Source organism: Cyphomyrmex costatus, unplaced genomic scaffold (genome assembly GCF_001594065.2).
Source record: "Cyphomyrmex costatus isolate MS0001 unplaced genomic scaffold, Ccosl1.0 scaffold14, whole genome shotgun sequence".
Classification (NCBI taxonomy): domain Eukaryota; kingdom Metazoa; phylum Arthropoda; class Insecta; order Hymenoptera; family Formicidae; genus Cyphomyrmex; species Cyphomyrmex costatus.
In genome coordinates, this window is record NW_017275390.1 from 659123 (window position 1) to 720640 (window position 61518).

The 61518-nt window shown below is 28.5% G+C and overlaps 4 protein-coding genes across 4 annotated transcripts; 2 read left to right on the plus strand and 2 right to left on the minus strand.

Annotated features, from left to right (window-relative positions):
- Nucleotides 1-18080: 18080 nt before the first annotated feature.
- On the minus strand, nt 18081-31714 carry spri (Src homology 2 domain-containing protein sprint). Its single transcript, XM_018551417.1, has 14 exons — nt 31578-31714; nt 28769-28886; nt 28330-28518; nt 27505-27689; nt 26259-26434; nt 25874-25972; nt 24565-25148; nt 23047-23686; nt 21644-22123; nt 20961-21427; nt 20662-20793; nt 19843-20085; nt 19342-19534; nt 18081-18228 (listed from the first exon to the last, which is right to left on the minus strand). Exons 1-14 carry the CDS (start codon nt 31712-31714, stop codon nt 18125-18127), a joined length of 3747 nt encoding a protein of 1248 aa, XP_018406919.1. The 3' UTR covers nt 18081-18124.
- Nucleotides 31715-42193: 10479 nt separating this feature from the next.
- On the plus strand, nt 42194-47844 carry Obp5 (odorant binding protein 5). The gene is made up of 5 exons (XM_018551436.1): nt 42194-42259; nt 42532-42610; nt 45457-45548; nt 46046-46157; nt 47744-47844. The coding sequence occupies exons 1-5, from the start codon at nt 42194-42196 to the stop codon at nt 47827-47829; spliced, it is 435 nt and encodes a 144-aa protein (XP_018406938.1). The 3' UTR covers nt 47830-47844.
- Nucleotides 47845-48837: 993 nt separating this feature from the next.
- Nucleotides 48838-53250, plus strand: Obp6 (odorant binding protein 6). The gene is made up of 5 exons (XM_018551330.1): nt 48838-48959; nt 49832-49913; nt 51953-52041; nt 52705-52816; nt 53174-53250. The coding sequence occupies exons 1-5, from the start codon at nt 48858-48860 to the stop codon at nt 53248-53250; spliced, it is 462 nt and encodes a 153-aa protein (XP_018406832.1). The 5' UTR covers nt 48838-48857.
- A 1728-nt stretch (nt 53251-54978) lies between these two features.
- Nucleotides 54979-56274, minus strand: LOC108782928 (adenylate kinase isoenzyme 1). The gene is made up of 2 exons (XM_018551331.1): nt 56139-56274; nt 54979-55529 (listed from the first exon to the last, which is right to left on the minus strand). Exons 1-2 carry the CDS (start codon nt 56272-56274, stop codon nt 54979-54981), a joined length of 687 nt encoding a protein of 228 aa, XP_018406833.1.
- Nucleotides 56275-61518: the final 5244 nt, after the last annotated feature.

Consider the following 61518-nt stretch of genomic DNA (forward strand, 5'->3'; position numbering starts at 1 on the left):
AATCAAAATGCTTTTGTTCCGTGAAATGGGAGGAAAAGAAGAATTATGACTTGTTGATTCTCTTATGCGTCATGTATGCATTATGTGTCATGCAAAAGTGTGTACTGCGGTCTTAAACATTTGTATTTGTATCGATATAAAATAAAATATGCTAACGAGTGACGTTTAATCTGACGTTTAAAATGTGAGTGACAAACATTTCTGAAGGCGATAATGATGACATATTTGACATCAAAATTTGACAGTTAGGACTTCGTATCGCAATATCTCCATTAGTAAGGTATGTAGGCCATAAAAAACAATTTTATTATAAAATTTAAACTTCTGTGTAAATTGAGATGGTTGATGAGAAGTCGATTAATTCAGTCGTTTATTGTGAGATCTCGGATGCTCGGAATTCACCGACTTGCGTAAATATATGGTCTTGCTTTACATTTACTTGGCGCGAGACACTACCGTGTCTCTTGATAATATATTGAAATCTATTATCAGTTCAGTAATACCCATATTTCTGTGTGTTTCTTGTTCTTTGTGCGTGCGTGCGTGCGTGCGTGCGTGTGTGTGTGTGTGAGAGAGAGAGAGAGAGAGAGAGAGAGAGAGAGAGAGAGAGAGAAAGAGAGAGAGAGATAGTGGTATGGATATATAAAATAAATTATTAAAATCCTTTAATATAATTTGCTTTATTTGACATCAGCGTAATATGATTTTTATAAGTATAACAGATTTATTGTGAATCTACAGAAATGGCATTTGATTTTGCTTAAATCCTGATCAGAATTTTTATATTTACTATGCTATATCACTGCATTTAATATATATATAGAGAGAGAGAGAGAGAGAGAGAGAGAGAGGAGAGAGAGAGAGAAAATATTATGATTTTCCATTCAGCCGATATACAGCATCGTACAAATCTTCTCTCTTGTTTTACTTTCTCTCTTCACCTCCTATCGCCTTCTCCACACAAAGAATTAAACTAAAGGCTCTTTCTTCCCGAGTCATTTGTTTCTCGTTTACTGAAAAAATTGAAGACAAAATTCTTAGCAATATTGTAAAATATTCATAAACTGTGTACATTTTATTATACAGGATGATTTGTATAATGTGACCGATTTAATTATTAGCGAAATTTGAAGACATACGGAAAAATTTATACCAACATGTTCAGTACAAAGAGAGACATCAATGATGTCTCATTTTTTCGTATATTTTCAAATTTCGCTAATAATTAAATCGGTTACCTTATACGAATCACTCCGTATATATGATACATGTAGTATAAAAGTGCGCATGATATACATATTGGTATTGGAATATCAACTACTAATGTGCACAAATGTACAAAAAAATGCTCACTGTTTACTAACTAGTATTTAATACTAGTCTAGTAACTAACAATAAAACACAACCGAGTGATCCTTGCTAATTAATAAATTTTGAATATGTTAAAATATGAGCAAAAATACATTGTATACAGAAGTATACATTTCTTAAATATATATTGAGTCGCACGTTCACATTAAAATAAAGGTTTGGTCATCAATTATTTCAAAATTAAATGGCATTCTAAAATTAAAAATAACCAATCCAATATAAAAAAAATTCCACAATTTAATACAACAGACTTAAATGCTAAGTTCTGTTAGATTTGAGTGAAATTCATTTTCCAGAAGCTTTTCGAGTCACTTGTCAAATCTATTATAGTTGACAAGATGTAAATAAAAAAATCAAATCAATAGTATTCAGAATTTAATCCAGACTTGTTTGAAGCATGAGATAAGACTGAAGTAATAATTGTAGATGAATTTGTAGGTAACAACTCAACATTTATGCATTGTCGTGTATACGTCTTTTAAATATTCATTAATCGCGTTGCATGATATAATTACAATTAATTCAAAGAAAAAAGTGTGTTCTTACAAACTCTCAAAATTATCAACAACAGAACAAAACTAATGAGAGCGCGGCATAGTAAACAAGCGCAATTAATTTTACAGCGTGAAAATTATATTAATTACACTCTGTTTACTGTATCGTACTCTCATTAACCTTATTCTATTATTGTTAATTATAATAAAATTGAAAATGCGGTAGAGAGAGAATATTTTGCATGCTATTTTAAGCTTACTTACTTGAAGTTACACATTCCATATAAATTTCTTTTTGTGGAGGCTGTATCATATCTTTATCTTTTTCCAAACTTTCGTATATTTTGTCTGGAATCAATATTGTATCTACCATCTGAAGTAAAAGAAAAGAATTACGGATTGTTTATTTAAATCTAAAAATTAATTATTGACTATTATTCTAATTAATTTTTATTAAATTTATGATGGGTAATATATATTATACATTATATTTCAGCTTGTGTAATATTATTCATCGTAAACATGCTATTCCCACATAGCACATTTTGAGATACATTCTAGGAATATCCTTAGAATGTAGAAGATCTGAATGTTTTTAAAACGTCCCTTGAAAGTCTGTGCTATGAGTTGAGTATATATTTATTATTATTTATTGTTAGATAAATTTCCGAAAATGTCCAACATCCGATTTTCATGAATTTTGTCAGAAACACTCTAAATGACGCCAAATGAATGCCTTTAAATAGATATTTAGTTTTTACCGACAAAGAAGTTTAATGTCAAAAACGTTTGAATAAAGTTATATACTTTATTCAAATATATTTGGAATTAAACTTCTTTAAAATATATCATTACGCGTGGAAATTAGGTGCGCCCCTAGATAGGAGGAAGGTGGGGGTGGAAGTTGTTTCGCGTGGAAGTCGCGAGCCTCTGAACTTCTATATTTATTCAAATATCTTTGACATTAAACTTGTTTGTCGATAAAAATCCATTTAAGGGCATTTATTTGACATTATTTAAAGTATTTCTGCCAAAATCTATGACAATCGAACGTTTTCGGAAGTTCATCCTTATTGTTTTTGTAAATATCTTTTATTATATTAAATAAGTGTAATCTTTAATACATTTTGTGTCTTTTTAGAAAAATTGAACAAAAAATTTAAGCAAAATATAAAATTCAACTATTAAAATTTCAATTAATTTTGTTATAACATATTTGTGTTATAAATATAAATTATTTTTCCATACATTTATTATATATCTTAACAAAACACGATTGAAAAAATAATTACTTTGTAATTGTTTCAATCTTGCATTATATTTTTTATCAGACTTCTTTATATCTAATATTTATTGGTATAATAATTATTACAAATTATTACCATTCCTTGTTTTTCTAACAAACAAGCTAGGAAACTAGAGAATTTCACAAAAGCTTGTTCTTCATTGAAATCACCGTCCTTAGAATCTTTCTGAACTTCCCACATTTGCAACCAAGTATATAACTCCTCTAGGAAATTATAAACATTTTTTTTTAATTCCGTAAGGTCTCCAATAATTATACATTGTCAAAATTTATATAAAAGCAATTTTATTAGAATATACTCAATCTTATTGTACTTAATTTAATGCTTTCTTCTAAAGGACACCGCAACATTCTTATAGAAAAATATCTTTCTGTGGATTTGGCTTATTTTTAGATATGTTGTAGTTCTCGTCATTCTGAACAAACGTCTCAATGGGCATAATGATCTTATGAGCCGTTTCCGCGCTACAAGCCTCGAAAAATTCAGGTTGAATATATTTAAATGCACAGTCTAAATATATGAGGGTCTGGCCGAATAATAAAAACAGGCACGACGTATAATTTCTTATGAAAAAACAAACAAAATATACAATAAAATTTTTCGATTTTCTGCTTAATTTTCGAAAAAAATCGAGTTTGAAAGTCCAATGCGTATACGTAAGCTGTTATGGCTAAGCTTCTACGGGGTCCTCATCTCTGCTATGATACACACACACACACACACACACACACACACACACACACACACATCAGAAGACACACTCGCACATACATTCGACCGAATTTGGACCTTTCAAGGCTTGTAGCGCGGAAACGGTTCGTAGGATCAAATTATGTCCATATTGAGACATTTGTACAGAATAAAGAGAACTACAACTATTCAAAAATGAGCCAAATTCACAGAAAGACATTTTCCTATAAGAATACTGCGGGATCCTTTTTTTCGTAAAGTTTTGGAAATTATAATATTATATATAAACTTGTTTTTTATTCTTAAGTTTTAAATTTTCAACTACAAATTAAAAATTAGAAACTTTAATGTATTATATGATAATAAATTCGGAATCTTCTCCTAATAATAATAATAATAATGAGAATTATATCTGTTTGTAAATTTATTATTTCTAGATAATTTACCTGATTTGATTTCATTATTATCCAAACATTCATTTATTATCGTTACATCAGTTTTTAATTGTTTGGAAAGCTCCTTTAGGATTGCATCATCATCTGCACTTACCTAAAATGCAATTATATTAACTCGTTTTATATATAAACTTTATTAATATGACAATCTCAAGTTATGATAATAACGATCATACTTCAAAATAATTATATTACATAAAAGTTATAAATTATTTATATCACATTATAAAAATTTATTACATGACACATTCTAATTCTCTCGTTGTATTTAAAGTATATAATTTGTATTTTGTATTTCATTAAACAAATTAATGCTAATGAGTCATAGATTCGTGTGTGAATTAACAGTATTTATTTTAAAGAATATTATATAGTGTTTTCCAGAATCATTATTTAAATAAATAAGAGAATCTAAATATCTGTAAACTCCTATTTTATTTTCACTATAAAAGGAACAACTTTCTAAAATATTTTAAAATATTTCGAAGTGAACGAGGAGCGCGCGCTGGCTTTGAGCGCCACATAGATAAGAGCGCTTATTCGTTAACTTCAACCTGCTCTCTTGCAAAAACTACAAGTCAGGCGCAATTTTGCAAACAGGAAAAATTGTTTCTTTTAGTGTAAAGTATGATGTCTTGTACTCCACGGGCGTGAATTTGAAAACCTGTATATAAATGTTTCGACCCTACATTCGGGTCCTCTTCGGTACAAAATTGAAATTGACGATGATTAAACGATGCGCAAAGACGGTCAATATATGTTATGATTGTCCACTCACTTCATTACACATCAAAATGTTCGTTTTGCTACATTAATTAAAATATGAACAATTTTTTGTTAATTAAATGAATAATTAAAGTGTTATATTAAAAAATCATATTGAAAAAAAATGTTTTTAACTTACAATAAAGATACAGAAAGTCGAGAGAACCATCCAAAAATCAAAAATTATTAAATAGTAAGATTTACTATTTACAAACATAAAAGTATCACAAAAAAATAAAAAATAAAAAATATCAATATAATATTAATATAATATTATAATGATATAAATTCGAACTTACATAATTATCAACAAAATATAAGTTGATGTTTCAAACAATAGACACGTTAAATTAATTTTTGTATTTTATATTTCAGTGAAGCACACAGTATTCTATATATTCTATATTTCAAATATTAAGATTGACAGTATTTATATTTTCTGCATACGTAATTAATTTAAGTAAGTTAATTACAATTTTATTATTTACAGATTTGTATTAAGAATCTTCTAAGAGGAGTATTTAAATTATTAAAATTATTTGTGATACTACTATTCCGGCTTTGATTTAAGACAGTGTTTCAAGACAAATCAGCGCACAGTTAACTTGAACTGAAAATTGTATAAATTCATAAATGATTAGACACGAAAATTATAGGCCTCGACAAAATAACTCTATATTGAATGTAATTTTCTTGTATATTGTGAATTCTGCAATAATTTATTTATATAAAATGTTTCATTTAGATTTTTATTTAAATTAAAAAAAGAACTATGTGATATATACACGTATGAAAATAAAATACACTTACGGTAGCAATTAGCGCTAAAATAAAAAACGTAACCTTCTTCATCATTTTACGTCTTAGTGATAGAAACGAACAACCTGCCTAAAGTTAATCTGACAACTGGAAACATTATATTTCTATGGCTCATATTTATATTGTCCGTAGTGTTGTATATGACATCACATGCAAGAGAGAATGCTTTGTACATAGAATATACATGCTCGGAAATTTGCTGAAACGCGATTAGTATAATTGGTCGGCATATCAGATTTGCATAAGTTTCGACGGCATTGTGATACTGCGCGCGATTACAATATGTTTATTTCATACATGCACGTGTAAGTGGAAATTAGATATATACGTGTGCCGCATAGGTTACATTCAGGAAAAACAGCGATTATATAAAACTTATACTATTCTAACGAAATAATTATAACAATGTATTATAACTAAATATATAAAAACATAACATAGAACACAATATACAATAGTTTTAATCGGCACATATAAATAAAGATATATAAAAAAGGTAAAATTTTATCTTTTTTTACATTATCTTTAACTTTAACATATTGTTGTTTAATATATTATTATTTAATAATTATTATTTTATATAAAGAATTGAAATTGTTTTAATCGCAACTCCGCTGTAAGATTTGAGAACGTGTCATATATGAATATAATATTATGTATGTAATAATATTTATATTAGCCACACTTGCAAAAGTTACATTTTAAAGTATTAAAGTGATTAATATAAGTAATATTTTGTGTAAGAAATACTGGTATTAAACAAAATAATTTTTAAATATAGGATTATATTGCGCATTCATTGATAGACAACGAATAAAAAAGAGTAAAGAATAATTATGTAATAATAGATGATAAAAAAAATAGTAGCAAATTACGATGACAACAGGTGATAAAAATAATGATAACTACATTTTTTGCTCAAGGTCAGTAACATGCTGTTTTGTTACAAGCACGCATGTTTCGCGTGCAATAATTGTTGCAACTTAATCTTTAATTTGATCTAGCTTACTCTATTGGATATATTTTACAGTAAATATTGTAGTTTCTGCGAAAGAGAAACTGTTCTAGTATTATATGATCAGTATCAGAATTGATTGCTGGATAATAAAATGTCTAATTGTAATTACGGATGACGTGTGCATTAAATGGCTGATTTTTTTATATTTTTCAGAATAAAACTACATCATGTTTTATATGATTTTATTATAATATAATAATATGGTAATATGCCATACTGGATAAAATAATTAAAAAATAATTACTTCTAAAAATATACTATATATAATAAATAATATTTCTGAAATATTAATTTTGATAAATTTTTTATTTATATATATATATATGTGTGTGTGTTTTATCTTTATTTTATTTATATGTAAAATGTAAAAAAAGATAGAAATAAAGTATTTAATAAAATTTTTCAATTTCATAATGTTTTAAACATTTTCTAAGATCTTATTCTCTTTTTCGAATTTTGATAGACTTTAAATAGAAAATTTGAAAATCTTAATTTAAATAAGAAAATTGAAAATTATAAAATTTATTATGGGAAAATTTTTTCTTTTATACATATTTTTAAACATTTTTGAGAAAGTATTTAATATACGATAATCACTTTATAGACAACTACTACTTACCATTATGTTTAAAATGTCATCCTTTCGAACATTTTGGTCCAATCTTTCTTGTTTCGGAACAATTTTATGCGACGCTACATATACGAAATAACTTCAACCATTATAAACTGATTTTATATAATCTGTGACGTAAATCGCTTACGTTTACGCAATTTCTATATTCGTTTCTTACACGTACATACATAAACGTGGGTAAATATAAGCATGTGATCTCCACATATTAGAAATTTTCAAATTATATTGAAGAAATAAGTAATAAACATAAATTTAGATCAAATAGTATATATTCAATTAAACATACAAAACAACAACTATTAGTGCAATAAAGTTTTGTATGTTTGATTAAATACACTATGCAATCTCAATCTTTTATACATTTTTATAATTTCCGTTAACCTATTCAAGTTATCTCATTTTACCCTATTATTTGCAGATTAATCATTAAAACGTTATACGCTTTATTACTGTTACGACACTAAATAATTCATTACACCTTTGAATTACTCGGTTTTCCTGGCGAAAATAAAAATCGGAGCGTTAGTCAAACATAAGAGTAACAGAAGCGTAAACAAGGCTTTCTAAGAGGCGAAAATTAGAACAACGAAACGTAAAAGCGTAAACTTCTATATTTCGTTGTTCCAACTGCGCGTTGAATTGGTTTTCGCAATTTGTGACTACAGACTCTCGAATTGCGGACGTGATATATAAAGACGTGGTATATAAATTGACACGAAACTATTTAAAATTCTCAAGATCCAGCTTCGATCAATATAGACATTGCTTCTTACTTATTGTACAGTTAATTAATGAAATATTTAGGAAAATAAAATTTGTAACCTCAGTATTTAAAAGATAAATTTTAAGTAAACTATATTATTCATTTTTAGTTTACAATATGAAGTAAATTTCGTTTATCGTTTATAGATTACAAAGTATCGTTCTTACAATTTTAGGTAAAATAATATTCTTTTTAACATTGTATATAAAATAAATTTACCTTTTAAGTAAAATGTGTTTAATATTTTAACTTTATCATTTTAAATACATTTACAATATGAAATAAAAAATAGTAAGATTAATTGAAATATGTTTAGAACTTAGAGTGGCATGACAGATAGTGCATACTGGTCAATCATGCCAGAAATCTCGGGTTTGAAATCTTGATAGGAACTAAAATAATTACACTCGTGTACTTCTTCTCGGAAAAGACCAGCAACTTCCCGAGAGTATTCTTTCCCACAAAAATATCTCTCGGAAATTCCACCGTTCGGAATTGGCATTCAAACTGTAGGTCCCGTATGGTTGTATAGCAATTGAATAATCAGCTTGCGCACCATAAATATAATATAAGAGAGGTGGAACACAGGCCAGAGGCCAAAGTAAGAAGAAAATGTTTTTTTTTCTAATATATTTTATGTTTATAACCAACTATATTCACATCGTCGCTTAATTCAAGGTATAAACAACAAATTAAAAAATTTTTAATAAAATCCTTTTTAAAATCAACCTTTATCTCGTCTCAACTTTCACTGAGATCGCACAAGTCCATTTCGTCATACGAATTTAGTTCGTTGACCTAAATTTAAAGATCACAAGCCAAAAAATATTATGATGCATTGATCCACATTTAAGACTTAAATATGTGCGTTCGACATATAACATATGTCTTAGAGTATTAGTTCACGAGATAAGTCAGAGGTTACATCCTCTCATTCCATAACCTTATTAAATCTAGTCTACAATTTCTAATATACGAGAAACACACGAGAAATAAACGAAAAATATAGAAAGACTATTCAACTGTGATTGGTCAATTCTTACAACTACAACCACGCAATTGTAGAATAGACTAGCCTTGTCATGAAGCAATTTTACGGGACGTTTTCCTTTGCCAGTAAATGGAAGATTTCATTCGATTTTTTTATTTAAACGGATCAATTGTTGACTGTAGCAAGTTCTTTTTGTGTTTGACATGAGTTTTGATCAAGTAATGCTTGCAATTGATTGTTTGTTAACCTTCTAAGAAGCATCACTACGTTCTCTACCGCTTAACATCAAAATCATCCTCTTTAAATCGTCTAAATCAAACTTACACTTACTTTTGGATACAACATTGTCTCCAAGAACAGGACAAATTGATTCATATGCTTTAACAGTACTTTTTTCTTGATGAAATTCGTATCAAATGCAGTGTCGAATAAATTACTGGTCGCTCGCCATTTTAAAACCATTTAATTTTGAAGTTAAGTTTCCAATTGTGTGAAATCAATTGTTTTTTTAAATAGTATACATTAAGCCACCACATATCAAAAGGGCGCGAAAATATTTGAATTCTAAGTTTAAATTAGAGTTGCGTTGTAAGTCTAAAAAAATTTTCGGCACGCGATTGAGTGAACTACATACGCAGTATATAAATTCACACATTATAATAAGCATTGTGATCTAGCCTTGACCGTTAATGGCTTTGCTTCGTGCTTCCTTTCTTCTTATTATTGTTTATCAATAATACGGTCGTAAAAAGATTCTTATATTTGTTTTAAATTATACGTTACACAAAAAAAATGCTTTAAAACTTATTTGTATATCCAATAATAAAGAATTCTAGGGGTTGGACATAAACAACAATAACTTCTAAAATAAATGGATCCATTTCAGTATTAAAAAAGTATTTATTGAGCATATATACTTACATATTATAGTGATAATAATAATCATTAATGATAAAAGTGGTATAATCATAATCACAATTAATAGTACAGATTTTTTTTAACAAATAAAAAGTTTACTTAAATGTAATTTTTAATAAATTTTCCGATTTTTGTATCGGTTTGACTAGCATATTAGAAGAATACTATCGACATTAGAACTATCACGTTAATTATTATAAAAAAAGATGAAAACATGTCTACGTAAAGATTACGATATGTTACGAAGTAAAAAATGCGTTTAATAAATTATATGGGGTAACGCATATTTATAAACTGCTAATTATTATTACATATTTAACAAAGTATAAAAGACATTAAAAGAATGCAAGGCTGATTTATGCGATATTCTTTATAGCAAAATACTTCTAACATATTTCTGTAAATTTAAAAAGTCAATTTCTTCTGAATTTAAATAGTAGTCAACATTTTTTAATATTTTCATACATTATTATTGCATATGTAACATTATCGTTCTTTATTTCGTAATTTTATTGACACGTATGAATTACACACAGCCTTCTAGATTTAAAAATCAGCCTAGCAAATTCTTTAGTAGGAAGAAAAAAATAGGAAGAGAGAATCCAACAATCAAGCTGATATTATTTATCGCTATTTTGACGTAAAAATTATATCTGTAACATAAAAATTAAAGTGACGACAAATAATGTTAGCTTGTTCGCTGGGAAATCGCAAGTGAAAAATATGAATAAAAATCTGTCTACAACTTGCAATAATACATATACAAAATTTGCCTTAGAATACGAATTGCTTATTACGAACTCTTATCAAAATTTGTGATTTTTTGTCTCGTAGAAAATACTTGAAATAAAATATCTAAGCTAGTCTTCTTTGTTTTCTATTCTAAATTTCGCACACGAATCAAGATATTTTTTTCATTAATTATATTTGTCACTCGATATTATAGAAAATGTATAGCAATTTGCACATTCTTTCATATGTATATATTATAGAAAAATTTGTATTATTTTTTCTATACACACACACACGCACGCGCAGGCACACGCACATGTATATATATATATATGTATGTATATTTAAAGATATATGTGTATGTGTATATATATGTATGTATGTACAAGGTGATTCATTTTAATCTTAATAGACTAATATTTCGAAAAATAAGGAAGATACGAAAAAATGTTTTAGGCAAAAATAGAACGATTTGGGGAGATATATATATTTTAATCACGTTTTTTTCTAAACTGAGATAATAAAAAAATAAGAAGACATTCCAATTTGTGTAAATGGAATTATATGATCTTTTTTTACACAATATGTCGGATATCCGAAAAGAATTTGAGACTGAATATCCGTATCCGGTATTTGGTGATTTAACGATCTGATGCATCTCTAATATAAAGTAAAAATATAATTCTATTTAAAAAAAAAGTGACTTTGTATCTCTTTGGCGCTTCCACCTGGAAAAAAATAACCTGACTAAAATATGTATGGTCTTCTTAAAATTTACTTTTGTTCTAAACGTTTTTCCTTATCTTTCATATTTTCCAAAATATTTGTTAAGATTAAAATGAATCACCCTATATAATATATATAATATATATAGAGAGTGAGCAAAATTACCAAAACTACCCCTGAATATCTCGAAAAATACGTTTTATAGAAAAGTAGTTTCAGACAAAAACTATAGGATTTAAAAGATCTTTTCACGGATTTTATAAATTTGACCTTAACCAAACTTTGGCGACGCCACCCAAGGTTAAACTAATGATACCGTTTTATGTCCTTCTTGAAGTTATACAACGTTTGTCTGAAACACTTCATAGAACGTGGTGTTTGGGACCATTCGATCGATTCAAACAGCGCGTGACAACCAATTGCCATAAAGGGCCGTTATATTCAAGATCTTTCGAGACCATTCTAGAATGTTTCTATTCAATAGAGCAGAATTTCGTTCCCCTCTGAGCATCACTTTCGTTTGTAACGGAAAACGGATCAATACTATTGACGATATACGTGCAGCTTCATAAAACTTTAAATGCGTTTTTCTCATAATCCATTATATATATATATATATATGTGTGTGTGTGTGTGTGTGTGTGTGTGTATAAAGTACAATAATATATATTATTTTTCTACATATATGAATATACATGTTATATGTGCATACATATATGTATGTAACTTAAGTATAAACTCGCAAAGCCAGTTTTAAATCCAGAGATCATCAGCGCATTATCGATCATGTATATCAATATATTATTATATCGTAAATAGTTTCTTGATTTAAAAAACAAAATTCTACAGCAGTATATTAACTTACAGAAATCCATTTTTTTAATAAATAGTTTTTCTGCCTTTGGGCATGATGTATTACGGAGAGAGTGAAAAGTGATTTAAAAGTGATTCAACGTCATTTTATTTATTTTTTATTATATATTATATTATATTTGTTATTTATATAAATATACTTTTTGGCTAATTTGTTTTATTCTATAGAGCGATTAATTTTAATTAGCAATTAAATAATCATACAAGAATACATTTTCATTTTCTATCTTGCTTTTTTTATCTTTACAATATATTTTAACTGTGCTAACTTTAATATTCAGTTTCTTGTGGCGTACAACTGAGGATAAAAAATAGATTTATTTTGATAATCCCCTAAAGCAAAATTATGGGTTTGTCCCAGCCAATCATTAACATCCACATCAAAACAGAATATCCATGGTCATAAAGTCATGCTGTGTATCTAGTGAGATATAAAGTCGCAATATGATTCCAATCAGTCAAACTCTATGCGCAATTCGTACTGAGAAGAATTACATAATTTGAACTAATGACAGCGGTATCTTAAATTTGGAATAACTCAACAAAAAAAAAAGATTGTATCGAGATCGGTAAAAAATCATTTTAAAGATAAAATTCTATACTTTTACGTTCACACCATGCAGCATCGCAAAGTTGGACTTCTGATTATTATCAGTCTTGCATGTTGTTACTTTATCATCCGCCATTTTGAAACTAATGGCCTAGTACAATTCCCATTCAAATAATCTTAAAGTTAAATAATTTCAAGCTTCATTTTGCTTTTTTAAATATATTTTTATCTTCATTATTTACTAAATTATGATCATTTTTAATTTGGTAAATTTTCCCAAATTTATGTACTGTTTTTTTTGGGAGTAAGTGTACATTATTAATACTATATTAAGTAATACTATATTAAGTTTCTACTTTTTTTCAAGGAATATTCTTTTCAAAAAAAAGTAGTAATTGGTCAAAAATTAATACATTTATTAAGCAATACAGAAACGTATTATTATATTAATTGAATTACTACAAGATACAGCCATAAATAGAACAGAATTCTTAAAAATATTCTCTAGCATAGATTTTGAAATGTAAGTACCAAAATAAATTTTCTTAAATTTATTTTAAATTGAAATTAGGCAGAGAAAAAAGAACTAGAAACGAAGCATAAATTTATTCCACATAATATACCACAACAAAAAAAAGAACGATTGTGGATTTTATTATGTTAAATTTGCATCGAAATAAAATATTAGGCAAGAAATGTATTCTTGTATGATTACATAATTCATAAATGTATAAGGAAGTCCCGAATCAATATGGAAATTTGAATAATCTTAGTCCCATCCACTTATTATGCCACTGACTTCATGTATACAACGACGAATAAATAAATAATAATGATGATCCAATCTAATTGATAAGACATCAAGTTGTTTTAGTAATTACAAATTAATAAAATTACTTACAAATTGATAAAATTAATTATATTAGAATAAATTAAAGATTTTAAAGAATTCGTTGGCTCGTAGCCCTCCCACGTAGCACAGTAGCGCTTAAAAAGCGCTAAAAAAGCGCGTATGCAGGTGCATTACTTTAGCAGCTTTTTAGCGCTTTAAAAGCGCTTTCAAAATCCACTATGAAAAGCGCATTATAAGCGTATATAATCAGCGCAGAATAAATACAGTTTTATAGCACATTTACTACACTTTCCATGTCGTATAACAGTGTCTGCAATATGACTTGAAATTAGTCGAGTTATCCGCATGCAATAAAAGTGCATAATTAACAGCAGTTTTGGGAGGTGCAATCTGAACAGCGCTTCGAAAGCGCTTTACACGCGCTGGTGTGTTACGTGGGCTGTTTCACTTTTAGTAATAAAATTAATTTATTATCATGCCTTTTCCCTCCCCCACGAATGCTCTCTGGATTTATAAATCTGACTTTATTCTTTCATAAAAAATTCACTTCCAAATAGCATCCTTCCTTTTTTTTTATTGCAAACGTCCACAAGACATTAAATATTGAGCAAATGCATATAATACGACCTTTCACAATACATCGTATATTATATACGAGGTTTGGGAATTAATTTGTTACTTATAATAACAAAGTTATAGTTAGAGCCATGGCATACAAAAAAAATTTGAACAATAAGCAAATTGTCCAATTACAGTAAAGACCTTTTAAGTAACCAGTAGCCAATTCAACACGTTGATTTCTTTACTGCTTACATCTTTTACTGCTTATATCTTTTGTCATGGCCCCCTCAGTTTTACGATTTTTAAATAAAGTAATAACTGTATTACTTAATTCCATAAAGCACAAAAGCTTGCAACATTTCCAGTGTTACTGCAATATTATTGGAATGTTGCAATCAGGAAGTGCAATATTGCTTGCATAATCTGTAGAGGAGACCGGGTCTCGTTGGCACAGCTTTCACAATTTCAGCATTAAGTCCTTTAAAAAACTGATTATTATGATTAAATTATGCTAATATGTTAGAAAGAACCTTTTTTCTATACATTTTGAATTAGAAACGATTCTGTATAATGTACAGTTTCTTTGTATTAAGTGCAATACAAACACGCTGCATTCATGCAGCCAGCTTGTTCCAATAATAGTGGGATAAGTAGATACCATGGGAAAAGTTGCTCATAGTATACATATATCAAGACCTCTTAAGAGAGATTATAGGTACCTATTATGGAACAAAATCGGAATGGATTCCGATCGAAATTGTTCTCACGAGTTTCGCGTGCGAAGTACGAACGATAACATATCATGCTAACCTATGCTGACCTTGCATAAGTTGCATTAAATATGAGTCAACGTACTCTATCTCCACATACATTTTATTTTAATGGTTTTATTATAACAAATTACTATCATCACTCAAAATAACATGTATATATATAGATATAATAACAAAAACTTTTCTTTTAACTGATAATACGTTATTTAGATTTATTTTCTCAAGCTGAGAAGTATTAATACGAAATATTGAAAAGCTCGAAAATTTACTTTTCGTACCCTTTGAATTACATTATTCTCTTTTTTTATTATAATACTTGTTTGAATTAAATGAAACTTAAGGATAAGTACCTATGTTATAAAAAACATATTTTACAGTAACTTTTCCATTGTTTCTTTTGCCACATAAACTGAACGTAATGCCAACTTATTATCTCTTATGCCAATGAGATCCGGTCTCCCCTACTATATGGGAGTTACATATTTTTAATAGTAAAAATGAAAATGAGGGAAATCTCCATCAATGACCTCGATCTTGACATGTATTGTGAAGATTATGACCCTAAAAGTGATTTTAAGGAAATTTTAACCATCGCTCGTTAAAAGAATATTTTAAAAATTAATTTTAAAAAATATATAGCAGTGTTTTAGTAAAATTAATAATATTTAAAAATACAAATTCTTTGCTTCAAAACAAATTCTCTGTTTAAAAAATATAAAATAATTTTCCCAATCCTACGTATATACATATTCATTGCATGTTGAAAGTTATGGAACAACTAATTATCATAGAAAGTATTGCTATATTGGAAAATTGTTTCGTACAAAAATTGTAGAGTTCCAACAAATTAATCCAATGGTAATATCTATTTGATTTTAAGTGCAAATGTGGAAGAATTCTCAAAGTCAACTTTAACATTTTTAATGGAAAGTCCAACTTTTTTATTCAATATTTTCTTGAAATTAACATTAAGAAACCTACAACAATATCGTTACATTATCATTGTGTAAGTTTTATATTATACAATAAAAAAGATCCTCAACGACAATTTAACAATACCGTTAAAGTCGTTAAAAAGAACATTGAAATTTTTTTCAAGCATTACAATAATACTCCTTTTATTAAATTAAGTATTTTGAATAAATTAACAAAACTTAAATATCACCGATATATATTAGCATTATCATAATCACCAATCAGATACCTTGAACTTTGTTCAAATGTCGACTCATATCTTGAAAAACACTTGAACAAAAGAAGATTTAGAGGCGAGAAAAAGTTAAGTCAGATGATAAATTTCTTTGTATAAGTCATATTGATTTGTAACGTCTATAAATTTTAGTCATTATACACATCAATATGACTTATACATAAATGACTTATATATAAAGAAATTTATTATCTGACTTTACTTTTTCTTACCTCAAAAAAACAGTACGTAATTTATTTAAAAGATTTATTATAATGTTTTGAAAAAATCTTAATTCAAGAATATTAATAAAGCGTGATTTTCTATTAAAAAATTTTAAATTGACTTTGAGAGTTTCTCCAGACTTACGCTCAAGATCAAATAGCTATCGATATTTAATGCATTTATTAAAACTACAACATTTGTATAAAACATTTTTCTAATATACCAATACTTTCTATAATAATTAACTATTCCGAAACTTTTAACATACACTGTATGAGTACGAGACTGTATGTGTTTCGCACGCGCGCTCGTGTATCCTGTGTATAATTATAAATGTATATGCATTTTAAAATTATCATTTTTCGCACACATGTACACAATTATACGTTTTTTTCTTTTGTTTTTACATTTGATGCAATTTGAGCAATGGTCAATTCCGTCGAGTCGGTTGATAAATTGATTATGAATAATTTAATTTGCAATAACGCTGTAGCTGACATCAAGATATTTAATTAGTATAAATAAATATATTAACCCTCAGTAGGTGTCATATCTCTATAATACTTTGCTAAACATATTAAATAAAGAATTTAAATTTAAGATGTAAAGGAACCGTAAACATCTACAAACTTCATTTTTTTTATTAAGCTTTTATACACGTTTACATGATTTTATTTAAAAAAATTCATCAAGATTAAAAAATGATAAAAAAGTAATTTACTTTTTTTTTTAAGAGAATAAGACATACATCTCTCTCATTACTTGTTACATATATATATATACATATATAGATATTAAGTAATAAGAAAATCTTATACTATACTTATCATTGCTTTATTCTACTGTGTAAAAAAGTGTAAAAAAAGTAATATATATATTACAATTTATTATTATTTTTAATACTCTATAAAACCCAAGTTATTACACTGTATTTATCTCTACTACTGAGGATTAAAATATAAAAAAAAATTAACAATTGTACATCATATTGTTTAAGATCTCTTTAAATTAATTAAAAAATTTAAATAAAATTTATTTTATTTCTTTTTTTTTTTCTTGATGACCATTTCATTCAAGTTACTTTTTTCTCTTTCAGAATTAAGTATCCATATTATTTCTGCAAGTGATAAATTCTCGTTTATCCATATTTAGATTAGATTTATATGACAAGTGCCTGATAAAAATGGCAATGCTAAGAGAATTTCTACCGAAATGGTTCTGTCAAAAATTCTTAAATACTTAAACGATATTAAATGACTTAATATCCAATTTTGAAAGAGATATTTTTGCTGAAAAGATATTATAGAATTTTTTCAATTTTCTGTTTTCAAGACATATAATGCTTATATCTTGAGAAATGTAATATTGGCTTATGACAGAGGTGTCTAGAAAGTAATTTTAAATTAGTAAAATATACTTAAGAGCTGGTCTTGGGCCATGCTATCTTTGCATCAATTCGCTTATAGGCAAAAAGGCAGTGAGAGAGCTCCTGTGGGCATTCATGATCTCCGAGCAACGTTTCTAAAACAATTTTCGGTATTATTATGATTAATGACTAATTGACAAATACTTATTATCAATAATTAAAATTAATGCAATAATTATCTTTGTGCTAAGTATAATAAAAAACATAATAAAAATAGAGACATAATAAACAAGATGAAACATACATTTTCGCTAATTGCAAGATATACGTAATACAAAAACTGTTATCAATAGTTAAAATAGATATAAGAATATGTGTTTAGTTATTTAATTATGTACAAATGTTATTATTATACCAAACCTTTCCTATAATAACAATATATATGTATATAGAAGAAGGGCAAAAAGACAGTAAAACAAATTTAAATTTAAATGATGACAATCATAAAAAGTTTAAATAATACAAAATTTAATATAAATATAAATAATACACACAGACGTTTCAACTCCAATCGGGATTTTCAATGTAACAGTAAAAATTAAAGTTATGTTTGCAAAAGAAGATTTTGTAATATAAATATATAATTTTTCATCATCTTCATATCCTATGTTAATGTTGTATAATTGTATATATAAATAAAATTATTATAATTATTTTCATACCTTTTGACTAATAATAACAATAAGTACTAATTTATTATTAAACAAACATGCACAAATATTCGTTTACTTTTTTCTTTAAAAATATAACAGTACTTTTCTTACAGTTTAAAAGTATACAAATAATTTTAATAATACTCTTTCACTTGATTGCATATTTTAACAAATGCAGAAGAAAAAGTTGGAAAGCTGCGCTCGAAACCAAGATTTTCAGTATTGTAACTATTAGTTAATCTGCTCGACTTTGCTTATTGCTTGCAATTCAATCTTACAATCTGGATATATTATAAAGCACATAAAAATTTTAAACAATAATTTCTTGTAAACTATTGCGCATTGATAATAAAGTTTCTCTACTGTTAATTAATAGGAGAAGAATAGTATAACTAAAAGTTTAGTAATGTCAAAGCTTGATTCTCTTTATGAAAGTAATACAAACAGTTTCATCGCTGTTATTATATTTTCCGGACGAGTTGAACCATATATTGTATGTGATCTATAATGTAATATTTCTTATATTAAATTAATTTCTATATTAAATGTACATACCTTCTCCTTGTACCAGCTTAAAAAGCCCATAATCCTGAGGATTTGTGCATCTAATCTTATGCGCAAGAATACGGCAAACTTCTCTAGTATTCATATTGGGTCTCACCGGGAGTGTTCTAGTATTTAAGGAACCGTGCAATTCATCTGGTACTAAGATCCGCAATACAGATGAACAGTCCGGCGTTCCACATCCCTACAAAAATGAATTTTAATATTTTAATATTTTCATAAATTTTCTAAGAAAACTCAATTTTATTGGTATACTAATTAAAAATAGTATTTCAGCACTAATAAGAAAAGGTACAAAGGTATCCTTTATCAATTTTATTGAAATTTGGTGGTTTTTTTTGTAAAAGAGTTAAGAATATTCAATATATATTTTTTATATCGGTAACTATATATAAACATGTTTAATTTAAATAGATGTTATAATAATTATTTATCTCTATTAATTTAATCCGATTTATAAGAAATATAAAATTAGCAATATTTATTACTTACGTTTAATGTAGACATGGTGCTCTGATTGGATTTAAAGGTCTTTAAAACGTGCACTGCGCTTGACAATGTTGTCAGGTAATAGCCGCCTTCACCACTCAAAAGAGAAGCATGTAGCAAGCCCCACATGTACTCAGCTTCAACCTCCGCGTCCACAACTTTTCCACGTATTAAAACCCAAATTACCAACGGTAGAAGATCGTCGGCGCTCAATCTAATATGCTTGCCCAAGTTAGCTTCCTTTACCTATAAAATCATAATTAAAGAGATCTATAATCGTTTGTTCTACAATTAAACGTTTACAACTTTGTCGCAATTACTTTTTTCCTCTTTTACAAATATAAAAATCTTTTTCTGGGGTTAAAATATACACAATAATACGTGTCTATGCGATGGAGTTTATACCGAACAGTACAAAAAGAAAATGTTTTAAATTGTAATTTTTTTTACCGTTTCTTATAATCAAAAACAGGTTTGGTTACTACCAGTAAAAGAAGTAAAACTGGCAGCATTAATAGTTACTAATGTTGCGTTTCGTATCTCTTACCACCCTTATCAGAATATGCCAGTAAATCAGTTAATGTTGTGAAAATTTTAAGTATACAGATATACATATAAACGCTTTATTATGTAATACATAATGTACAATACATTATAAATATATTCATATCTGTATAGTGTACAACATATTTAGTAATTTCTATAAAAATAACAGTAACATAAAAGTAACAAAAAGATTGACAAATATTAAAAATATTTATCGAAAATGTTGTTTACGTTTCTACAAATAACATGTTTGAAGAAAAATATAGAAAAACTTACGGAGTTGAAAATAGCTGAGATGGCTGCCAATAAATGTTCTAGTTTGTCAAGTGGAGAATCGGCTTTCTGCAATCGCTCGACGCATTTGAGAATCCGTTCCAGATTTTCTTCAGAAGGAGGTACGATCTTCGACTATACGCAAAACAATTAGAATTTAATAAGTTTGATTGTTTTTTTTTTCTTAATTTAATATAAATGTTATAAATTTCATGAAGCTATTGTAGTGTTTTCTAATTATTCTAAATATTTATTGATATAAATATATTGTAATAGATCTATATTTAGGAAAATTTACTCACCTGAACACCAAGATCATGAATGGTTTTTCCCTGGGCATGCTGAATATTTTCTGCTAGAGTTTGCAATGCCCCAGTGGCGATATAATGTTCATTGAACAGTCGACATACGTGTTCTCGAAGGGGTCGTACCACCAGACCCATCATCACATCCTCGAGAATTGCATCAAGATTCAAAAATTCATTCGGTCGTAATTTCAGTCGCTCTTTTTCCACCTCTTTCTCGAATTCGCGTTCGCCATGTTTTACAAGATAATTCTTCATACCCGACATGAACTGGCGCATATTGCGCATTACTATATGCGGAATCGCTTCCTTGCTCTCTCGCGTGCATTGAATGAAGTTGTCAATATTTTGCGAGAAAGTTGTCGTCTTATCTGCTGCAAGTTGAAGAGCATAAACTCTGATAGACGCCCCAGTCGCATTTAGTTGATCACGATTTTTTGAAAGTGCTTGCACTCGTGGTGGTACTGTAAAAGAATTTCGTTAAGTTTAGAATTTCTTAGAAGGAAATATAGATCATAGTATTTCTTAAATAAAATCTTACTTTTTGCAAAAAAACGGACGGAACTTTCCGATTGACCTAATATGTAAAAATTAACACAAAAAATGTAGCACTTTGACGTAAATTAAAAATAAACTTTCCCAACCCTGGTAGAACTATAGTAGAGACTATTAAAACATACCGATAAACTCCCAGCTAGAATCGACAGCCCAAGAAGTGTCATTAAACACCTTGGTCTTGATCTTTGGTGGTTGGATAGGCTTCGCCCGAGGAATCTTTTTTGTCTCCTTAGTTTGAGCCAATCTTTTCGCTAAGTTATCGACTGATGACGATATTAATGGCGTCTTGTCTTCTGTCTCTTCGGATGGTTCCTCCCAGCAATTAATAGAATGCAATTGATTAGCATTCTCTGTCGGAGTTTGTAACCAACTTGGTTCGCTATGCCGGTAATTGTTCATTGTCAAATTATTTTTGATTAGTCGTCTTCTTGGAATTATAATGACGTTTTGAACAATGGTATCAGCTGGTTCTGCATAAAAAGGACTGCTCTGTTTAGATTCGGGAGTTTGAGGACTGTTGCTCTCCGATTTTGCCAAAACAAGACCTAATTTATTTCTTGGGGGTGACACCATTCTAGGACTATTCAATGAGTTGGCACTACCTGAAAAAAGGATTTTTAAACTTAAATTATTTAAAAAAATTTTAAATAAACAATTTTTAATATTAAAACTTTTAATAAATAAAAAAAGAAAATATTATTAATTTTAATATATTTTTTCAATATAATATCCTTTACCATTAAATAAAATTCAAGAACAATAAAATAACAAAAATAAATATACTTGTTTTAATAATTCTTAAATATTAAAATTTTAGTAATGTATTGTAACTGATAAAATTAATAAATATGCAAAATAGAAAAAATTTTGGAGAACTCAAACAATTTGGCTGAAACTTGGTACAAACGTTTCGTATTAGAGTGTCTATATATTCATGATAACGTCAAAATTTATACGAAATGTATCCTTTGTATCAAATTACCTAAAATGAGCGCTATTTTCCCAGAGATCCAAAAAATTCCATGTTCTCTAGATTCGAGGTCATATTTGTACTAAAAAAATACCTAGAAATCCAACATCGACTCGATAATTCGTCATAATTGGCTTTTTCGATAGCGCGCTCTAATAATCTGATAACTTAGAAAAAAAGTTGTTCTGGAGAAGACTCACACACACACAAACACTCTAATTCTTCACTTGATTTCCTCTATGGAGACGTCACAATTTTAAAGCCCATTTACTTACTTCAATTAATTTTTAATACACACATCAATATGTCCACTATGCTTAATTTGGTACCAAGGATACTTTTGACGTAAACTTTAATGTTACCATGAATATGTATCTAGCCCCTTAAGAAACGTTTATACCAAAAATTGAATCAAATCCTATGAATTTTCAAAAAATTTTTCAATTTTCATGGTTTTCCTTTATATAATATAAAATCTTTTTCTTTTAATTGACTTTAATATTAAGATGTCGTTTTATACAATTTTTTTTATATAACAATCTAATAGACTCTTACAAACTCTAGATAGCAGATCAGGTTGTTTTCCTATATCAGTCTCTTCTGATGAGTTCTGTTCAGGACTCTTCATCTCCGGAACAGGTTTAAAACTACTAAATTCTGAATTCGTCATTTCTTTGTATCCCATTTTATCGTTTTTTAAAATAAAACCATCATTTTTTAGAACCATTTGTTCTTGTACTGAAAATTTTTCATTGATAAGACTTTCAGATTCTTTGGGACTCATTAAACGGTCGTTTGAATTTTTCACACAATTCTGTGGAATACCGGCGACCCTGTTATTTTTCAATTTGTCATTCCAGGTTGACTGTGTTGATTGATCAGTTGTGTTCCAGATGTCTTCATAATCAGAAATCTTATCGGCCGGTGAACTACAGTAATATGAGTTCAAGATGTCCGATTCCTGATAGTGTTGAGAGTTTTTCCGGTTCTCGCGATCTCGTCGTTTTTTTGATTTGCTGGTGCTAGAAGGAGTAATTGGAGAGAGCACATTGGGTGTTTTTGGTATCAGCTTCGAAGTAGGAGATAAAACTGGAGTAATAGGCGAAAGAGGTGATTTAATGGAAAAATTGGAATTGAGAGATTTATCAGATTGAGGACTCAGTAGTGACGTGTTCGGATCCGACGGTGTGTTTTGCTGTTGACAAACAGAGAAAGAGAAAGAAAGAAAGAGAGATGAAATAGAGTTACGATTATTTCAATGTAGTAAAGATAAATGATTTAACTATAATATAACGGCTCATAAATGACAAATTAATAATCAGATAAATGATTTATTCTTTAGTTATTAATTACCGTAATTTATATAGTAATAACAATAATCAACATAAGACATTGCATTATAATAAGTACACATAAAATACATGTATCTGTAAAATTAGATTAACTTTATATTAAAAGTTTCAAATTAAATAGAAGGTATGAGATAGAATGAAAGCATGTCGACATAAAAAATTAGAATATTATAAGAAAATTTATTATACTATATTAAATAAAAATAGTCCGAAAAGTTTACTGAGTGAAAAAGGCCATATTCAGTCAAGGAGAATCTTAGGGCTTAATAATAAATCTTCAAAACATTGTAAATAATTACAAAAAATATCCACTCAGTCGAGATTCAAATTTGAATCTCCCGAATTTTGTGCGCGCGTTTTATCGATTCCATCACCGAGGCATGTGAAGATATTAATCACAATAACTAGTATATATAGAAAATACATCTGCTATAGGCAACAAAATGAGTGAAGAAGATCGCATATTCGGTCAAGGTAAATTTAATTTAAGTCCATATTTCAAGATCGACAAATAATCGACGCGCAATTTGTTTAAACTGGAAATTGTAAAAATTCATGCATTATTAGACACTAAAACTCGTTTTGACTGAAGATAACTTTCACTTATTCGTTATTATATTTATGTATTTTTAAATTAGAAACAATGTGTTATTAAATTAAAAATACGTTAAAAACGATCTTAATAATTATGAAATTTTGTAGAATGCTTTTTAAAATTTACCTGTGAAGTGTTCAAATCACTGCCCTGGTTCATATTGAATGTCACCGTCGTAGTTACAGTAAAATTATTCTGATTCTGACTAATGCTAGACTTGGCCCATCTTGGTGGAGGCGGTGGCGGTGTCTTCATATTTTGCCTAGCTCCTTGATTCTCAGTAATGATATTCCTACTATCCGCTAATTCTGGTGATGTGAGGCACGATAGGTTATTTTGATGAAAGGTCGAAATGGATGTTAGCTTCCTTGAACTCGTGGTAAATTCAATCGTTGTCAATTTTGATGTATCCAGCGTGTTTTTTAAATTGTCAAAATTCCTCGTATCCTGTCTAGGATTCAGAATATTATTTTCCACATTATAAACCACCGGCGAAGGACAACGCACACTTTGCACAAGATTTGGAGAGATCAATTTGTGAGATAGTTTGTCATTCGATGATAAAATTCGCTCCCTTTTAGTATTATTCAAAGGCTCATTGAAGACGGTCAGATCGAGAGTGTTCGGCGGAGTTGGACGCGGCTGACGTGGCAACGATGATACAAATTTCGAGGTGATCGCATTGACAGTATTCGTCGGAGAAGGAGTATCTACATGTAAAAAGTGATTAAAGTGATAAATTAGATTGAAACGATTTTATGATATTTTTTTGTGAAAAAATTTGTCCTGCCTTTGATTTTTAAAAAACTATGATAAAATATAAAAAATTTAAATATAAAAAATTGGATCATAATAAGACAAATTTATCTTAAGAATTGCAACTAATGTCGATAATTATTGCTTTCGTTTAAACTTAATTATTTATTACTTCTTCATCATTACACGAGCTATAATGACATTTATTTTCATAATATTTTACATTATTTATTTCTTTATTTGATGACATTATCTTACAGACAAGATTTTCAAATCTATTCTGTATATATTTAATTTTGATGATTCTAGTTCAAAAAATAATACAAATATGTACATACACACAAATGATTGTGTTACATTTGATATATTGTATTTGTTTTTTACAAAATATGAAATTGTATATACATGTGTGTGTATGCACAAAGTACATATATTTAAAAATATTAAAATGTTATTCATACATAAGTAAACACACATATACACACTTACTACGTAAATGGAATTAGAAAATAGAATCAATCTTGTAAAAAATATTTTAAATAAAAAATTGTTTATGTTAAAAAAATAAAAAATGTCATCAAATTTTAAATAAAAAATAAAATTTGTAATAATAATAACTTTGTAATAAATTCAAGAAAACGCTGTAAAAATAGAAAAAAATAGAATGTCAATATCTTACGCATATTGTGAAACAATATTGGAGCCAGATTAAGCACTATACTTTCCGTGGTCGGCGTATTCACGTTATTACTCTTGTTAATATGATGGCCATTGTTATCTGTAGAAAAGGATTATGTTATAAATATTTTTGTTTATAATTTCTGCTTAGCTTTGTAAACTATTTGGGAGTTCAATATAAATCTTTAACACGCATTTAATTAATAAACAAAAATAACAAATATTTAATTTACAATAAAACTTGTAATTATTATTAAAAAATCATTATTTATATTGAAAAAAATTATTTTAATTTTACTTTTAAATTTTCCCTTTTAAAGAATATTTATTATGTCTCACTTTTATTTTAAAATTATTCATACAGATTATTATTAGGAAAAACTCACCCCCATGAAAACTACCAAGACTAGACGTATTGCTGCTACTACTTTCTGGTTGCTTCGGATTCGCCATTGGATATCGCCAAAATTCTTGGCCCAGCAATGCCAGCGATGACAATTGTTGTCTATTTTTTGCCTCTCGCATTGCTCTCGGTAAACTCAATTGTACTGGTAATTCATCACTGCTTGTCAAACAAAAGTAAATATAAATTAATTAATTTACAAGATTCGATTTGTAATATATGAACACAGAAATGCACATTTAAAATTGTTTCAATACTAAAGATCTAAATTGAACCATTTAGCCTGCTTCTTAACTATTATATGAAAACTCAAGTTATTATTTATTATTTAAATTAATAGTACTACACAAACATTATATATGCAGGATCTGCCAAAAGTCCCGGACCACCTGAATAATTTCCAAATGTTTCGAGATATAGGATTGATATTCCAATGCATTTAAATTAATTTTCATTTGAAAAACGCTTCTCTTAAACCACGATGTAATAAATCCGATTGGTTCAAAGTTTGATGCAAATCTAACTCGCCTGAAATGATCTCTCTCTCTCTCCCTCTCCCTCCCCTTCCCGCTCTCTCTCTTTTTCAATCGTGGATCGATTTACAACTATATGAATATACCACAATCTTATTAAAGATTATTAGATAATAAAGAGTCGCAACACGAGCCGATTTGAGCCGACTTGTGCATGCAAGATAGTAGTTTCAGTAAAATCTAATATATATGAAAGAGAGAGAAAGAGAAAGAGAAAACTATATCGTATATCTGTCTAACCTTAACGCGTCTGTAACCTAATCTGTAACCTGCAGCAGTAATGGAACACGTTGTTGTATGCATGCAAAACATATAACAGTAAATATCGACGGTGATGCACAATAATTTGTAAAAAAAATGTTAAAAAGAGTATAAATAAATTTTATTTATTTTTCTTTACGTATTGCAGTATCGATTATTATATATCTTGCAACGTATGAAAGTTACAAAATTGAGTAAATTTATATTAGATACTAATGAAATTATATTGTAAATATATTATAATATTCCAGTGAACTCGTTTATTTTTATAGTTTTAACTTCGTTTCAAGATACACAATTAATCAAATAGTTAAATTTTCAAAATAATTTTGTAAAAAAAAGTATTAAATTAAATAATTCTGAAAAAACAGATAGTTTGTTATTTTTGGGACAGAAATCCATGTATAAATAAAAAAAGAAAAAGAAAGCACTTACCAACATTGTGAGTAGTGAGCAATCAGCGAGGGGATATTTTCAAACCTGTTCTCACTCGTTTCCAAACTTAGTTTGCCCTTGTTGGCCTGTATCAGGTAATGCTCAATGTAAGGTCCCTTTCCGACAGGTAATCTCACTGAGAGAGCCATTGTGTTGCCATGGCTCGATTGTCGCACTACAAAATTCTGCAACAAAAAAAATATTTAAATAAACAATGATTTAAACCTTACATACAACAGAAAAAGTACTACGAATAGAAGTAAATATTAAATATTAAAGGTATAGAAATATATAGAATTGCAAATTAAACGTCAATAGAAATTAAGCGTTACATTTAATCTTTATTCCTTTTATTTCTTTAATACGGGGCATTATTTATTAAGTGATCTATTTAAATTTTCTAAGTTTGAATTCCGCGTACATTATGGGCGATTGATTGACAATTATATAATCCTGATTTATGAATAAAGCAGGGGGAGGGAACGTTTTACTATTAATTAATACATACGCTATTAAAATTGTCAATCTGAATTTTGAATTTTTAATGTTATATTTGAATTTAGTGACCTCAAAAACTATAATACTAAAATCGTAATAGAAATCTACAAATATGAATTTGTTTTGTTTACCACATTGGTGGTACGAAAATCTCATTTTTGCTACTCTGCAGAAGTTAACGTCGTTAAATCGGTATCGTTCCTATTCTTGTATAAATTATCATAAAAATTAAAAATGAATAAATATTAAGAATAAGAATTTATTAATCTTCCAATATGTTTATAATAATGAGAATAGAGAAGCTACTCTAATTTATCAAGCACTTACTCCTTCCTCTTTGCCTTGTAATAAATGAAAGGCCCCGGCTCTCTGGATATCCGGCAAAAACCAGATTGGGTGAGAGCGTATGAGCCTTTCGAGTAGGGAAATATCACAAGCCACTTCACTGCCAGAATCTTCCATTGATCTTGAAGATACTTCCGAAGTAGCCGATTCTTCTGATAGAGATTCTTCGCTCTAATAAGAAGTAATATTACCATTTTAATATAATGTAAATAAAATAATAATCTCTTTATATATTAGAATAGAACACTTAGAGCTTTATTTTTTAAAAAGTATTAAAGTTAAAAGATTTTTGTTCAGACTTTTGCGCATAATATATCCTTTTAAATAACGCATGAAAAAATCATTCGAACATTACAACTTACAATTAAGGAAACATTAGAATGCTTTTTCTATATCGTCTTCCGTGTTTTTAACAACTCACCTGTACATGATGTAACTGCGTCGCTTGATGTTGGAGTGAATTTGACGGTGGGGTGCTCGGTGAAACCACTTGAACAGTCTCGTGCTGTTGCAAATATGGTTCCAAGAAGACATCACTCCTACAACAACAAAGGAGAGAAAAAGAATTATAATTTGTCACTTATTTAAATTTCTTTACAACGTAAGAAATAGCGTAAAGTATAAATATTTATCTTTCCGCGTTAGAGTAAGCCCCTTTCTCCACTGCTTGCACAAGCTCATGCAGAATTGTAATGACTTATCGGTTAACGCTTAGCTTTTCTTTAATATGATTGGTTCATACACTTAGATCCAACGAAGAACTAAAGGTAAGAACACTAATCCATATTAAAAAATCACTAAATTTTAATGCCGAATTTGAATGGCTGATATAGATCTTTGATCATCAGGTGGAGCCATTTTCGGTTCCTTAAACGCGAAAAATCGCGTCTGATCATAGATGGGATTGAACTCGGGTCTACAGATCGCGAGTCAATCGCACCGAGCGGTAAACCGCTTGACGCCTTTATTTCATTTTATAAGTGATAATTATACATTAATAACGTACATTATAACTACAAAATACAGCTACAACTACTTACTTGCTTACAATTTTTAATACAATAATATTCCACCATATTATGTTCTACATATTAAACACAACAATAATTGAGATTCAGTTTTTACACTTAATGCATATACATGCTACATATACTAAATTTGAAGTTTTCACGGGACTGTACAAGCCCCACTACTGTTTACTGCACATGCATACTATAACTTCGAAAAGGACAAAGATATATATTTGAAACGCTCTCTCTCGAATCACTGGGTGCTTTCCAATTGATGACACAAGTCGACACAAGTATCGTTCTATCTTTCTTGATATTTAGTGATTGACAAAGATAGAACGACACTTGTGTCGATTTGTGTCATCAATTGGAAAGCACCCACTGTTAACAAAAACAATGAGGAGCCGCGCTCTCATTCCAGTAGTATTATATTTCAATGTTAGTCATACTGTAAATAGTACTTAAGCCCAAGACACAACGTGAGGTACTGAGGTATTCTAATGTTTCCTTAATTGTATAAGTTGTAATGTTCGAATGATTTTTTCATGCATTATATTTAAAAGGATATATTATGCACAAAAGTCTGCACAAAAATCTTTTAACTTTAATACTTTTTTTTAAATAAAGCTGTAAGTGTTCTATTCTAATATATAAAGAGATTATTATTTTATTTACACATTATATTAAAATGGTAATATTATTTCTTATTAGAGCGAAGAATCTCTATCAGAAGAATCGGCTACTTCGGAAGTATCAAAAATGTGTATTCCGGTGTATTCGATTTCTGATAAGTTGAAACTTATCGCTATCGCTATTCCCTCGCATTGTGTCTTGGGCTGTCTTGGGCTTTACACACAGACGATTACGTCTAGTGATTGACTAGACATCACTACATCAATATCTCACTTACGCACGCCACACATATACCTACATAAATTTTCGTATCGTAATTACATTTTAATTAGACATCTGAATCGAATTTTAAGAACTCCACGCTTTTCTTCATGCAAACTACTAATCTGTGCACTAATATTTCGTAAAAGTACAGATCGCATAGCTTTTATATGAAGCAAATGTCACAATGTGCAACGACATGACAGCTTTGGCGCGCCATATTGGACTAAGAAATGGTACAGAACTCAATTTCAAAATTTTTTGTCGTTTCTAGCATAGATTCTACTTCACGGACACGTATTAATGCATATACTTTGATCCTGGAAAAGGAATTTCGAATCTGTGAATGACGAAAAAAAGTATTTGCGCGATACAAAAATTATATGGTATAGTTGGTAATACAGACGACTTTAGGATCCCCTTAATTTAATTAGTGAATCTGTCGCAGAAAGTTGTGAAGAAGCATGCTAAGTTTTTACACTGTTACAAGAGGTATATTATTTCTTTACTTCTTTGATTCAATGCTAGGAAATTCCTCAAAATGAGATTCATTTAACATAAGAATTGGAAAGAAATCAGAAACAGTCACCATAAAAAAGTTTATCAATAATTATCGAATTCAAATTAGACGAAACCAAATTTATAGACGAATCGTGGGACATTTGCGAGTACTGTATTTAAGTAATTGAAAACAACAAGCAACAAAAAGCTATCATCAGATGTGATTGATAGACTTAAACATGAGCAGATGGAACAAACTGGGAACAGCTTTCATAACAGTTTTTGGGAATTTTTTATCAAACAGAATTAATGTTATAAATAAGAGACTACAGAGTGTAAATATATTTATATTTATACTCTTGAAGAAAATTTTACCAATGACTGCTTTCATTTTGGTGCACACTGTTCCTTGAATCATGAAAAATTGGAAGCTTTAAAACGCGCGTGAAAATAAATTTATTCAGAAGTAAGTTGTAGTTTACAGTGGTATAAAAAAATATATAGTGTCATAATAAAATCTGATTAAAATATCTTATCGAATATCGCAATGCGGAAAGATATATACACAGGAAAGTAGGGAGTTAAAAGGTATAAGTATAAAACAGTAATGAAGAGACAATATAGCGAGAGAAAGTATCGTAAGAGAACAAAATGGCTACTATCTATCATATCGATAGAGTCGATAGATCGGCGAGAGCAGGAAATTGAATACCCAAATATTTCTGCCAAAATGTATAACAACCAGGCGTGAGTTATTCTCGGAAGTTCAGTCGAAATATCTATTTATATCTTAGATTCCTTCTCCTTTTATAAAACTTGATTTACCTTCTAACGCCAATTTCCGCATAGCGACCTCTGTTAACTGTTCGTGTTGCCACCATGTTTCTGTCGTCGCCATTATCGGAATTGTACAATGTTAGTATGTCGTTGCTGTTAATATTGCCGATGATTGGCGGTAACATTATGGCAAGAATCCACAATTTCTGGTCCCGAATTTCTCACGATTGAACAACGACGATCAACATTTTATAGACACACTGATGTGACTCAAAATTCAGACTTTTGGGAATAGATTTTTTTAGAAAAAACAGATTCTGTTTGATTACTCGATTGGGTTTCAAAATGGATAAAAATTGATCTACGGAGGTATAAACGGTTGCGTCGTGAAATATCGGTTGCAAATTGTTAATTTATTTTTAATATTTAATTTATTTTCCAACAGAATTTTATTATGAGGAAAACAACCTTAGTAGTAATCTCATTAATCATTTCTCTTAAAAGTAATTTTTAATTTCTAAATGTTAAATATGTTATTTATTATACTTAATAATTCCAATATTATTCTGAAAGTTTCAAAAAATAATAGCATAATTGTAATTTATAACAAAAATTTTTTCAGTATATAATCTAAGTTAATAACGGCAAAAAATATTTATCACGAAAACGTTTCAATAGTTTCATAAAATAATAATGGCTATTAACAATCGACCTATAAGTTAAAAAATGGTGCTCAAAGTTAAACAACAAGAAAGCTTAGAATAAGATATGTTTATCGGTCGATGACTAGCGACTTCCGTCGTGTTTTTTTTTCATTTTTCGACAAATCAATATCCATATGCGGATGCACTTCTGAAATATTCTTTTATTCGCGAAAGCGATATTAAAAATAATACGTTTCTTGCTTTTCTGCCGCGGTTATTATTTATTTCTTTTTTCATGTTTCTAAAGCAACTTTTGTCAACAGTAGTCACCGGTCCTCATATTTTCAGTTCTAACGTGACTAATGAATATTATTTTTCACATTGTCATCGTTCTCGGTAATGAATACATCGAAACAGCGTCTAAAACGGAACAACAGATTGACAACAAATATCGTCGATTTCGACCTCGATGAACTTACTATTTGTATAACATGCGTATTTATGTTTTTTTTTTTTTTAAAGTGATTTGTAACATAATTAAGAATCTTATTATATTATACAACCAATAGAAAATAAAGCCCATAACGGTCAAAGTTGGATCTTTAAAGTTTAAATAATTCTATGTAAAATTGGCTGAGTTCCATAAATTACTGTCAATATTGAAAATCTATAGTTTACTTTACGTGCGCTATAAATTTTCAGTCTAGTAATAAATTTTGCAACACAGTCTTTATACATATTATATATGTAGTCATTTGAATTGCACGCCGAATTGATTTTTCAGACCCAGAAACGCAGCTTTTCTTTTATACGAATAATATCATTAGAGTTTTGTATACGCAATTACTTCTTTATTACTATATATTATACCTAGTAAACAAAAATGGATTAAAATTTCGATTTTCATAATATTTCGGAATTACTTTATAAAAACCACATTCTAGTGCTTATTATTTTTATACTATTTATTTTGTCTTCACGGAAATAATAGACGAGCAGTAAACACGAATACGCAATCAGGAAGTCGCAGTGAAAGTAAGATGAAGTCGCCCGTGTGTCGCAGCGATGGAGAGAACAATCCGCCCATAATGTTCGCGAAAACGACAGTAGCAATTTCTCCCCCGTCGCGTCGTGTCGCCGCGAAAATCACGGCAATCAATAACGACGCATTTTTCAAAGTGGTCATAAAAGTACTGAACCGGAGTTATTTTTTGTGACATAGCACTTTTTTGTATAAAAAAAAAATGTGTTAATTATTTAAGTGTATATGAAATGAAAAGCTACTACAATTGCACATTGCAAATCGCTGTTTCTTGAATGCAATTACATATATTTCCTTTACATCGATTAAGTCAGCTTATAATTTTACGAGTAATTACTTTTTCGTTACTTTTCGAGAAATCGTTAAGTTTAGCCCTCTTACGTCCGAAATTGATAAAATTAGACTCATTCGACGTGTTTTTGCACAAAACAACCAAATCTGGCGTCGTCAGAAACAAGCGTCGCTCTATCCTATGAACCGAGATAGCAATCGTTAAATTTGACCACTATATACAGATTAGGAAACCTGTTATACTGATATGAAAAGCAGTTATACATGAGCACATGCTTTCATATTTTCTGTTATAATTTAAGTTACATAAGAATATTTTTGTTTTTAATTAATTAAAGCATAGGATATGTATTTTATTAGGAAATTATTGATGTTGTAGAAATTAGTAATATAGTTATCGTCATCCCAAAATCTAATCCCCTTGGATATGATTGGCTTCCTTGCCACTAAATATATAACGTTGATTTTTATTATTATAAATTATCTGTACATCTATATATATTCACCTGTCTATATTATCCTTTTATCTATCCACGTTATCTGTTCACTTAATTACATCATCTATCTATCTGTGTATCTATCTATTCACCTACATTGTCTATTCGTTTATACAAGTTATCTATTTCCCTATATATCTCATCTTCCCATCTACGTCATCCATCTACCTATCTATATCTTCTATCTTTTGTACATGCCGATATTATCTATTTACTTATTTACATTATTTACCTACTCATATACATTATTCAACTATATGTTACCTATTTATTAATTGTCTACATTATTAATCTATTTTCCCATCTATTTATGTCACGTATTTGCTTATCTACGTTATCTATATACTTTATGTATTCATGTACAAAAAATAATGTTCTCAAGATGCCGCTTGGAGAATTGTGTTCTGCGTGTGGGACTTATTTTAATTATACTTGATATATTATTTTAATTTTACTTAAACGCAAATGTTTTTATTTACTTCGCTGCGTAGATAATTTCAGTCCTTAGTATTTAATAAGTAGCGATTAAAGAATTTCATAGGAAAAGAGTGACAAACTGGTCACGTGACACGGTCTCCTCTGATTGGTCCCACGCATCAAAGTTCTATAGAGCCAATTACAGATGCAGAGAAAATCCCAATTCATCATCGCTAAGTATAATAGTATTGTTTTGTTACTCTCTACATTTCTATTATACCATTACAAATTTGAAATTAAGCTGAAAATTAAGCGAAAACTAAACTAAGTTTTTTATTTATACCTTTTTCAAAAGAAATACTAATTCTTATTTGGCTTGCTTCGTGCTTCTTTCTTTATTCTTGTGTTTTTCAAAAGACTTTTAAATTTTCCTTTTGAATAAAGTCAAGCAAACAGTTTTAAAGACTCAAAGAAAATAAAAAATAAGATATATATTACATATGTAGTTTGTTTTTATGCAGCTTCTTGTTTTCTCTTTTTTTGTAAATTTATGAAATTTAAATATTTTTTTGTTAAAAATATCTAAAAAATATTTAAATTTTACAAATACTTTTATGCTATACCTGTATCTATATCAAGGTAATTTTTTGAAAATGTACAACACACACACACACATATATATATTTGTAACTAAATACTCTTCCAACACAATACCTATACTTACATCTAAATATTTTTTTCAAACGATATCTATTCCAGCACTGGTGACAACTTTTATCACAGCAAGAAGGATGTAATATATCTATACATATATATACAGTTTGTCAAAATAAATATAAAATTTACTTTAGAAAATTATTCCATTTCTTATTCCTATTTTATTCCATTTTCCTTGCTTTTTCTTATTGAATAGAGATGAACTTTCTTATTTAGAATTGAGAAATGCAACATAATGCTATTAAAAAGAAAAATATATCTACTTCTAATTGAAACAATTACCGTCTTTATCTAAACTGAGCTTCATAGTTTTTACTCTAAATCACTTATAGGTTTTTTGACGAATATTGTGTTATCTCACATGACAAATAGAATCGATGTATATCAATTTAAATTAATTGTTCTAAAATTAATTTTCAATTAATTTCAATCAGTTTCTTTTGCATAAGTAAATTATATGAAGTATAATAATACTTCTTTTCCTTTTCCTGTTACTTTCCAAAATATTTATACTTTTCTTTTGGCTGAAATTTATGAAAATTGCCACAGCAGATGAGATTTCACGTCACCATAAGCAAACAAAACCATTCGTTCATTCCATTGATCATAACTAATATCAAAGAATTTACGATCATTGTATCATATGTAGGTGTGTGTGTGTGCATGTATGTGTGCGTGTATGTGCGTGCGCGCGCGCATCTCAAATCGATTAGCATAAGTAGTAAAGGATAATCTGCAACCGATGATTCACTAGTAACAATGATCTTTACCTAGCATATCTGTCCACATGTAACATGATAACTGTGTATCAAGATTCAGTGGAACAATGTGAATTATGAAATCATAACTCCGGAGACTAGCAGACAAAAAAATTCGTACGCTCTCGCGTAACGTCACCAATCGACCCAATCGAGTACACCATGGAGCACAGCATACTGTTCTTCCTATCTCTCTTTCTTTTCGTCACGCACACTGGACAAACGCGCGATATATGTAACTATGTAACGGCGCGACGCGTAACGTAACTATGTAACAGCGAAGGCGAAGGCGACTGCGATGACGAGACACGCCATGACGGCCGTCGACGAGGTCGACGATGCACTATACTCAACGGCGCACGCAATACGCGTGAAACGCGAACAAGAACGTTAGTGACTGCCGGCCGCTCAAGCGGCCAGACGAAGCATATCCTCGCACATCGTGAAAGAAAGGAAGGAAAGAGGGGGAGGGTGGATACGTACGAAGTGCGCAGGCGCGTGTAGTGGCACCGGCCGCCCGCCGCCGTTTCATTTTAGAGATACTCGATTCCGCTGGCCGTCGTTACCATAGGAATCGTAGCGACCATCAGCGACCGTCTGAACCGGCCCGCTAGAAATGCTTTAATAGTGTTACAGACGTCTCTAGTCCATTTTATCATCCCTCCCTCTTCCGTCACTATTCTTGAAGAGCTTATTAACGAATATCACGGAGAAACGAATAGATAGAAACACTTTGATATATTGATATTGATACATGGACCAATATGTAAGGATTGATTATAGCAACTTGATGTTACAAAATAATACATATAGTATATATTGTATTGTATTAGGAATCTTTTAATATGAATAAATATATGTTTATCTTATTAATTAAATAAAAATACGCAGTCTGTTTAAGATTTTAAAATATTATAAGTTCAATGACGTGATTACATAAAGCTTAAATAAAAGTTATGTTATTTATATGTATATCGCATACATAATATGTATAGGTACAATTGTACAGTTACATGTACATACGCATATATATATATATATATATATATACAGGGTGTCCCGAGAATTTCTTCCAATCAAAAGCGATTGGAAGAAACTCTCGGGACACCCTGTATATATATGAAAAAATATCGTTTATCAAGAAAAATTCAAGTCAACAAGAAAAATAAAGAATTATGCCTAGTTTCTTATGGAAATTAGGTCCAGAGGAACACACACGCATACGTGCGCGCGCGCGCGTATTTATGCACACGCATATACCATGCACATGCATATGCACTCGTAAAACTCGTAAAAGTATTAAAAAGTTCCATAGACACAACCTTGTCTGTTAGAAATATTGTCCTAAATATTAAGAGCTGTCCAAATTTCGTTATTATATATATGTTATATATACCATGTGCCACTGGTCGATCTTCTCTGAATTCGAAGCACTACTTCCGCACAGAGATAACGGAATGCGCTAATGGTATTGAAGTAATATTTGAAATGCATTTGGTATTATTCATTCAATCTATTTAAGTTCAAAATCTATGGTATGCCATCTATGGTATGCCATCATGTCAAAGATATTCGGATTACGATGACGGCGATATCTCTGAACAGTTATATGGTATCTGGAAGACATCCATATGCTAGCAAGGGCAGTTAACAATATTCTAGAGAGCTGTAAGAGGAGTAGAAAAGTCAGAAATATATAGAAAAACGTAAGGTAATAATTAAGCATGATTGGCCAATCACAATAGAACATATACTATAATAAAGCATTTTATATGTCCCTATAGTGTGATTGATCAATTACTGATTATGTCCTATTACCTTACGTTTTATATGTATACCATGGGTCGAGATTAAGAGGAATAACATCATGTTGAAGCCATCAGAGTTCATTTTTAAAACCTTTCGTTTTGTCTCTATATGAATATCCCGTGTCAATTAATACATGATTTATACATAACTATTCATTCAGGGCTTAAATTGATGGGCCTAATTCTGTTCTAGAATACGATCTCGTATATATGGAATAAACAATGTACCTTTTCATACTATTATTTTCATACAAATTTTTCGTCAGATATTTACTTGCTTTTTTAAAAAAAAAAAACAAGTAATAAAATGTGAAATGTAATCATCATATATAAGCTACTTAAAAATTAAATTTTATATAATTAAAACAAAAAGATTAAATACTTTACTGCAAACTCTCTCTGATTGTGAATTATATGGTTCACTCTGTATATACCAGCTACATGTCTCGCAAATGGGGTGGCAATAAAAGCTTTTCCTTCCGGCACTGTTGCGAATAGAAAGTTTCTTTCGTGTCCGGAAAGTGGAAATCGTAAATGCTTTTCATGCTCGGTCGATGTGTTCAATCTCCTGGAAACCACCTGATTCCATGTAATTCAATACTGTCCAGTATAAGCCTCTGTCGCGAACTTAAAGTTAGCAATGATTCTTAAACTACGTTATTAAATGTAAATTTTTTTCTTTCCAAGCCAATTACAGATTTGACAATTTTGTGTTTGCTACTTATTTTAAATAAATATATTATAGTTATGTTTTCCTCAAGTATTATTGATTTCTAAAATTATATCACAAATTAATATTATTAATGTTATTAAAGAATACAAAATATAACACACACGAAAACAATTATAATTATATTTTAAATAAATAATAAGACACAGAATAATAAAGTAATATAATAAAATGATAGAAAAATGTATAAAAAATTAAATATGTATATAACTTGTGTATGTTTAATAAGATAAATAATAATGGGAGGGCTTCGATTATATATCGTTAATTGGCCAATTGAAAAAAAAATTCTCTTTGGTAAAGCAGTGAAAAATTACTAGGTACCAATGTGAATGGTATGTGTAATCGAGAATGTGGGAAAACATAGGATTCTTCCGCAATAACATATAATTGTGTATGATAATTTAAATTTTAATCCACAGTATATATAAATATCTTTAAAACTTTAGTGACTACGATTCTATTTGACCTCATTTATAATTCCAAAACATGCAACATTTAATCATAAATAATAATTTCTACGAACTTCGATCTTCACGCTTTTATTAGTGTTTTTTCCGAGGTTTTTTCTCAATTTAGCGCAAAGCTCTTTGCAAATGACCATTTGTCTTCCGGTTTCCCGCTGTAATAACTTTTTCTTACGGCAAAGCATGCGACCATGTAATTTCGAAAGAAGTTCAATAGCTATATAGTTGCGTCAGTAAAATCCACATGCCTTTATCACAAATCTTTTCCGCCCCAGTGTGCTTCTTTGCAACGTCGATCCCTTTCAATACCCTTCCTGATCCAGCCTTGCTCGCTCTCTTCTCTCTCTCTCGTAACTTAAAAATATTTATATATTCTTTCAGAAGAAGAACCATCAGATGGATCAATGCCAAGACGAATGATGCTTGGGTAAAGAGACTATAAAAGTGGAAATATAGTTAACGTGACAAAAAAATGGTTTTTAAGAAAATGGAAAAGTAATAAATAAAATTATGTGATATATAGACTTAAAATAATTATAACAATAATAATAAAAAAAGAATAGGAATATAATAAAGTTAATAATCTTAATTGATAGTATAATAAATAATATGGCGGCATACAAACTTTCTAAATTCTTTAAAGAGAAATTTCACTTTTAAAATTCGAAGTAATTGAGTTAGTTTTAGAAAAGTAATTTTGAATATTTAAAGGGATTAATACTCTGAAACGCCAAACGTGTGATCGATATCCAATAATAAAAAAAAAAGATAACAATTGTGTGATATTAAAGGCGATAAGAGTAAAAGAAATAATAAAGATTCCAAAACTAAATTATAATAAACGTTACTAAATAATTTAATAGAACATATTTGCTGTTCTATTAAATCATTTTTGGTACTAACGTTACAAACAATTGTTATTTTTTAATATTGAGAAATCTTTTATTTTCTTAGTTATTATTATAATATAGACTTTTTAATTTCAAACTTAGTTTCTTATTGCATTATTTTTTATCGGAAATGCGTACATCTGTCCTTGTCTAAAATATTACAACGCCATCTCTTGCAAGATATGTTACCTACTACTATAGATACCTACTGTCCTGTTAAACTTTCACACCGATTTTACTAATCGCAGCATTCCGATGAAATTTTTTAATTGTTCTTTCTTTTATACAGCTTCTACCTCATTTCGACAAGCATTAGTATTGATCTTTTGTACAATCTATAATGGAATATAAACTTATATTTAAAACGTACAAAATCTCAAAACTTTATTATATGCAGCACATATATCGTGAATCGACTGCAGAAGTCGATAACAAAACTACAATTTTTCAATTTTTTTTGTTTGAAATTGTTGCTTACGCACTGTGTTTTTGACTATACTTTAATTGTGAAGAAATATTTTTTTAATTTGTAGATGCAATTATTATATTAATAAAAGATTGAAGAATCTAAAAATTATTCACATTTTATCGGTAAAACAGGACAATTCTAATATTAATTAGTGAGATTTACTCTAAAGGTGAGTGAAAATGTAATGAATGAAAACAATCACATGTATCGAATAAATATTAAATCCTGATAAACATTAGAAAATTACTTATAATTATAAAAGAAAATTATAATGAGTATTATTAAAAATGAGAAAAAGTTAGTGTTGATAATTAAGAGATTAACGATTTAAAAATATTAATTATATTTCAGTTATTATTAAATATTCTCACACACACATAAATGAACATTATCCTCAAATAACGTGTTGCCTATTTTATGATTGCATTTAGAATAAGAATAAATAATTTTATAGTCTCGTTGTATACATCAAGTACAATGTGAATGTTTTAACGATAAGATATTGAGATTGAGGACTCAGGTGTAGAAATAATTTGTTGAAACTTTCTTGTCTTCAAAGTTTTCCTCGAAATTTCCCCATACCCGACAAACATAAAAATATACCATTCTCGTGGATGAGGCAAAGAAAAAAGAAGCAGAACATGGATTGCAAGATGTTGCAGAGACTTCATAAGAACATAAATTTCAAAGATAATGCGTCGCTTAAACTGTCAAAGCTCAGCTAAGTTATATGTTATATCAAAGTCATAGTTCTAATCACAGACTGCCGAAACTTCAGCCATGCATTCCAAATATTTTCAAAAGTATGAAACATGTAAAGTATAATAAATATTTGGACACAGAAGACTGCTAGACAAGCATATAAACATTATTAAGAATAGAAACGAGAAAGTGATATGATTGACTTAGCTATGATCTTTTTCTCACTCTATTTCTTGATTATAAATACAAATATATGTACAATGTATACGTTTTTCAATTAGTCATATATAGTATATCCTGAACGTCTATAAAATCGAATGTCTTAATCTGAATTTGTCTTAATACTCCTTATTTAATACTTATAAAATTTCTGTCATATTATACTTAAGCGGTCGCGAAAAAAATGTAGATAAACAAAATATATGAAAATTAAAAGTTTGGTATTTATACTTGTCGTGTTCGTACGTGATTGCTTTAAAACTGAAAAAAAATTTTATTTATTTAGAATTAAACATTCAAGTTAGCATTTTTGTTGACATTTTAATCAAATTTTTCTATAGGGATCTAAATTAACATCAAATTATTTTAGCGGCGGCGCTCTTACAACAAATCATTGACCTCGAACTGCCACTCTTTTTACTCAAATATGCTGCCACTAGCAAAAGTTATTCATTGGCAAGTTTATAATTGCAGTTTTTCCTGTCTTCTCTTACACTTTCTTCTATACCTGTAAACATTTTGTATTTTTAAAATTAATAGTCACATACTTGTTATACGTAATATAGTTATACCTTATATAATATTAAAGCCAGAATCGTTCATACATAATTAAAACCAGATCCTTATGTATTTCTTCATTTTAATTTTGAAAGATCGCAAATTATCTGCAGACATTTACAACTGAAACGGTTTAATGATATATCATTGTATGTAGCAAATTGTTAATTCTTTCTTCAATATGACAAATCGCGGAAGCTTCTTACCTCGTCTCGACATAATTTCTGCATAAACTATGTATTTTATACGGACAAATGCTACGAAATTAAGCTACCAAACGAAATTACCACTACATATATTAACCACGAACAACTTGTTGACAACCTCAGTCTTTAGAAAAGAGGAACGAAGGTTAATTACAGTGGATTGGTAACTTTATTTCATTGATAATTCGAGGAAATACTTTAGATTTTTAAATTTACTTCTGTTTTTTGCATAATCGAAAATACTTTAAAATGTGTGCGCGTTTACTAATTTGTACCATTACAATTATGGTGATCGCAGTGGATCGAGCAAATGCTGTAAGTTATACAATGTATTAAATAACTTATTACATAGACAATTCTATTTTTTAAGTAAAACAATTAAATTTCAAATTTATGCATATTCAAAAAGTATTTTAAATTGCAAAATAATTTATAAGATGTTAAGAAAAAATATAGAATATTCTTGAATTCTATAAAAAATAGATATTACTGTACACTATTAATGATAAACTATTTGATGTATATTACATATTATATTATTCTACTAAAAACAAAAAATATGCAAATTAAATTTTATTATAATATAGGTAATGACGATGGAACAAATTGAAAAAGCTGCTGCTACTATGCGAAATTCGTGTACAACAAAATCTCACGCAGACGCCGGTAAATTATGCTAATGTTCCATAATTTATATTAATATTTATGACAATTTGTATATTACATTACGATTAACGACATTAAAAATATATAATAGTAAAAAAGATTATAGAGTAAAAATTTGAATAATATAAATATTATCCAGCTGAGATTTTATGACTTGAAGTGCTGCCGTTCTCCCGATGCCACTTTTTGCGGTTATGCAGCAACATTTTTTTCCGCGTAATTTATTGAATTTTTGTTTACATGCCAAATACAAAAAAAAATCAACAAATTTTTAATACATAATAAACGATATTTTTGCAACTAATTTAAATATAAGAATTATCCCAACAGGATTTAATTCCTCTCTCAAAACAAATTTATATTTACGGCTCAACAATTTTTTACATATTCTTATGAAATTATTGAACAATATTAAATTCTAAAGACCGTCAATGTAACAACATAATTGCGCGCAGTTTAGGAAGACTACATATACCAGTGTATAAATTCACGCAAAATTATATATAAGCAACTAAGATCCAGCTATAGACTGTTATAGGCTTCGTATTCGTATTAGTTATGAAATTATTGAAATTATTCAGAATTTCAAGGGAGCTGCAGCCTGCAGCCTGCAGCCCCCACAGCCCCCCCTTGGCTACGCCACTGTACCTAGCATTGTAGCATAAGGCTGGGTCCACAACCTCGCTTTAAGGTGGAAAAGGAATTTTTATTCTGTGAAACTACTGCGAAGAGGTTTGACAGGAACGAAAACGTCAAAAACGCTTGTTTTATCGATAATACAGGCGAGTCCAGCATCACTTTAAGAGGCTTAAGCCGTAAGAAATTAACCAATCACAGTTGATTATTTTTTTCGCATTCAACTATGATTGATCAATACGCTTACTGCTTACATCATAATGTCTTAATTTTTATCTTACCACCTTAGGCTGGGTCCACAACTTCGCTTTAAGAGGCCCTAAGCCGTAAAAGAAGTCGTAAGAAATTGACCAATCACAATCGATTATTTTTCTCGTATTCAACTATGATTGGTCATTTTCTTACGGCTTTACTACTTAGAGCCTCTTAAAGCGAGGTTGTGGACCCAGCCTTATTTAAACTATGCCGCGCTGCTTCAAAACGATTCTTTCTTACCGGTAAATTAAATAATACGTAAAAACGCGTTTTTCTCGTGAATATTCTCGTACTTGAGTGGCGCATTTTATAATTTAACATGGATTAGCTGGAGAACTAAACATTATTATATTATATATATATATATATATATAATTCAGGAAAATAAAATAATAATATAAACTCTGATGGTATAAATCACTAATTATAATTGCTTTATTTTGAGCTAACACAGGAAATGTATATAAATTTGATTCTATGCAACTGATACAAGTACACGTCTCGACCATTAGTTTGGGTCCTCTTCGTATCAATAAACAGGATGAAAATGAAGATGGAGGAAGGAGGATCTCTCCTCCATGGCCTTAACCTTTTGACATATAACAATAATAATTTAGGCGGCTATTTAGGAGTCAGCGCAGTAAGACAAGCGCACACATTAAATTCTAAAATATACTTTACTATAATTTAGAAGTTACAAATATATTTGGACGTTTCGGCCATTGGTTTTGGCCATCCTCAGCAAAAGTGTACAATATAGAAAAAATTCTAGCTTTGTTGGTTATTGTGCATCATTCGAATTTACACGCACATATTAAATAAATTATACGTTACATCAAATTGAGAAATAATTTTAACCTATGTATAATTTAACCTTTTGTAATTCAGATTTTTTGCTTATTATTATCTAAGTTAATTATTATATAACACACATTTAATTTTGTACAGAAAAGACAAAATCATATCACTAGGAAGTTTATTAATTTCAAAGGCGAATGATTGTGCTTGCCGTATGGGTTTTACATAACTGATGAACAATAACCAACGAAGCTAGAATTTTTTTATATTGTACACTTTTGCTGAGGATAGCCAAAACCAATGACCGAAACGTCCAAATATATTTGTAACTTCTAAACTATACTAAAGTATATTTTAGAATTTAATGTGTGCGCTTGTCTTACTACGCTGACTCCTAAACAGCCGCTTAAATTATTATTGTTATATTTAATTATAAGCAGTCCATTTTTTTAATTAATATTTTCAATTATTTTATTTTGACATATATTATCAAGACCATAAACGTGGACTAAAGAAATTTTCGTCGTTAAAAAGTTATTAACAAAACAAGTTCTACAAATAGGTTGTGTATGATTTATACGATTACAATGTATTCAGTAACTCTTTTTTATAAAAATAAAAGATAAAAATATTATTGATAAAAATAAGAATAAAACAATATTTTATAATTAGATATAAAATCGAATAACGCACATTATACGGAAACGTATAATCCGCTTGTACAATTACAGTAAATTCTGCTTTAATTCTTGTTTACGGAACCAAATGTCACCTTCGATTGAAAACTATTCTGTAGCCGTATGCTATTCTTCTTCGTATTTACATACAAATAAAAAGAAAGTATACCGGCATTTTATTGTAAAATTTTAATCTTTGTAAATTAATTATTTACCAGTTTTAAAATACCATCAACATTATTAGGCACAATTCTAAATTTTTTACATGAGAGTTATTTAATTTATTTATTTAATTGGCAATGTTGTAAAATTGTAAACTGTGATAATCTTTTTTCAGAGATTTTGGAGAGATTTGGTAAAAAATACTATTGTATTTTATCCACAATCATAAATTTAATGATTATTAAATATTATTATTTGTCTATTAAATTTTGTTACAACTTCAACATTGTACGATTTTTTATATTTTTTTGTTTGTAGGAGCTGTTGCAGCAATACAAAAAGGCGAATTTCCAGATGATAATCAACCATTAAAATGCTATACACTATGTGTAATGAAGACAATGCGAACTGTAAGAACAAGAAAAAATATAACTATATTCAATATGATTTACTTAATTATTACGATTCTTGTTGGGTTCGATATTGAAAACTAGTAGTGTCCAATCAAAATAACTGAGAATATGAGACATTTTTCAACATTTACATGTAAAGTAAAGATTTATAACTATTCATTTAACAACACAAGTAGTACAGTATTTAATGTTAAACCGTATATTGGGTAAAGTTACCTTACTTAATACAATAATAAATAAAATATAAAATTAAAAATAATTAAATAATATTATTAAGAAAAACATATATACTTTAATATTTAATCTTGAACACATTTGCAAGTGCTTCATAATAAAATATGTTAATCTATAGTTATTAAATTGTGATTATTAAATAATTTATTATAATAATGCAAATTAATATAATATATTAATTTTTCACTATTATTTAATATTATTTTTTTTATTATTTGGTATTTATATGTATAACTATTTAAATGAATTTTTCTTACAAGTTTAAAAATGGACGCGTAGATGATGTCATGATGATTAAACAAATGGATCTAATGATGCCACCTGACATGGCAGCTCCTTTAAAAGTATCTTTGACTAAATGTGCAGCAGAACGTAAGTTTAATTTTATTTAAAAAATTAAAATTAAAATTAATTTTAAATAAAAAGATAAAAAAAGGTATGCGAGAAAAAAGAGTTATAAAATTAAAAGGTCTTTTACCTTTGACAGCTTCAAAAAACGATTTTTTATTGATTTTTATTCTTATATGTGTAAAATATTCTTGTAAATTTTTTTTTTAATTTGCACTTAAACTACAAACGTACAAACAGAAATACGCAAACGTGCACGAGTTTTCCATATGCTTACTGGAACTAAACAGCGCTTGTAGACGCTACTCAAGTTTTTACTTAGATTACTACTTAGAAGAAATCAATAGATATCAGTTGTAATTTATTCTTTAACGATTTTAGAGATCATTGAAAATAACTGCTACTTTCTATTGTATATGCTATGCAGTTTAGAAGAGAGAAGGCAAAAAAACCGTTAGGACTACTTGAGTCTCGTTCTTTGTCATGCATAGCGTCGTACAATCTGCCCGCAGTGCACATTTAATTGCGGTTTTAGAAATTTACTGAAAGTAACGAACATCTTGAGAATCCATATCGAACAAATAGCAAAAGTACAAATATGCCGATGAAAAAGATAAACTGCAACGCGTGAAGGACACAAATTATCGTACATTATTTTCCTTTAAAAAAAATCCAAAATTGTTCGTTAATTAAAAAATTGACGGAAAATACCTTTTATAAAGAAAAGGAAGATTTTACTATATAGTTCCGACATTTTAAAATATATAACTTTAAATGCACTAAAACGTTTGTTGACAAATATTTTCGATAAAAATCAAATTTCTTTTTCTTTTAGATACTATCATTTTTATTCAATTGACTTCGTTTTATCATAGTTCCTGCCATAGCGTCATTCATACAGTCAATCGCATTGTTCGTTTTGTCTTTTGGGAGTCGTTCCGAACCAACCCAGCGTACTTGGATACGATCAATTTTATGCTGTAAATACCTCGAAACATTCTTTGATTGATCAATTCGTAAAATTCTTTCTTCTGATTGATCAACGAAGCATTTGCAACATTAAATGGATCACATCCAAAGTACGCTGGATTCGTTCGGAGTGACTCCGAGCAGTTCCCGAGAGACAAAACGAACAATACTTATGAAAATCAAAGGAACTTTAGTTTCAAATAATTTGTAAAAACTGAGTCATATTCAACAGGTGTATTTTTTTAGATAGTCCATACATTGATCGCCATTTTGAAGCATTATAATGCATTTTTTAATAAGTAAAATATTTTTTATTGTTTAAATTGGGTTAAATTTGGTAATTCTATGCAAAAACTTGTATTTTATACATACGTATGTGTGTGTATATATATAACAGATTTTATTTAAAAAATTTATAAACATAAGCTAATTTTACAGCTGGCAAAGATAAAAGATTCTTAAAATCTTATTTTTTTAATCTTAAAAACAAATCTGTATTATGCTTATTATAAAAACAAATTATTATGCATAGAAACCTTTATAAAAAATAATTTTTATATATATATATATTAGTTAATTAGTATAAAAACAAATTATAACCTAAAAGTAGATGCGTAAATAAAATTCTCATGTTTTTACAGCACCTGCTGGCGATGATTGCGAAACAACTTATCAGTTTGTAAAATGCAGCTATCAAACGGATCCGAATCACTTTTTCTTTCCTTAATTGATGTCAAACGAAAATAGTTATGGAAATAGAATATGATATATTATAATATAAAAATAATGAAAAAGTGTAATTATGTTTAGCGTTAAATAAATTGTAAAATTGTATTAATTTCAATCCTATGCGGAGACAACTCTGCAGTAGTCGTTAATAATTTGTAAATTGATAGATTTGTAAAATGATAAAACAAGGTACAATATACAATACTGCATGCACGTATAACTTAACATAATTATATGTTAATGATAATAATAATAAGTAATGTGCAATTATAGTATACGTATTATTTAATTATTAAAATTAACTAATTGATTTTAAATACCGCAGCGTTAGAATAACAAAATAATAATAGTCATTAACGATCGTTTGTTTAAAATTAATAAAAATTTCATTAAAAAATTACACTAACAATAAGATAAAGAGTGTATATCAAGTACACAAAACTTTAGTAAATATACTTTTTTTGTTAGACTCTCAACAATATTATTAAAAACATCACTTTTTGCGCTGAAATTTTAAGGCAAATAAAACGAAAATTAAGAAAATTATGGTAAAAATAATTTCACATTATTATAAATGAAAATAATAATTGAAAAGAGATACGTTATAAGAGGAAAATATAAGTTCAAAATGTTAAAGTTAAAGAACTGTAATTAGATAATTATTAGTAAATGTTATTTCTAAGGAAGAAAATCATCTCTTGTCTTTTTGATATGTATTTTTTTATGCATTTTGCATCATTAAAGACATAATTATGAGACCAAAAGTAACGCACTTGCATAATGTACTATGATTATCTAACCTCTAGGAATGACAATAAGACCCGGATGTCAGTATTAGCGTTAAGTATCGTTAATTACATCACCAAAATGATAATTTAAGTCTATCAGATATGCCACCTCATGAAATTAATAATTCTCCTTCTTTCTTACTTCCGCATATAAAAATAAACGAATGAATTTTGCGTGAGATTTACAACAGTCGGGTCTAGTAGCGATTCATCTATATCGTGCTAAAAAAGAGATTAAATGAACAAACAAAATCAAAGGCAACAAATAAGAATGAAAGGCACTGGTACGATTTTCTTCATTTCATTCATACTCATGGCAAATCTTCAAAATAGCGAAAGTGTAAGTTTCTTAAAGTAAATACGAATTTGTTGCATATCCATGAAATATTTATAATTTAATATTAGAAATATTTAATATTAATGAATTATTACAAAAATAACTTAATATTTTCAAAATTAAAAACAACAAATTGAAAAAAAAATAATATAAAATTTAATATAAAATTTGTTAATATATATATATATATATATATATACACACACCTAATGATGAAAAAAAATAATACCTTTACTTGGTAAAAGAGTTAAAATATTTTTTGGTATTATGACATTTCTCTTATATTATAAATATTTAATATTTACATATACATATATTTTTATTTACATATATACATATTTTTCAAAAATTACTACATATACTTATAAACTTCTAAGGAACTAAAGATGTTCAGAGAATATGCATATGTTTTTTAAATGTCTAAGGATGTTCTTAGAATATTTCTTTGATAAATCTCGCACTAAATCTTTTACTTTTTGGATCGATAATTTTACAAGTTGTAATTATTCTTTCTTGAAGATATATTACTTACACAGCTAATAAATAATATTATTAAATAAAATATATAATGTAAAAAACAAATTTGATATTAAACATTAATAAAATATATGAGTTGAATTCATCTTGAAGATAACTATAATATTATGAAAATATGCATGATGTTATTCAAAAAATTCAAGATAAAATTTTTCAATCCTTTTAGTACAAATTATTTTTTACATGAAATCGATAAAGATTCATTAGTTTAATTTTTTATAAAGTATCTGAAATGCCCCAAAAATCGTACAAAACATTAAACATTTTATTTGTTAAGACGTATTAGAGTCTCGTATTTTTTCACTCACAATATTACTAAATTATTTTTAATTCTATAGAAAAGATTGTCCATTGAGGAGACGAAGGAAGCTCTACTACCACTAAGAAAGCTTTGCATTGATAAAGTGGGCACGGATCCAAGTATGTTCTACAAAAAACTGAAGTCTTATATAATGTTATAAATTTTTATGTAATGTAACCAAACGTACATCAAAATTTTTAGACAATATAATTATATAACAATGTTTTTTAATTTAGACAAAATTTAATAATATATAATGTATTTGATATTTGACTGATATCAAGATACATAATAATAATTCAAATACCTAAAAGTATGTTATTAATTATGTGAAATATTATATATTTCTTGTATTACATCACATTATACATTAAATCAAAATGTAAATTTTTTTAATTTAACTAAAACTTTTTAGATTTATACTGATTAATTAGATTGATATTAATTAAGAGATAGACTAATTTTATTATTTACGAAAATTAAAACTACTGTTTTATTGAATTTTAATTTTCTTCAATCTTAAATATTGATTTATATTATATCATTGGCTTTAAACTTAAATTTTTGATATATAAAATACGCAGGGAATGGAAAGTTACTTTTTAAAAATAACTAGTTACAGTTACTCGTTACCGAGTAAAAAATGTAACTAGTTACAGTTACAGTTATCGCTTTTTAAAAGTAACTCGTTACAGTTACCGTTACTTGAAAAATAACTTTTCGTTACTTTTCCGTTACTTTTTTAAAATCAATTTAAAAATGTACTTTTGCATTTTTTTTTATATGTAATACTGACAAGTATACAGTTTAAAAAAAAAAAAAAAAAACAATGTAGAATGGCTCAAATAATAAATTAAATAAAAATAAAATGAGAAGGGTTACGAGCCAAAAATGAAACAGTTTATTTCCGATAAGAACGACGATGACAATGTAATTAAATGTATAAATATATATTAGAACAATACCAAGATAAAAACAAACGACGTTTCGACACTTATTGTCATCGTCTTTTAAACTGTTTCGCTTTTGGGTTCATAACCCTTCTCATTTTACTATTATTTAATTTATTTTTTAATTTTTTTTAAACACAATTTTGTAATTCTAAAACCTGTAAAATATGCAGCAAACTGAAATATTTGTATGTCCTATGTATTACATAGAAGATAGAAGTGTAAAATAATTACTGAATCATAACGGCCGAATGTCTAAGGGCTTTCAAGTCATATTGATAAGCGCTAAATAGCATGTATCCAATCGAACCGTGTTCAATCGTGTGCAAAGTAACGACAAAAGTAACTGTAAATTTCGTTACCGTTACCCAAAAAATGTAACTCGTTACCGTTACAGTTACCAAAAAAAGAAAGTAACGCAGCTACCAGTAAAGTTACCAAAAAAGTAACTTGTAACTGTAACTTCGTTACAAGTAACGAGTTACTTCCATTCCCTAAATACGTAATAAATGTGTATGTCCGCGCGCGCGTAATAAACGTTTCTCATGATATACAGAATGTCTCCGACTTACGGGATTGCCTCTCGTGAGCAGGTACAACAGACTGAACTAAATCAAAAAGTCCTTCATAATTTTTTGCAATGTTTGCAATATTTTAAAAGATATTTAATTTCTAAAAATCCTTGAAGAAGCACATATCCACGCGGACTATAGTCAAGTATGCACCCAACAGTCGCGATCGCTTATTGCACAAGGAATAGAGATTGCTTCAGTTAGGCTGGGTCCACAATCTTGTTTTAAGAGAAAAGGCGTAAGAAATTGACCAATTAGAGTTGATTGCGAGCAAAAAAAATAATCAGCTGTGATTAGTCAATTTCTTACGGCTTTACGACTTAGGGCCTTTTAAAGCGAGGTTGTGAACCCAGCCTTATGACGCTTTGTACTTAATGTGCACCTATAGTATAGTTTCCGCACAAGCAACTGCGACTAATGCAATAGGCGTATACTTGACGGTAATCCGCGCAGCACGTATGCTTATTCAAAGATCTTCAGAAATTAATATCTTCTAAAGTATTGTGAAAATTGCAAAATGATAAAGTGATTCTATAGGTCTGGGACACTATGTATATAGAGTAAAAGTGATTTAAAAAAATTAATATAATAGAAGTAAAAAATATATTTAAGATTATAATATTGATTTATACTTAGAAATGATCGACGACGCAAACAAAGGTATTTTCGTACCGGATTGGAGATTACAATGTTACTATAAGTGTTTACTGCTAAATACAAAAATCGTAAGTAAAATTTCAATAATTTCAATAAATATGTTTTAAAAAATAGAAATAAGTTCTGTTTGTAATATAAACTGCTGTTTACTTTTGCTATTACGGACATTTATAGTTGTCCAGATTCGCCATAATGTGACCTTTTATACATATAACAATAAGAAATTAATGATGGAATAGATATTTTCGAACTTATTTATAAAACAAACAAAATTGATATTGATAAAAAAAACTTGCATATAAAAATATCTTACGCGTTATGAGCACTTAGCAATTTTTTTTACATAAAAAATATTGTTTGCATAGTTTATTAGATTCAATATAATAATTGATAATAGACTCCTTATATTTCTATAAAACAAAGAAAATTTAAATCAGCCAAATAGGAGTCAGCGCGGTAAGACGTGAGCAAATTAATAGAAAAATATTTACTAAAACATATAATACGTAATTACATCAACAATTGAAATTTCCATTATTAAATTGATGTTTAATATTTCCGGGCGTTTCGGCTATACATTTTAGTTATCTTCAGCAGAACATTTTAACGATCAATTACACAGTGTTCAACAGAAAGCACAATTATCGGCAATTAATTTCTTCGATTTATTAGATTCATTTACAGTCTTGATAATTATCTACGTAAATAAATTTATCTTTCTCTTGTTCTAGATGAAAAATGACAAAATAGTTGAAAAAGCTATAAAAAATATTGTAGAATCCATGCTAGCGGAAGAAAGCGTACCAAATGTTATGAAAGCGATGGAAAATTGTTTACCAACTAGTAAGCAAAATTGATATATATATATATATATATACATATATATATATATATACACTGTTAAAAAAGACATGAAATTTCATGTAAATGTAACGGAAGCAAATTTCAAGCAGATACATTAAAATTGTTAAATCTAACAATAAGTTACTTATAATTTTATGCTCGATCATTGACAACATTGAACGATTTTAATGTACCTGCTTGAAATTTGCTTCCGTTACTTTACATGAAATTTAATGTATATATTTTTAACAGTGTAGATTTTTAAATAAAACATCTATTTATTAAATTAAAAATAATTATTATTATCACAAATTCTGTAATGTATAATTTTTTCATGTTTATCTTTTATTTTTGCAGTACAAAAATTTAAAGGGTGTGAATTAGCATACGAATTAATTAAGTGCAGCCACAAATATGGTTCTTCGGTAAGATAGATTTTTTGATTTCACCAATATTTTTATAACAGCAATAAAAAATCACAGTTTTAATGATTAAATAGAAATAATGACATTAAAAAGAAATTTAATGTTTTATAAACTAGCGTTCTATTTATTATATATATTTTATAAGTTTATAAAGTATTATAAGAGATATATGATTATAAAAATAGAGATAGAGATAGAGTTTTGGTTGCTATTTGATTCATTTGTGCGTCTTTGTCGTACGACAAATGCGTGTAGGACAGAGAGATCCTTTGATCTCTCTATTCTCTATTATAATCAATCAACACAGACTCGAAACAATAAAAACGCACAAATGAAATAGAGGCCAAATACAACAGTATACCAATAACAACAAAAATCGAGGAATTTATTTTTTCGAAACTTTTTTTACTCATTTGATCATTTATAAAATTGAAATAAAAGTACGAACGTTTTTAAAGATTAAGTATACATCTTTTAATTAAGTAGTATTCACAATTTCTATTTCTTTCAGTTTTTGCCGTAAAGAGATCTCTTTCAATGAATGTCCTTTATTTGGATAATTATGGGAGCAATTTTGGTTCATCTTATATAATAGTTATATAAGGAAGCCACTTCAGAACGATTATACATTACGCATTGAATAAGATTGAGAAATGTTACCAAGTATACAGTATATTAAATATGTTAATTATTCATGACAAAATAAAAAACATTACCTGTATATTTAATTATTCATTAAAATATTTTGTAAGTGATTAACATAATGAAATTGTTATTACAATATATCGAAATTTGAACAGTGTATGTATTATATTATATAACGCTCCGAGCTGTTGACCACGGCTCTTTGCTATGTCCAGGTATCGCTCCATTCAAATGCATTCCGTTCGGTGATGACCTAATGCATTTGGCATTTTTTTAATTTCGTGTTATGATTTTCCAAAACACGCGGACTTTTTTTTGTTCTATCTGTCAAATTTTTTTCAATCAGTTACTTCCGCAAAATTGCATTCTCACAACTGCTTGGAAGATTAATCTCCATTTGAAAATTGTTGGGTACTAGGTTGGCGAACGTTCGCAGAAACATCTCAGATAAAGTGTGCTGCATAACCATAGCAAAGCCGTTCAACCAATGAATATCCGACAAAAAAACGCTATATCAATTTACATAAGATGCTCATTAATTTAAAGGTCTTGCTCTATGCAGCTTTATGTCATTTTGTGTGTAATGATCTTGATATGTACATCTATTTTTTTTTATTACTTTTTTTGCTGGGCTCAGTATGAGTATTTTAATTCTAGAAAAAAGGAAGACTTGTGTTTCACAGACGCAAATTAAAATTCCTTTTCTACGATTGAAATACTAAAATCCAAAAATACTTTTTACGAAATTGAAATGGCTCAATTGTAATCTTTAAATCAATTTTTTAATATTATTTGTTATTGACTGGTCACATAAAGAAATAATTAAAAAAACAGTATTTCTTTCTTTTAAATATCCTGTTATTTTTATTGTAATATTTGTTAAAATATTAATTATTGTATAATATCTATACGTATATATATAATAATTATTTTAATATACAGCATAGTTTTTTAAATATTTTCGCACGAAACAAAGTACAGTTTATTTTCGTTATGCAATTTAAAACTCTCAATTAATTTATAAAGCATAATAATCAATGCATTACTTAGCACTAGTTCAGTATAATTATCATATAAACAAACATATTCTAATTAACTGCTTTTACTAGATGTATTTGGAAAATTTATCAAGACATTATTAATCGCGCTGCATATGTCTCTAAAAACTTCTATCTCATCTCTTTCGCCATCAATAATCACTAGTCGTTTCTTATAATACCTAAGAATAGGCTTGATCATTCGACTGTGTTCCTTAACTCGTTGCCAATTTTCTTCAATACTGCGTTCTTGCCTCTCAGTGGCGGTGATGGTCTTAGCTAGGATTCTGTCCATCAGTAGTGAGTCTCTGACACATAAGTACAGGACAAGGTCTGGTGATCGGATTTGTTTATTGAAATGCTGACACTGTGTCTTCTCCCTAGGAAACCCGCTCAGTAGAAAACCCCGCGTAACATTTAAGCTGCTCAGCATCCTCTCCTTGATTAGTTCTACCATGACATCCGAGGGAACTAATTTACCTTCCGACATCAAATAAGCTAAGATAACGCCTCTTTGTGAACCGGTAGTTATTTCATTGCGCAACAGTTCTCTGCTTATAATGGCGCAAAAACCGTAATGTTGTGCTACCCGTATACATTGTGTCGCTGTATAAAGAAAGGCTCAAAGTTATTCTATTACAAATTAAAACTAGTTCCATATCATTATCTTCAAATATCATAATAAAGTTAATGTTGTCATTTTTACTTTTATTTTACATATAGAGTATTTTCCAGCAAAAATACAACGAATACAGTGAATTATTTCATTCTTATTTAATATTAGCAAACAACAAGGTTATAATAGGTTTATTTGCGTTGCTTAAAATCTTTAAACATTTTTACAATTAAAACGAAATAAATATGCATATATGGATATTAAAAAGAGAGAAAATAAAGTACTGAGTGCAAAAAGTGTAAAGAATACGCGGGCAAATCTAATCACTTGCTGAAAAATGCTAATATATATATTTTATTTTAATAAATGCAATATATTTTATATTATATATACAATTACTTTAATAGTACACAACAATTTAATATTTTATTATTTTATATAATATATTCTAAATTTCTCTGGAATTATTAAATAATATTTTCATTAGCTATATATATAAAAGAATTTGCAAATACAAAAACATTAATTTTATTAACTTGATTTTTTAAAAGTTTTTTTCATATATAATATAAAGATGCACAAATAAAAATTCAACGAACACTTTCCTGCTCCGGGACCTCCAATCAGAAAGATAATTGGCAATCCTGATTCTCTAATTGGTGAAGCATCGAGCCCAATGTTTCTTGGTATCACAGCACATAAAGGATCAACAGGTCGCACGCAGTTTAGGCCCATCTTTATCTTCTACAAATATTATTTATTGTTTAAAAATACTTTAAAAGTAATTATTAGAAGTAACTTTATTTAATATTTTTAAAGTAAATTTGTGTAAATATAAATTTTGTTAATACATTTGGGAAGACGTTATATTTGTGTTATTGTATCTTCATCATTTATCAAAAGTAAAACAAAGATAGAATGTCACAAATAGCGCTAATTGCATCTTCCTGAATGCACCTCTTATATGACATACTAAGGTCCTTGAAGTTGAAGCTTTAAATTATTAAATGTAATATACCATGGTGTAATTAATAAAATGAAGCATTGCGTATAATAGCGACCGTTCACTATTTCAACCAATCAGAAATGAGGCTAAATCAAAGCGGCAATTTCAATTTATAATAGTACAAGATAAAAATATCATGTTTAAGCTATATTTCACAATTTATATATATTTTCACATAAGTTTATTAATATATAATAAAATAAAATATATAATAAGAAAATTAACAAATATAGAATTAAATAATCTTATTACAGTTATATTCTTAATTTTTTTCGTGATATAGGAAAATATTGTTACCCACCCTCGTAATCACGCAATTTGTTAATTTATCAAAAATCTCACTGTTTGTTAAATTTAGGATCATGGTATTTTGAAAATTCTTCTATAATATTCGCCAAGAATATGAAACACTCTGCACGGTAAATACAATAACTCCTTGGCACGATAAAAAATTATTCCTATCAAGTGGTTCCATAGCTACTGTTGGTACCGAGATGAGGGTGTGAGGAACAGAATCTGTGCGCAATATATCCTTCTACATATATTAAAGCTTCAGTTTCCATTTTTTGCAGCCCTATATTTCTTTCTCAAATTCTTCTAATAATTGTAATTCGACTGCCGAGATACTTCACCACTGACTCTCTAAGAAAGGAAACATAAGCAGGGAATAATACAATTGAATCAAACAATATTACAATTATTTAATTATTAAATTATTATTGCACATGCACAATTATAGCTGAGTACCGGTATTTATAGTTAGTTTTCTTATATTCAAGACCGTCTTAAGTTCAGTTTTGAGGTGTCATGAACCAATCAGACATTAGCATCTTAAGACATTACTTAAAACGGTCTTAAAATAAGACTATATGTGAATACCGCTCTTTGAAAAGAATAAAGATACAATTTGGAACGCTCTCTTTTGGATTACTTTTAATAAAGGCAGCGTAGCACTGTATTCTTTCTAGTAGTAAGTATTATATTTTAGTGATAAGTTACTTTACTCTCGTTTATATTCATAATCGGTTCCTATTTCAAGACCATCTTAAGTAATACCTTAAGATGCTAATGTAACCCTCTGATTGGTTCGTGACATCTCAAGACTGACCTTAAGACGGTTTTTAATATAAGAACTGACTATAAATACTAGCCTTATTATCGCTTTTGTTCTCTGAATATGGCAGAATCAATAAAAAAATCATCAGGGTGCACTCAGATGGAGCGGATCTACGGAAATGCGGAATTGGCGGAATTGACGTTATTTCGTCCGCCATTTCGTCATTTTCTTTATATTTAACGGATTCCGCAGAGATATAAATTGAGGAGTTTTTTCGTTATCTAACCAAAAGCAACCGTGACTAAGACTATCTTCGTTATCAGGGATCAGAAGACAAAGATAGCCTTAGCCGGATCTATGAAGCTGGCACGACATTCTGTCGATATCAAAAAAAATCACAACAGTTCCAGTAGCACTTTTCATAGTTCTACAGTTCCACCTAGAAATAAAAAATAGTTCCGCAGTTTTGATATGAAAAAACTAAAATTGAAAATATGGCGTGCTAACTACACAAATCTGGCACATCAGATTTCCTCTAAAGTACGAGAAAAAAATTAATATTTGCACTTTTAGCAACAGTTCCCGATAGTTCTACTAAAAACCAACTAAGTTGGTTTCAAAGCATTTTCAAAATAAAATAACAACATTTAACAATTTTTATACATCCTATATATAGAAAATGGCATAAAACTTCTAGAAAAAGTGACGTGCTGACTATTTCTATCAATTTCAACGGCAGTTCTCATTAGTTCTCACAGAGTTCTACGCAATGAAATCATTTATAAGCAGAGTTCCGGTTCCGGCCTCTACATATTTTTAATCAATTTTTTAATACCTGAGTCCAGCACGACACTTGTAGAAAAAGTGACGTGATGGACTCAGGTATGAAAAAATTGATTAAAAATATGTCGGAAGTGCACCCATAAATTCAGCCATTTATTGTGAGATCCGATAATCTCGGGTACACGGAACTCATCGACTCGCGTAAAGATACACGTGCGGTCTCGCGCTTCGCGTTCACTTGGCACGAGACACTACCGTGTCTCTTGATGCTAGAATCGGTCCGAATTCTCGAACTAACAATAAGAATGTGCAGCCAATCAACATGTAGTTTTTTTCGTAAACAAGTTGATTGGTTACACGTTTCTTGATCCGAGAATTTGAATAGAGTTCTAGCACCGTGGCCACAAGGATTTACATATGCGCGGCATGTTTCGTACCAAAAGAAAAATACGGTACTAATTTCATAAAATTTATTAATTTTGGAGACATGTGTGTATATATATGTGTGTGTTTTAAAATTTAATATTACTCGATTTTTTTTATTAAAAACTATGATTTTAATTTTAACATTATCATTCGAGTTTGATTATCAATAGATGATAATGATGATAACTGTAGAGAAAAAATTATAATTTTTTGGTAATATATAAAATATTATAGCATTAAAAGTATGCATACTTATTTATAATAAAAAATTACAAATTTAGTTATGTTTTATCAAAATATTTAAATTAATAGATGTTTATTAATTGTCGATAATATCATCGTTCTTCAATTATCCCCGGGTCCTCGGGGCTCCATTGATAGTCATAAAAATTTGTCCAGAGCCGAGTGTCTTTAATAGTTTCTCATCAGTGTTTGAGTCTAAATTAATTAAAATTAAAATCATAAATCTATTATTGACATGTTAAATACATAATCATAAGAATTTGAATGAAAGACTACAATGCACTCTGGTATTATACTATGGAAACTAAACTGCGTTCCAACAAGTGTATCCACAGTGGAACACAAGTGTAATGTTTTGTGTCCTAACCGGAAAACCTTTGTTAGCTACAATAATATATTGTATGTCAATAATGCAGTTCTGTGACTTAATTAAGTTAATAGGAAATAGAGATCAATTAGTAGATTTTCTAATTCAACATGGTATGTTGCCATCAATGATTAATTGTGAAAAAATGTAGAAATGAATTAAATATTAACATGGAAATATTAATATTTGATTGTCGAAAAAGATATATTTTTTATCAGATGGACAAGAAAAGAAACGAATTTTCAAACAATGTTATTTTGACAAAAAGGCAAAAGCAGGTACTTGATTTAGCCGTAATAATTTTAGTAGGGTAACTCCAGCAAATACGCTGTGCGAGGATATACGGCCGCAGAAGTCAGAAAAAATAGAAGGAGTGGGGATAATTTTCCGGCAACTACTCTGTTACCTACTAGATACTGCCTTTATGTTATATTAGTATTGTATTATAATTTCAGGTTTTTACTGTTAGTATTAATGAAATTATTGAGAGTTGTATCGATATATAAATGTTGTCACGATGTGCAACGACGTGACAGCTCTAAAGCTCCTTGTTGAACTAAAAAATGATAAAGTAGAACTCAATTTCGAAATTTTTTATCGTTTTAGCATAGATTTTACCTTGTAGGCATGTATTAATGCATATACTTTAATTCTGGAAAAGGATTTTCGAATCTGTGAATGACGAAAAAAGTATTTGCGATACAAAAATTATATAGTTTAGTCGGTAATAATTTATCGAAAGAGAATAGTCCTGTTTTATTGTTCTTAAAGATATATACGTGTCTCATTAAAAGTTTACCACTAAAAAGTAGGGATGTAACGAAAGTGGTTATAGCGAAAACGAATGCGAAAGCAGAAGATCTTTTTTTCTGCTGAATGATTAAATCAGCCACAATTACAGACAGTCACGAAAAATAATATATAATATTTAAAAAATATTGCTAATTCCTATTCAAATTATTAAATGATGGATTGAGAGAGATGAATGCAAATGTGTAAATTAGTATTTGCATATGAACGACTTATTTATTTTAAATTAAATAATCAAATAAAATACAAAATATAATTATAATTATATTAACATACATTAATTATAATTATATAAAATAAAAATACAATAAAATATATTCTTATTCTTGAATTTTGTATTACAACTCGTAAATACATAAAATAAACTGACTCATGTATAACTCTTTAAGTAAAATAACTCAATATACTTTTTATTAAGTCAACATAAAATAAAATTCTTCTAAGAATTAGTTATACTTTTATATTATATACTTAATAAGAATAAGTATTACTTATTAGCTTATTTAGATTGGCAAACCAACAAATGAAATGTAAACTGCTTTCCCACCATCTAATGTGCTCTCGGTGAAGCTGCGAATTCCACGGGCCGGACAAAATCTTTCGTTAAAACTTTCGCATAATTAGATGCGAAAGCAAAAACAAAAGCGAAAATGATGCGAAAGTTTCGCTTTCGCATATGCAAAAGCGAATATTTATTACATCTACTAAAAAGAAAACTGAAAAAGAAAACTCATTATAAACCAGTATTAATGACACTGCAAAGTTTTACAGAGCAAATGTAAAAAAGGCGGATGCAAAGGCAGTTTGTATATAATTGAAAGAGAAGATACAGAGGAATTTGTAGAGACTAAAGATAACGAAATATGATATCTAAATGATTCCAATGACCTTGAAGAAGATGTAGACTGCATACCTGTTGTAAAATGCAATTTAAATATCGATTCCATTAATATTTTTATACATTATTATTTATTATACATATATATGTAAATAAAATGTGCATATTGAGTGCGTTTAGCAGAACACAACAGTGTGAGTTGCAATTATTTTGTTTATTTGATTGTCTGCTGAGACAGAACCTTTTCTCCCTAGATCTAAAAATATAATCTATAATCAACGCAAAAAAAATTTTCAACAATTGTAAAATATTGTACATACATGTTCTGCTGAATCCAATCATTGATGTCAAAGAAAATGGATGTATGCCATATGAAAATTTTGAATAAACAGTGGCTGTGTTCTGAAATACAAAAATACTGAAAATCTGTGGTGATATATACAAGCTGT

What these genes read in the sequence shown, in the direction of transcription:
- LOC108782928 (XM_018551331.1), bottom strand. Translation starts at nt 56,274, where the DNA reads ATGGGCCTAAACTGCGTGCGACCTGTTGATCCTTTATGTGCTGTGATA. An exon ending in AGGTCCCGGAGCAGGAAAGT is followed by an intron (nt 55,530 to 56,138) that starts GTTCGTTGAATT and finishes TTCTTTATACAG; the next exon opens with CGACACAATGTATACGGGTA.
- spri (XM_018551417.1), bottom strand. Translation starts at nt 31,714, where the DNA reads ATGTTACCGCCAATCATCGGCAATATTAACAGCAACGACATACTAACA. An exon ending in TTCTAGCTGGGAGTTTATCG is followed by an intron (nt 21,428 to 21,643) that starts GTATGTTTTAAT and finishes ATTCTTTTACAG; the next exon opens with TACCACCACGAGTGCAAGCA. An exon ending in TAAGCTGGTACAAGGAGAAG is followed by an intron (nt 18,229 to 19,341) that starts GTATGTACATTT and finishes AAATTGTTTTAG; the next exon opens with AAACGTTGCTCGGAGATCAT.
- Obp6 (XM_018551330.1), top strand. Translation starts at nt 48,858, where the DNA reads ATGAACAAACAAAATCAAAGGCAACAAATAAGAATGAAAGGCACTGGT. An exon ending in ATCTTCAAAATAGCGAAAGT is followed by an intron (nt 48,960 to 49,831) that starts GTAAGTTTCTTA and finishes TTAATTCTATAG; the next exon opens with AAAAGATTGTCCATTGAGGA. An exon ending in TAAAGTGGGCACGGATCCAA is followed by an intron (nt 49,914 to 51,952) that starts GTATGTTCTACA and finishes ATTTATACTTAG; the next exon opens with AAATGATCGACGACGCAAAC.
- Obp5 (XM_018551436.1), top strand. Translation starts at nt 42,194, where the DNA reads ATGTGTGCGCGTTTACTAATTTGTACCATTACAATTATGGTGATCGCA. An exon ending in CAGTGGATCGAGCAAATGCT is followed by an intron (nt 42,260 to 42,531) that starts GTAAGTTATACA and finishes ATTATAATATAG; the next exon opens with GTAATGACGATGGAACAAAT. An exon ending in AAAATCTCACGCAGACGCCG is followed by an intron (nt 42,611 to 45,456) that starts GTAAATTATGCT and finishes TTTTGTTTGTAG; the next exon opens with GAGCTGTTGCAGCAATACAA.